General features: G+C 42.8%; 1 protein-coding gene across 4 annotated transcripts; it reads right to left on the bottom strand.

Moving 5' to 3' along the window:
• Positions 1–21,874: 21,874 nt before the first annotated feature.
• Positions 21,875–63,173, bottom strand: slc38a5b (solute carrier family 38 member 5b). 4 transcript variants are annotated; one of them, XM_034142935.1, is made up of 16 exons: positions 62,815–63,173; positions 54,160–54,298; positions 52,964–53,030; positions 52,036–52,151; positions 33,607–33,680; positions 33,228–33,320; positions 32,973–33,054; positions 32,069–32,151; positions 30,704–30,762; positions 28,088–28,204; positions 27,921–28,000; positions 27,413–27,513; positions 27,153–27,277; positions 26,056–26,200; positions 22,600–22,703; positions 21,875–22,488 (listed from the first exon to the last, which is right to left on the bottom strand). In XM_034142935.1, the coding sequence occupies exons 2-16, from the start codon at positions 54,219–54,221 to the stop codon at positions 22,384–22,386; spliced, it is 1,413 nt and encodes a 470-aa protein (XP_033998826.1). In that variant the 5' UTR covers positions 54,222–54,298; positions 62,815–63,173; the 3' UTR covers positions 21,875–22,383. The 4 variants fall into 4 exon arrangements, with proteins under 4 accessions (XP_033998826.1, XP_033998836.1, XP_033998841.1 ...); XM_034142945.1 differs by lacking the exon at positions 54,160–54,298; XM_034142950.1 differs by lacking the exon at positions 54,160–54,298 and having other exon boundaries at positions 62,837–63,173.
• Between the last annotated feature and the right edge of the window lie 8,916 nt (positions 63,174–72,089).

The raw sequence follows: 72,089 nt of genomic DNA, 5'->3' as shown, positions 1-72,089 counted from the left end.
TGCCTAAGACCTGCCAAAGACCAGTATTCAGGAATGTTAGGCCCTCCCACTATTCTCCAATTTCAGGGTTTAACCAGGAGATGGCGCTATATATTAAATAACTATGGCCAAAGTAAGACTTAGTTTTTCACAAGAGACAATGCAGATATTATATAAAAAACTAAAGTTAAAATCTTGTTTTTAATGCCCCAAGAGCAATAACATCTTGTCACAAGCTTTTTGGAAGAAAAAGACTTCAAGAGACCTGTAGTTGACTAATTACAGGCCTCAATAAAGTTCTGCCATTGGTTGTGAAAAACAACGGTGGACATAGTGGAAAGTGAAATTGAGATTGTCAAATTTAATAAAAATACAAAATAATGTATCTGTGTACGTGTTTTATGTGATCTGCATGCACTTATCAAACATCTAATTAAAGAATGGTAGCTGTACCTCTCAAACAACCTAAACTAGTTATAAATGTTTATTTTAAATAAAGTCTTTATGACTCGGAATATGAATAAAATGGGTCCGTTACAGTTTGTTTTCATCTGATTTCAAATAAACAAAGTCTTGGCTTTCAGAATATTAAACTTGTTTCGGCAAATTTAGATGATAAACTTTAAACTTTCACACACGTTGACCGGCGAAAAACTCTGCCCGGTTCACCGACCCCCCTCTGAGTGAATACCCAAGATATCTTGGTTTGATTTGGTTTGATTTGGAGAATTTATTTAGCTACTTGGCACTAAGAGTACAGATATGTCTACCCTTTCTTTTCAGAGTGTAATATCTGCATTTTCTCTTTTGGTTTGAATAGGAGAAGGGCAATGGTTATCGACGGTGCTTTTAATGCCTATTGTATACGAACTGTGTGATTTATATTGCTTTTCAAATGCATATAAGCCCCCCATTTACACTGCACTTCCCCGTCAAGAAAATGAATAGCACTTAGTTAGATCACTTTACAGATCAGGTTGGACCAGCCCTGTCGCTACTCTCTGCATTTCCTACTGCAGATAAAAAAAAAGCTACAAATATGTATTTCTTAATAAACTAAATAGGCCACCATTGGTAGCAGTTCTCATTATATACTTCTCAGTATACTTCCCCCACCCGCCCACTGTTTGTTGCTTTTTGACATGTAAATGGGTAACTACCCCCCTCTGAGTGAATACCTGTTGTACCTGTCCGGGGCTAAGCCCATAGGACGATGCTCTGATGTCATCACCCTCGCACATTGGTCATATGTTTATGAGATCACTGTGATTCACTTCTCCGCGGCTCCTCCGTGCAGAGAAGCCCCCCCCCGTTGACAATTCACGAGCGTCAGGGTTCATTTATAACGCTTATTTTGATTTATTTTTCTCAAATGATGCTGTATGTTTCACTTTCTGAAAGCGTTAGAATCGCACATGAAAAATATTGAAAGCTGCCAGCTGCCCTCGGCCATGTCTTTGGCGGTGATCCAAGCTTCGGTACCACAGTGGATAAAGTTAGTAATACATTTATAGGCTACTGATCAAATGTCAATACATTACATAAGTCTTATTCTCATTCATACTTAATTTATTTCTTCTTCTGTCAGTATGAACACAAAAAACTAACCGGTATTACATTTCATTCTAAAGTTTACGGACAAACTACAGACTGCTGGAGAAGAGATATCACAGGGGGGGGGGTTGGGACACACACATTCCGATGGCCAATTCGTTTTAAACAAAGAGTAGGCTATACTCAACATAGTGGGGTGGGGGCTGGTGAACGGTATGGTCAATGTTTGTAAACACTGTGACATTTTAACTTTATTTGATCATTTCAGTTAAAAACTAACGTTCATATTTCATATTACTGTTTTGCCTGGCTGGACCTGTAATTTACAGGAAAGGAGTGCACGCTACTAAAGAGACACGCTACCATGGAAACCAAACAATGGTGTTGCTGTATTGAAGTCCGAGTGGAAACAGTCATATTTGGAGCGTTATGTTAGAATGAAACAGCGAGGTCGTGACTCACAAAAAAAAAGTGTTACTTCACTAACTGTAAGCTTGTCACTCAGAGTAACCTACAGTTAACTTAACTGTTGGAAAAGAAAGATTAGGGGGGGAGAGAGCTGTGATGGGCCATTAGGAGTGTGAACACACAGCTGAGAGCTGCCGTTTCATTCTGACTGTTTAAAAAACGGTAACAACGGACTATTTTTCTTAGCGGATGCATGTAAATTTAAATCAATACATACAACTATTTTTTAAATCAATAAAAATATTTTCTAAATCCATAAAAGCATTTTAATTAATATTGGGAGTCATGTCGTTACTTTGTGGCCATGTAATAAGCGGGATAATTTGCAGCGACTTGGTCATTATGGGGAAAAATAACACCCAGGGATCAAGATCCCTCCGCGTCGCGTCGCGGAGGGATCTTGATCCCTGGGTGTTATTTTTCCCCATCAATTTAAGTAATTTTTAGTGAATTACTGAGAATTACTGAGTTTAGGCACGTTAATAACATTTTAATGAAGTTGAATACAGTATATTCATATTTGTCAGTGATTTCATGTCAATTCGGCGAACATAAACGATTAAATTAGGATTAAAAATCGAGAGCCGGCTGCTGTTCGTTACGGCAACCCAACTAGGACACTTGACACAGTGGCTTTTGGCAAAGCACACAAAGAAAACAAAAAAAACCGAGAGAGATGAGTTATTGTTATTACAACGTGACATCTCGCACATGCGCATAACAACATGGTGATGTTTTGTAAATTATTACATGTCTTATTTAGCACAGACTATGATCCTATCCGTGACATATGGATCTTAACAAAGATTCGCTATACATTAGTACCAGATATACTGTACACGGACATTTTAGTGAACCAGACCAGCTGTTTCCGCCGGGTCTTCGCTTCCCGGGCATCACGTTGTTTACAAGTGTGTTCAGATGCTAAATAAAAGTTTAGCTTGTACTTTTGATACCCCGCCTCTCGGCACCACAACATCCAGTTTACTGTATTTCACATGAGCGATGTCGAACATTGAAAAGTCCTTATAAAATCTCTGTTATTAGATCAGTACTTTTCTTATATGACTATTATTGACTTGAACACTGAGAATGTATTTATTAACTTCAGACATTTGAAATATTTGAAATCAGATGAAAACAAACTGTAACGGACCCTGCCGTGTTATCTATGATTACTATACATTCATAATTTCAGCCGGAGGTAGGTGGTAGGCGTTGCGGAGGAGCAGATTGCGAGTGAGGTGCCTGTTCTAAACGAACTATTCCAGCTGTTATAAAGCATTAAATAAAAAGTAAGCAAGGAATACAGAATGTTTCGTTACGTAACTTTGTTGAGAATGTGGCCATGCACATGTAATACATGGGATCATTTGCAGCGACTTGGTCATTGTGGGGAAAAATAACACCCATCCTGATCGTTTCAATGAAGTTGAATACAGAATATTCATATTTGTCAGTGATTTCATGTCAATTCGGCGAACATAAACATCAATGATGATGATTAAATTAGGATTAAAAATCGGGAGAGCCGGCTCGTTCGTTTTTTCCGACTAAACAACATTATTTAAATGATTACATGTCTTATTTAGCACAGACTATGATCCTATCCGTGACATACACTGTATGGATCTTAACAACAAAGAAGTTGATTTCACATGACTCCAGTGTGGAACCCCACTGCACCCCCTGGTGGATCAATGATCCATTGCAGCTGGCTTCACAATAATTAAATGTATTTATCATGGGGGCGGTATCAAGTCAGACTGGGGGCCGGCCGGCCATCACGGAACGTGCACGAACCGATCACGACCCTCGCACTTTAAACTGTCCAAAATAAGACGCTTCATCTGTAATCAGCAAAATGGCGCAGATTTTTAAAAGGGCGCATATTTATTAAAAGGTCGCATAATCCCCGCATTTTTCCACACAAAATTGAGGGGAAAAAAAGTTAACGTGAAGTAGTGATGTCATCAGCTCGCGCAGGTAAACAACACCGTAGAGTGAATGTGTGGAACTCACACGAGAGAGAAAACAACAAGATCAGCGCCATATAGATTATTATATACTATAATACTATTATTATTATATACTATTATATGGCTCTGACCAAGATGAACTAATCGAATCCATCTCATTTGCCTACGAACATTTCTGCTAAAGACCGGGCAAAGCAGTACGCCGATGTCTTGCACGAAAGTGGGGGGAAACTATTCTGCACCCCGTGCAACTGTGTGTTGGAGCATAAGAGAAAATCGACGGTGACGACCCACTTTGATTCATTCAAACATTCGAAAATGCTTTCTGCTGCTGCGGACAAGAAAGCCAAACAACTCGCGTTCACCGAGGCATCAACCTCCAAAACCCTTTCGAGGGCTACAAGAAACGAGGTGAGTAGCCTACAAGATTGAAGCTGGTCAGATAACGAACGAGTAAATGAAAACAGAATGAGGCGGAGAAGTGTGTGTGTGTGTGTGTGTGTGTGTGTGTGTGAGAGAGAGTGATTAAAATAGCCCATATATAAATACATAAATAACACTTTGTGATGTAGCTTGCTTCTAGTATGCTTGTTTATCATAGGAACTCTTTAAAAGGGCTCACTTTCATTCAGTAGTAGCCTAGTAACAGGGTGTGGGAGAAGAATCACCTTTTTTCCGCCTCCCGCATATTTCGCAACTTTTCGCATATTTAGCATATTTCCGCATATTTCGCAACTTCACCGCATAAAATCACATAAAAACCCCGCATGTTTAATCGCATAATCAAGGATTTTAGCCCGCATAATCAAGGATTTTAGCCCGCGTTTTTCTGGAGGGTCTATATATTGCAGCCATAGGCTATACTTTGGTTTATAGCCTAGTGATGGAAGTCAGGGAGGAACTGCAGGTACAGTCACACAAAAATAATGTAGGCTTAATAACCCCATCTATCCATCTATCCATCTATCCATCTATCCATCTATCCATCTATCCATCTATCCATCTATCTATCTATAACTTAGTCTTCATTTACAATATAGACAATATGCATCATTTTTAAAACAACTTACATCTATTGCAGTTATGATGTCATAATAACATACAATTGTATAAAACACAATTTGCTTACATCTTTGTTCTCTTTTGAAAATCAAACAAAACAGATTTTAAAAATGCAAACTCACTGGCAGGAGCGACAGGAGTGAGCAAAAAGTGAACAACGAGGGAGAGATTGAACAAAGAGAAAGATTAGAGGACAGAGAGAGTAATGAACAGGAAGAAGACAAGAGAGACTAAAGAAGATGGAAGAGAGGGAGCAGGTTATGGAAAGGAGAGAGACATGGAAAATGAATGTTGACAATGTTTTGTGATCATTTTAGCCTCTTCTGCATGTCCTGATCATTCATAGTAACAATTAACTGATTCAAAATAATTTATGCTGCAACCCACTGACATGGTTTGAAATCGATATATTATCCAATTTGTGACCCCCCACAGGACTTAAAAGGCACCTAACTAGATCATGAAAATCCCGGAAATCTCGGGGGAGTATACCCCCGAACCCCCCTAGCATGTTTGGACCACGGTATTTAGGAAATCTTGGATACGGCCCTGGTTCTACTAGGCCAAAATAGAGTCAAAGAGTATATCAAAGTGAGAGTGTGTTAATTAATATATTTGGCAGTTTGGAGTAAGTCTGTAGATTTGTTTGTGTGTGTGTTTCATGTATAGGCCTCTCACGATAATTAATTTTGTTGGATACATTTTCCCGGAAATTATTGCGATAAACGATAATATTGTCGGCACCGTTGTATGACCATTTTAGACCACTGACATAATGATAATATATAATATAACTATAACTGCTAGTCACATCCTCATGTAAATGGCAATTTATCGAGTTAATTTTTATTTATCGAACGATAAGTCAATTATTTGCTTATCGCGACAGGCACACAATAAAACAGTGGAAACAAACATGTGTTTGACTTTCATTAGTGAATGAAACTGTATGCCCTTTATAGTCTATGTCCAATATTGTGTATTTGTATATATTGTATATATATATGCTAAGGTCCCGCTACTGACACGATAGCAGTCATTTAGTGCCCATATGTGTAATTAAACCCATGATATCAAAATCTCACTCCAGCCAGGTACCCAAAGTTGGCAACCCCATCACGTAGCCACTTTACAGAAAATGTCATACCTGCACTCTACAACGGAACCAAAGCCCAGGTAATGGCGTCAATGATCCAAGCTAAAAGAGTTGCCATAACATGTGATGCCTGGACTTCTGTGGCGACGGAGTCTTATTTAACAGTAACGGCACATTACATCAGCGAGGACTGGCAGTTTTTGTCGCATGTGCTGCAAACGAGAGCTGTTTACGAGTCTCACACAGGTGCGCATGTTGCGGAGCTACTGTCTCGTGTAGTGGAAGAATGGCAGCTATCAGACAAAGATGTAGTGCTGGTGACAGACAACGCGTCTAATATGATCGTTGCAGCTGAATTCGGAAAATTCCCTCATGTGAAATGCTTCGCCCATACACTGAATCTTGCGTCCCATCGGGCCCTTAAAGTGGCCACCCTCTCCAGGCTTCTGGGTAGAGTCCGACGGATTTCAACATTCTTCTACCGCAGCACTACAGCGAACCACTATCTGAAAGAGAAACAGAAATGTCTGGGCCTGAAAAATCATAAACTGATAACTGATGTTACCACAAGGTGGAACAGTGCATACAACATGGTCGAGAGGTTCTTGGAACAACAACCTGCAATATGTGCCACCTTGCTGTCTCCAGAGGTGAGAAAGACCTCTGCACTCTTAAAGGAGAGGTGTCATGGCCATTTCCACTGATCATAATTCCATTGTTGAGGTATACTAAAATAGATTTATACTGTGCATTTTTCCAAATTCACATTGGTTTCGCATACAGCATCTCTGTAAAGTGTGTGTATTCAGCAGTATTCACTCTCCACTAAACGGCTCGTTGTAGCTCCAATAGCTCCAATAGCTCCAGCCCCCACCCTCCCTGTGAGCCCAGTGTGCTCTGATTGGTCGGGACGTTGTGAATCGCGCTGAGCTCCGTGGAGGTGTGGTTTCCTTGTTTATATATAGCGATACACAGCGAAACACAGCCAAACTCATCCTGAGCACACACAAACTCACAACCGAAGTAAAAACAATAAATAATAAATAGCTCTTATTGTCATTTCACAGTACAGGTACTATGTAACTAAATTGTTCCTCTGCATTTGACCCATCCTAGTGTTAGGAGCAGTGTGCTGCCGTGGACGGCACCCGGGGAGCAGTGCAGGGACACCTCGGTAGCACTTAGTCTTGCCGGGACTCGAACTGGTGACCTTTCAGTTGCCAAGCCAAGTCCCTATCGACTTCGCCATCACCGCCCCACAATAAGTGTGGCTTGATATTGAGTAAGAAAAAGGTTGATAAACGTTGTGAGAATGGGTCTGCAGAGAGAATTTCGCCGCGATCCCAACTGTCTGTTATCAGCCTGCAGCCAGGGAGGAGAAATCAGCAGAGCTGCCTGCACTGAGTGTGTGTGTGTGTGTGTGTGAGGAAGTCCGTCAATCAGCGGGGGCTTAACGTAACGGCTCCGCGGACGTAACGTAACGGCTCCACGGATTGGTCAATTTGGTTCCGGGTACCGCATGACCATATCGCGTCATAGCTCTGGGCGTGGCTACTGGGTATCCACATGTCACAATGCCCAGGAAGAACATGAGAAAGTTCCAACGAGGCGTTTTGGGGAGGTCTTTTCTGTGTTTGAGTTTTACTCCTAAAGTAAACAGATATGGTTCTAAACTGTATTGAAGTAAACATGTATTATTTTGAATTGTATTTTAGTGAACATGTATTGTTTGAACTGTTTTAAGTAATCACATATATACATATTGTATTCTCACTTACAACTCACTGACCCAGAGATCCTGTTACACACACATACACCTCCTCCCACCAGCACACACACATATTCTTTTCAAGGTTCTTTCTGGGCATCAATATATCTGTGTACAATGTTTGGTTGTCTGGGAAAGAATAGTTTGTGTGAAATATTCCTTGGGAAAGTAAGGGAGTGAATATCGGTGCAGAGATAAGATTGACTCTGCCCTTGTGTACTTCCGAATCTCAGAACAAAACATACTTTTTCTCAGAACTCTGATTCGCTGTATTGGACCCGACCAGAAGTGAATCCAACCAGTAAAAACACCTGGGGGAGTGAGCAGCTCACACAGCTCCTCCCCACGGACTCTCTGATTCGCTTCGGAGTAAAATGGGAAGGAAGAAGTAAACACATCTCCGCCCCAAAATATGGATATGAATACTGTTGTTTTTGCATGTAAAATGCTTCTTGTTTGCTGACTGGCTGGTCCCGATACCTGTATCGCACCGCAGTAGAAACCTGAAGTCCGGAGTACTCTGTAAAACTTGTATACGTGTTTTGTTTCTTACCAGTAAAATCAGATTATTGTTATAACCTTTATTCCGGTGTTTTGAATTCCTTTCTTTATTAAATAGAACCAGCCTCATCTAACGAACGGCGCGTAGCGGAGGGGGGGGGCTTTAAGCCAACCATCCAACAGTGTTTGCTACAATAAGCCGGACAGACTGTATAAGGGAATAAACTCTGTGTGATTTTTTACATCAAATCTGTGTAATAATTGAAAGGAAACAGCAGAAGTAGAGTTGAGTGGAGACAAAGTGTGCTGAGCTCCACCAGAGAGGGGAAGCTCATTCGTGGTCAGCTGCTGCCCTCTGGTGGCGAACAGGGAGTGTAACTATATTTTGTACTGTTTCACACTGGACAACTTTAAATTTCGGACAGGACATTCCAATAAATACAATAAGGACGTTAAGAGTAAAGACAATAATTGTCCAGTATATTAAATAAATACAAACGAACACATATCAACATAGTCATATAATATAAACGAGGTCAATCATGGAAGGAGATTTTGAAAAAAATGATTAGGCGTTCCAATTTCCGGAAGCTTCCGCGAGCAATGGGAACAGACTGAGAGATTAATTTTCAGTGGAATCAAACAGAGAGACAAATAAAAGGGAGTCTCAAGTATTTGTGGCTGAAGTGAAGCTCATTCTTGGTCAGGTGCTACCATCTGGTGGCCAATAGGGTGTGGCACAAAACAAACAGAGACTAATGGTAAATTAAGGTTTGGCTCCATCTGCTGGACATATGATATATAAGTAATAATAATATATAATATATAACTGATATTTAATAACTGATATATAAGGCTCGATATTTCTGAAAATGAGAACACCGTTAACGGCATTCTATTTCAGAAAAAGGGGGGATGTAGATCAGGCAATATGTATGTGAGATTATTACGTTTTTAAGAGAAATTGATACATTTAAAATAATCTAGTTTTGGTTCGGTTCTGTTTTGTTTTGTTTTGTTTGTTTGTTTCTTTTTTGTTTGGTTTTGTTTTATTTCTTTTGTTTATTGTTTTCTGCATAGTCTCTTGTCCACACTCCAGTCTAGTTGGTGGCGGTAATGCACCTACAAGTTGGTTTGCCAACTGCCAATAAACACTAAAGAAGTAGAAGAGATGAGTTCAAAACCATATTTCCAGCAACTTAAGGGCTTGGTATGAGACTTCTCCACACAGGTTGCTGACGCCAAAGGGGGACCCGAGAAACACGAGGCCAACACAGCAGAGTTCGTCTGGCTGAAAGTCATCAGGCCTAAGTGACTCAACCCCAGGTTTTCCGGCCCCTACCGAGTGACCCAAAGGACCTCCCATGCCGTCCGCCTAGAAGGAAAGGGAGACAACTGGTACCACTGGAGCCAGTGTGCGGTCGGGAAAACACCTGCGAGGACCCTAGACGACATCAGGACAGATCTGGCCCTCGTCAAGGAAGTCGACCCAGGAGGCGCCATCAGCGGACCGGAGGAGGAGGATCGGGAGGACATCTCTCCAGCAGTCGACCCAGGAGGCGCCATCAGCGGACCGGAGGAGGAGGATCGGGAAGACATCTCTCCAGCATCGACCCGGAAGCCGCCATCAGCGGGCCGGAGGAGGAGGATCGGGACATCTCTCCAGCATCGACCCGGAAGCCGCCATCAGCGGGCCGGAGGAGGAGAATCCGGACGACATCTCTCTAGCAGGCAGCCCAGAAGCCGCCGTCAGCGGGCTGGGGGGACAAAGACACGGCAAACCAAGACGGCACAGGGAACTCCACTTCCCGCTGAAACAGGTTGATATAGCCGGTGTGGAACTTTGTTTTAACAATCCATTTTTTGAGGAACTTTGGACTTTGATTTATCCCATAGTTTAAGGGATTTGTATATTTTTTGCCCATTGTTTAAGGGATTTGTTTATTTTTATTCTACAGAACTATGTGTTAAAGGTTCCAGGAAATGTTGAAGGGTTCTTTTGGGGCAGACTACTGACATATGTGGGGACCCACATTTACCATTAAAAACCTATCGCTTAAAATCAATCACTAACCAAGTTGGGAGTAACTCCTGTTTTACTTTCCAAATAGGCCCTTTTATCATTACTCAACATCTGGACGAGGGTAGATGTCTATTTAAATACTCCTCATACTCAAGAGGGTTTTGGCATATCTGGGTCTCAATCTCCCTCAGGGGGCACGTTTTGTATTCTGGGAAACCAAGGTACGATCGCATTGACCATTGGTAATATACGGTTTAAAGATACCAGAAGAATTGGAGCTAACAGCATAATTATGTACGGGCACTGGAGAATGGTAGCAGGCCTGGGCCTCCTACTTACCATTATGGTAACGATAATTTTCATTGTCTGCAAAACTAATGATGTTCTTTCTCCAACTCCCGCCCCAGAGGAAGAGATAGTAAGGACCAAAAGAGGGACTAGAGTAGCGAGCCTTATGTCCCCAAAAAGAACCTTCACTCTCCAAGAAGGTAGCGACGGAATAGTGGACATAGATTTGTACGCAATCGCCCCATGTTCCAACTATGACAGATCATACTCAGGTTTCGCTAAATATGTCTGCCTCACCCCAACAGTATGCAATACTCACACCCGAGGATGTAAATGCGAATCCTGGTCTTATGTACTAGTTAACTCTGGTCCGAAAGACTGGGGATATACGCCTAAATTCAAATCAGCAAGGATTGTTGCGTCACTAAAACGTAGAATGAAAGTCATTAGAAAGAACCCTATCTCTCCCTGTGCTATAGGAAGATGCAACCCTGTCTTAATTATCCTAAGAAGGGTTGAGATCGGCGATGCAGGTCTATATATTTTGGCAGCACACGCAGGAAGAAAGTCACCCCAAGGTCTGTTTAAAATAGTTGTCACTCCGAAACCAGCAGTAACTCGCCCAACTACCGCCGGGATACAATATATGTCCAAAATCTGCGGAGTTAAATGTACTAGCGAAGTTGGTGAAATTGAACCACTAGACATAATTCAAATGGCCACGGGTTTTACTGATGATAATCTATGGTTAAAATGGGTTGCTGGGACTGCTCACGAACAAATGGTAGGTGATTGTTTAGCTTGTGCGACCGCTCATCCCCACTTGATAACTGACCCAGCTCCTCTCTTCCCTTCAGATATCTGGGGTTACAACTGCATGTTAAAACTTACCCAAATGGCTAGCCCATCAAACTGTACAACCTTAGCCAGCCTTTTCCCACCGATTGATAATGGCACAAAACAGGACCCTTTACACCAAGAAAAGGCAGAGGGGGATACACTTGTTTCGAATTAACCAGTGCCTCCCCTAAATTTAATCTGGGTAATGTTTCCTCTGACTGGTGCAACAGTACTCTAGCAGGTAATATGGTAGGTCAGTGGGCCAGGGGTGGGCTTTACTATTATTGTGGCGGCCGACGGTTGTATACCAGAATTCCGGAAGCATCAATAGGACTTTGTGCAATGACCCGCCTCCATGCCCCTTTGACATTACTAGGTGACAGGTTAATTCCCCTCGATGCGAAACACGTCTCGAACGGTCAGTTAGCTAACCGACGGCGAAGACACGTTTTAAACAAAAGGGACGCAGAGGTCAACTTTGACCTTTCCAGTAACTCCCCTACTTACATTGACTCCATAGGAATCCCTCGGGGGGTCCCTAATGAGTACAAATTAGCTGACCAGATCGCGGCAGGGTTCGAAAATATTCCTATCATTTCAGCTTTTCTTCCCATTACCCCTAACAAAAATGTAGACAGGATTAACTTTGTACATTACAATGTCCTACGTTTGGCGAACCTCACTAGGGACGCAGTAGAAGGCCTAGCTGAACAGTTAGGGCCTACCTCCCTTATGGCTGTACAAAATAGAATGGCGTTGGATATGCTTCTGGCGGAGAAAGGGGGTGTTTGCGCAATGTTCGGTGATATGTGCTGCACGTTTATTCCCAACAACACGGCGCCTGACGGTTCCGTGACTAAAGCCTTAGAGGGTCTACGTACCCTATCCAAAACCATGCATGAACAATCAGGGATCAACAATCCTATGGAGGAATGGATGACAAACATGTTTGGTAATGGAAAAGTTTAATAATGTCTCTTCTAATTTCTGTGGCTACTTTTATTGCCATTTTAGTGACATGTGGTTGTTGTTGTGTGCCTTGTATCCGCTCATTGTGTGTTAGACTCATCAGTTCCACCATTGAGGGAAAAGCTGCCCCTTCCCCTTCGTACCAAATGCCCTTGTTGGCTTATGCGTCGGAGGGGGAAGAGTACGATGACTCAGCCGACAAGGACGAACTTTTTTAAACATATTTTGGTCTCCCTCCACTGTCATAAGAAGTTGTTGTGGTGGACTGTTCCTAAAGGTTTAAAGTGCTCTATTTTGAATTGTATTTGAGTGAACATGTATTGTTTGAACTGTTTTAAGTAATCACATATATACATATTGTATTCTCACTTACAACTCACTGACCCAGAGATCCTGTTACACACACAAACACCTCCTCCCACCAGCACACACACATATTCTTTTCAAGGTTCTTTCTGGGCATCAATATATCTGTGTACAATGTTTGGTTGTCTGGGAAAGAATAGTTTGTGTGAAATATTCCTTGGGAAAGTAAGGGAGTGAATATCGGTGCAGAGATAAGATTGACTCTGCCCTTCCGAATCTCAGAACAAAACATACTTTTTCTCAGAACTCTGATTCGCTGTATTGGACCCGACCAGAAGTGAATCCAACCAGTAAAAACACCTGGGGGAGTGAGCAGCTCACACAGCTCCTCCCCACGGACTCTCTGATTCGCTTCGGAGTAAAATGGGAAGGAAGAAGTCAACACATCTCCGCCCCAAAATATGGATATGAATACTGTTGTTTTTGCATGTAAAATGCTTCTTGTTTGCTGACTGGCTGGTCCCGATACCTGTATCGCACCGCAGTAGAAACCTGAAGTCCGGAGTACTCTGTAAAACTTGTATACGTGTTTTGTTTCTTACCAGTAAAATCAGATTATTGTTATAACCTTTATTCCAGTGTTTTGAATTCCTTTCTTTATTAAATAGAACCAGCCTCATCTAACGAACGGCGCGTAGCGGAGGGGGGGGCTTTAAGCCAACCATCCAACAGTGTTTGCTACAACACTCCCTACAAGGTGTACTTTGAGGGTTTTTGACTCTGCAGACCGTTTACATGCATAAAAACCTTCATAACACACAAGGGGACGGGTAATAACCGGAAAAGCATGACACCTCTCCTTTAAATGTGGACTCGTAAACATAAGATCTCTAGCATCTAAAGCAATATTGGTAAATGATGTAATATCAGATTATAATATTGATATATGCTGTCTCACTGAAACTTGGTTGAGACATGAAGAATATGTCAGCGTAAATGAAGCCACTCCACCCAGCCATATCAATACTCATATTGCTCGAGGCACAGGCCGAGTTTACTTATCAATACTAAACCAAAATTAAATTATACCTCCTTTGAAAGCCTTGTCTTACGCATCCGACCTGGAAAACTTTGCAGCCAATCTTATTTGTTACAGTGTACCGTGCACCAGGTCCATATTCAGAATTTTTATCAGAATTCTCTGAGTTTTTATCAACTTTGGTACTTAAAACAGATAAAGTAATTATCATAGGTGACTTTAATATTCATGTTGACGACTATAAAAATAGCCTTACTGTTGCATTTAACTCTATATTAGATTCTATTGGTTTCCGTCAGAGTGTAAATAAACCAACCCACTGTTATAATCACACTCTCGACCTTGTTCTGACTTATGGTATTGAAATTGAGCAACTATTAGTCGAACCGCATAATCCTGCTTTATCCGACCATTTTTTTGTAACTTTTGAAGTACTGTTACTAGACTACAAACCATTAGTCAAAAGCTCCTGCAGCAGAAACGTATCTGTTTGTGCTATAGCTAAATTTAAAGGGGACCTATCATGCAAAATGCACTTTTGTACGTCTTTTATACATGAATATGTGTCCCCGGTGTTCCAGGGAACTCACCAAGTGTCAGAAAACACAACCCTCTCTATTTTCCTCCATACCCAAATCTCTAAAAAAGGGGCTGCAACGGATCTGATCAAAACTGATCCAGATTTGAACACTGTCCTGACGTCAGGACGGTGGCGCTACGGCTATTGGGCCAACTCTCCACCTATCAGGGGAATGTGGGGTTGGGCCACGGCCGGCCATTGCCGCTCGAAAGCGCTGGAGACGCTGTAGTACATATGCCAGGCCTGTAAGTGGCGCTGTAGTCTGCCACAAAAGCAGCGAAGAAGACTTCCCGCCCATAGTTACCATGGTTACCCTTCTGTTTATTCTCCGCTGTGGCTTTTTTTCTCCCTCCCCGAGGCAAGCGTTTGCTCCCGCTGCAATGCAATCCCTCCCCGTCGAGGCAAGCACTGTAATTCTCTCCGGTTAGTCCACCAGCAGATGACAAACACCCACCTCTCCGCCTCTTCCAAGGAACGAGGGGGACCGTGCGGCAGAGTTTCAGTTTCAGTTTGTTTCGCCGGTCAAGATGTCCGTTAAAGTTTAAATCTTCCGGACAAAATTAGAAAAGTGCCGGTCAAAGGTCTTCTTTGTTATTTATTGAGCTTTAAAACAAATGAATAACGACTCTATATAATAAAACACGGAGGACGGAGATCTCTTTTTCTCCCCCTCTTCTGACAGCCCAGCAGCTGATCAGAGCACATCTCCCCTCTCCTGCAGGGGGGCGTGGTCAGCAGAATCAGACCCGTAGACAGCAAACAGCACATAGAGCGAAATGAGGCATGGCTAAAATGCATGATCTGTTTGGTATTTTGAAAACAGAAACGTATAAATATACCTTATATAGGTATGGCCCTACAATATATCATTTAAATATAGCATGATAGGTCCACTTTAAATATAGCATGATAGGTCCACTTTAAATACGTTTATTTTCTACATATCTTCTAGAAACATATTTTCTACCACGTTACGTTTGTTATGAACGTATCTTAAATACGTTTATTTTCTACATATCTTTGCCATTTATTGTCTTGCTTATAATAATGATAATAGTCATTTATAAATATCATTTTAGAGCACACATTTGAAATCGACGATCGGGCTCGATATATGGTTAAATTAAAATCAGTAGGTGAGGCTGTAATTTCGCCAGCTGTTACTCTCATGAGCGAGGCAGAAAATAATAGTTTTAACATGCCAAAAAGCTGCTGTGTCGTTTATTGCACCTCAAACATTAAAACAAATCCAGAGTTACGTTTTTCTGTAAGAAAGGACAGTAACAGAAGAGCTCTGTGGCTTCAGGCTTGATCGCCGTTCAAATGACAGCATTGGTTTCCCCAAAAGTGGGTGGGGCTGTAAAGTGACGTAGATTTTACTCTCATCTATTATTCAAAACCATTTTATTTATTCTAACGTAAATTACATGCCAGTGTTTTATCTTTTTATTTAGCGATTTGTTTTTGCACTGGGAATGTTTTCATGTGGAACCGGAAGTACGTCACTTCACTTTGTCTTCTTCGTCCCTTTTACGTTCCAGACAATGCATGGCTCAGCGTAACAGACTGAACAGCGACCCCAGGTGTGTCTACATTGGAATTACATCTTCATTACTGAAGGAAAAATACTTTACCTAGTGTTTGTTAACTGGGTTTTTAATGCAGTTGGCTTTTCTTAGTGGTTACAATATTGCTATGAGTTACAGTATATCTGAAGCAAATTATGTTTCTGAAGATGTGTAGTCAATTCCACCCTTCAATGTAGCATAAATGTGAACTCTCATTACAGGAACAATACCGGAAACAGATGTAGGAAAGATCCTCAGCTCGCTGATTGGATGTTTTAGCCGCAATGCACGTTGGGAGATGGTGTTTATGCAATGTGAAATCCGAAATTAAAAAAAATAATAATAATACTTTATTCCGAGTGTTCTTGCTTTTCTCTTTGAAAGTCATCACATAACGGCATTGTAATACACGGTTCGGCTGCATTAAATATTACACATCTGCCGTAGTTCTTTATTTATAGAGCCCTGATGAGAAGACTTCTGGACAAACAGGAAGAAGTGCTGCCGAAACTGAATACGTGACGTGGATCATAAATATATCAACAATTACACAATATCTTACATTTATTTTCACAAAATACGTCTCCTTGCAGTATCAATAGTAATTCGGCTGACTTTTATATTTGATCCAATTGGAAGATAGGTTATATTTACACCATAACGGTGCACAGCTGATAGAAAAGGACTTGTAGTTTTTAAAGATATTACTGATTTTCTTTGAATATAAGAATGTAAATACTGAGTTGAGAGAATAGTCAGGGGATTTGGGTGATGGGAGACACATCTATGGAATCACAATTTCAATAGCTTACCATTAAATGACGGATATACCTTTCTGTCTGTTATGTTTTACAAATCAGATATTAATGTGTAGAAGTAAAACATGAGAAATAGTATAGCAATATCCTGTAAAATTATGTAAAAACATGAATAAAACTACACATCTTCAGATGTTATACATACATATATGTACATATATATATAAGTGTCCTACACTAATAATACAAAGTTATTATTAGTATGCTGTGTGTACCTTGTGTGCACCGCCTAGTGGTTAAAGCACGTTATTGAATTATCTTTGTTGAATAATGTTATTTTTGTTGAATAATGTTATTTGATGAAAAAAATATTAAGAGTACATACTTTCATTGGGTGAAAGTAGAAGGTCAATGATAGAAATATAGAATATAAAAAATCAAGAAGATACTGTAAGTGATCTCTACAATAAAACAGTTTAGTGCCGGATGTATAAAGATATTAATATGAGGATGTGCAAAACAGACAAACTAATTAACTTTTATTAACACATTAAAGAATGCTTTAGGTTAAGGTCTTCTTTTAAATAAGAAAACAGCTTTGGGGGTATCTACAGATAAATATTAAGCCTGACAAAGTACTTAACGTCTAATATATTGCTTTCCTGTAATGTTAACTATGTTGAAGCACTTATTTTAACTGATATTATACATATGAATTATACTCTTATAAGATGTATGTAGATAGAATAAGAAATGTGCAGAATTTGACAGTTTAATGGTGGAGGTATACACACATATTGATAGATGTCTTGTAATGCACTGTTGAGGAACTTGTGACCCAAGTTTTTCATTCATTGCATAACTACACCGTAGTTGTGTATATGATATGTCAATAAACCTTAGAAAATCATGAAATCTTGAAAGGGATGTGCAAAATAGCCATTATACAGTCTTTAATTAACTATTAGTAGAGAATAACGAGTAATGAATATACTTTATAGGTATCTGCAGATAAATGTTTAGTCTTCTCAAGCACCCACTACCAAATATCTCTCCTGATTGTTGGCACTTGACAATCACCTTCCCTGAATTTTACTCAGGTGTAACTAAAGTCTGATTTAAGGGTTGTTTATATTTCACATCATTAATCAGAATCTGCAAAGTAACTAAAATAAATGTAGTGGAGTAAAAATACCAGGTTAACCTTAAAGAAAGCCCTCAGGATTATAAAAGACCCCCATCATCCCAGCCACAAACTGTTCTGTCTGCTGCCATCTGGCAGGCGGTACTGCAGCATCAGGACTAAAACCACCAGACTCAGGGACAGCTTCATCCCACAGGCCATAAGACTATTAAACACCTGAACTTAGAAACAACATCCATAACATTCATCTGGCTGCTACTTAGAAATTATTTGTCTAATATATCATATTCCAATCACTTGTATATAGACTCTTATTGCACTATTTCACTTTTTACTATTTGACTATTTTTCTTTTTGTATTTACTTGCACTATTTTTTCTGTGTATCTGTTTTATTGTGTTGCACTGTTGGAGGAGCCTGTGACCTAAGGGGGGGGGGCGGTCGTCGATGGGTTTCATTCCATTTCAAAACTGCTGTTTGACGCTCGGTGTAAACTTTGCGCACTGCCACTCCAACATCCAATCACAGAGCTTGAAGACTAATCACGGGGTTTGTCAAGCAAAGCACATGGTGTAGTCCCAAACGATAGCTGAGGATTCTGGGTAGTGTAGTGTCTTCTGCCATCCTAAACTCCGAAAAAATATGTGTTTCTCCGAATCGAAGGGGAAAAATACAAAAGTATTGCACACAATTTAAACCAATCAATGTTGTGTAATTAACAAGGATAATCTGGTGTTTTTGAGTTGATGAGTAGTGCAGATATCACTGTAAAATCAATCGACAGTAAAGAGAATACTTACTTCCGGGTGTAAAATCCTCCGTTATCCAATGGGAATGGACGCTCACATTGCCTTTGAGCCTGTGTTGAAATTACACCCTCGCCTACTGATTTTAATTTAACCATATATCGAGCCCGATCGTCGATTTCAAATGTGTGCTCTAAAATGATATTTATAAATGACTATTATCATTATTATAAGCAAGACAATAAATGGCAAAGATATGTAGAAAATAATAAAAAGTATTTAAGATACGTTCATAACAAACGTAACGTGGGAGAAAATATGTTTCTAGAAGATATGTAGAAAATAAACGTATTTGAGATACGTTCATAACAAACGTAACGTGGGAGAAAATACGTTTCTAGCTAAACGTAATTGAGAATGCAGTTTAGTTCTGTGGGAACATAATTTGAGACAGGGTTGCCTTACAATGTACAGTAATGGCCATGTTAGCCATTAATCCTTATTAAGCACAATAAATGTTTCAAATCAAGACTTTTGGTTGTCAGGGTGCCATGTGTATAAATCTTAATGCTTTGTGCCTGCCTGGTTGTATTTGTATTTTTAAACATCTATCTATAAATGTATGTATAACGATAAACTTTACTACTTTAACTACCTTCTTATCAAATAAACAACACATGTTTTTCAGCTTTTGTCACATTAACATTTTATGTTATTTGTTTATTTTCCTGAGTATCCTCTTGTTTCTGTTTTCTGGAGCAGGCTCCAGAGGCCTGTACTACGAAGCCGGATTTTCGCTTAGCGGGCTAACTTCAGGGAAAACTCGGGGTTTCCGGTCCTACGACGCTGGTTCTCTTTTTAGCGGGCTAGATCTCCATGGTAACTTATGCTGAGCGGCTAACCTGGGGGGTATACTACGAATCTAGTTCAACATATCCTGGATATGTTTTGAGTTATCCGGTTGACTAAATAAAATTAAAAACGCTCTCGCTAAACGGTCCTACGACGCTGGCTATCAACTCGATCGCTCAAGCCAGCCGTGTCCTATCTAGTTAGGTGCGCGTTCACATAAAAGGGGTGGTATTTGGAGTGCTCGACCAATCACAAACATTGACAAGCCGTGTACTGACAGCGCAGCGCGTCATATATTTCCTGAATGAAAAGTCAACTAATATTAGACAAATATGAAGACGTTAAACCTTAAACATCCATGACTTAAACACTTTATCCAGGATAAAAGCCACATAGCTGCACCTGCAAGGTGAATACTGCTGGTAAAAGAAAAAGTGTTTGAATACGTTCATTAACAGTTTTATGATATCACTGCTGCCCCGACACGAGTGGATCTGACTTTAATTACATTTGACTCGAGTGTTTCGTCAACTTAATGTGTTGCTTAAAATAATACTTCTGCATATGTATGTGACACTGAGTGTTGCACGCCAGATACGGCTCAAGAAGCTGACTCAGATAAGGAAATATATTATACATTATGATGTGATATCATGTGATATGAATGATAATGGGACACATCGACGTCTGCACCCACAGTGCCGCGGACTAGGCTACGTAATGTTACTTTGATCCGGTTACTTATGTTGTGGCAGATATTTAAGTAAGCTTTCTTAACGCTAATGTTATAATAGTCAGATTGCTCTGAAGATGGGAGGGGATATTCTATTAATTTTCACGTTCACACAGTCAGTTGATTTTTGCCGGCCGTCTTTCCTGCAACGGCAGTTTTTCTGTATTTCCTTTATCCTGTAATATGACTTGATCACTTTAAACTCCGCACACGGAGCTCTGATTGGTCAGCAAGCAGTGCTTTTATCCTAGAACCTATCCTGCTCCGGAGGCTAGCCGTTCAGAATAAGTTATCTAGCCCGCTAAAAAGTGAACCAGCTTCTTAGGACCGGAAACCCCTGAAGTTAGCTTGCTAAACGAAAATCCTGATTCGTAGTATAGGCCCCTGCTCCGGAGCAGGTTAGGTTGCAGGCTAAGAGATCAACTCAGTGAAAGCACCGCCTGCTGACCAATCAGAGCTCCGTGTGCGGAGTTTAAAGCTATCAAGTCATATTACAGGATAGAGGAAATACAGAAAAACTGCCGTTGTAGGAAAGACGGCCGGCAAAAATCAACTGACTGTGTGAACGTGAACATTAATAGAATATCCCCTCCCATCTTCAGAGCAATCTGACTATTATAACATTACCGTTAAGAAAGCTTACTTAAATATCTGCCACAACTTAAGTAACCGGATCAAAGCAACATAAGTACAGTCCGCGGCACTGAGTGCAGACGTCGATGTGTCCCATTATCATTCATATCACATCATAATGTATCATATATTTCCTTATCTGAGTCAGCTGAGCCGTATCTGGCCGTGCAACACTTACAGTGTCACATACTGTATGCAGAAGTATTATTTTAAGCAACACATTAAGTTGACGAAACACTCGAGTCAAATGTAATTAAAGTCAGATCCACTCGTGTCTTAGACGGGGCAGTGATATCATAAACCTGTTAATGTACGCATTCAAACACTTTTTCTTTTACCAGCTGTATTCACCTTGCAGGTGCAGCTATGTGGCTTTTATCCTGGATAAAGTGTTTAAGTCATGGATGTTTAAAGTTTAACTTCTTCATATTTGTCTAATTATAGTTCACTTTTCATTCAGGAAGTATGACGCTGCGCTGTCAGTGCGCTTCTCCATGTTTGTGATTGGTCAAATGTTGCTAACCCCGTCCCTTTTATGTGAACGCGCACCTAACTAGATAGGTTACGGCTGGCTTGAGCGATCCACTTGATAACCCGCGTCGTAGGACCGTTTAGCGAGAGCGCGTATGTTTTGGATTAGGCCAACCGGCTAACTCAAACATATCCAGGTTATGTTGAACCGGCTTCGTAGTACAGGCCTCTGGAGTTGCCTCCTTGGAGCCTTGTTTCTCCCTTCGGTTTTCTCCCCAGCAGGTGATAATGATTGGAGCTGATTTCTGACTCTATACTACGGTTTGCAGACCTCCTTTTTGCCCTGAATTTAAGTATTTTTTGTTTTGCACATGAGCATCTCTGGATGTGCGCAGACTTGGCCTCTCTGTTATCGTAATGTTCCATTAAACAATTGGTCATCTTGGAGCTCTAAGCAGCAGTGTGTAGTAGAAATCTTCCAACAATACAAACATTAAGCTTGAAACTAACAAAGGGACTGGGTTCCACCCTCTTATGCTGTTTATTTGGTATGTGCAATTCTCTGATAGACAGTGAATGATCTATACACACACACATACCGGTACACACACAAACACACATTAGCAATACAGTTTTGGTATGCTACAAGCAATTCATGCATATTCAATTCCTTTTTTGCTATCAAACTTTGCTGATAATTAAACAGATGTTTGAATGTTGCTGTTACTTGACACCACATTTATCCTCAGTTGAGGTTTTTAATGGTTGAGGGGCTTCCATGATCAACATGTTGTTCATCTGTACAGAGGAGCACCACCTGTGATGGATCCTGGTGGTGCCGTATATTTGAACCTTGGTGGTCTACATAACAAGACTGGGCTCCTCTCATCACTGTGGAGGAATGGGTTGTCCTTATGATGAATACAAACAGTCCCACCAAAGAGCCGTGCCTTTCAGCAGTATGTTCCATCTGGCTTCCCATCAAAAGGACTTGAGGGAGGATTGCTTTAAAGCTTGGGGTGCACTTCAATGGCCGCCGAGGTTTCGCTTCTCTCCACTCATCCAGTCAAGCACAATGAATGTCAGGCTCATGGTCATGAATATGAAACCCAATGCTGTGAAACACGCAGCCTGAAACCCCAAAGAGAATATGTCAAAAGATTAGAATCACAAGGACAAACTAGTTTCACTTCCATGAACTGTTGTGTCTGCCTTCTCAGTCAGGGAGAGAACTCAACCTACCTGGATCTTTGGTCTGGAGTTCATGGGCTCGTGGTCAGTGGGGATGATCCGGATGTAGAACAGTCCCGGTAGGATGAAGATTAGACAGGGAGCAGTGGTTGCCCCTAGACGCAGAGAAGGCATAATTCATCATTTCACTGTAAAACAAAATGTGTCTCAGAGAGAGATGTTTGCTGTAATGAACAAGCCATGGCATAGAATGATCAATTGGATATCCAGAAGTGTGGTCCTGTAAACTGCTTTATCTGGTTTAACCATCCATTGTTGCATTAATGCGAGACTTTGGAAAGAAGAAATAACATAACCTTCTGCTTACAAAAATACTAGGGCTGTCAGTCGATTAAAATATTTAATTGCGATTAATCGCATGATTGTCCATAGTTATTAACGAGTTAACTTGACAGCCCTAAAAAATTCAAAGTTTAGGTGTAGGCTAGTCTCTATAAACAGCATATGACTGCAGAATCTGAAGGCTACGGGACAGGATTTTAGTATCAGAAGCACTCTAGTGGGTGTTTCTAGTCAGAGTAGTATTGACCAATTATCTGAGCAGACTTTGGTGGCCCTCAAAGGATGTTGGAGATTGGGTTTAGGCAACGAAACTACCTGGTTTGGTTTTATGGTTTGAGTTAGGGGTGGGCGGATCGATCCCAAAATATCGATACTTCCGATATTACGTTACGTTTCAAAATATCGATACTAGAGCCAATAGGATCGATACTTTTATACTTTTTTTCCCCCTCTCCTCTACTCGTCAATTTCATCAAAAACTATGTGCAGACGAACACAAGTATATGCGCTCTTTTCTTCTCTCTCCACTGCTGTCCTCCTCTCCTCGAGGCTCGCGCACGCGCAGCACGCTCCCTGCCTGAACGCCGATTATCAAGCTGACTGACAGCAGCCAGCAGGGCAGGACAGCAGCAGCCAGCGACTCGCTTGTGCGACACACACACGCGCATGATGGCTGAGAGAAAGAGGAGCGTTGTGTGGAGCTATTTTACAACTGGCAATGAAAACTTAGCGAACTTAGCGAACTGTGATGTGTGCAAGAAGGCAGTTCGCTACTGTGGCCACTTGGTATTGTTATTTTTCATGTTTGCACTTTAAATTTGCAAAAGTAAAACGTTTATTTGTCTATAAAAACTGTCCTGTCTTTATTCATGAAAATGAATTCAGATTTAGTCTATTTATGATGCTTTCAGCTCAACAATCATGTCATGCAGCTCCCCCCTATATGAAAGTACATAAGACGCTTTTCATTTAAAAAAGTATTGGTATCGATATCGGCGATACTGGCCCTGAAATACTTGGTATCGGATCGAATCCAGATTTTGTGGTATCGCCCACCCCTAGTTTGAGTTAAAATACATTTAAACCAAATAAAATTAACCCAAAGAATACATTTAACTTATAGGCTTATCAAAATTCTCCAATTCCATGATTCAAATTGACTTTTGATTTGAAGGAAACTATTTAATTTAATTTGCATTGACAATTACATTGTTCAACTTCCTCTCAAAAAGAAAGGCTACATGATATCTGGTGTAATATGGGCAGCATATACCGTATATCAGGTTTAAACTAACATTCTGACTGTATTCTACAATAACTTTAAAGATGTAGCAGCAGATGAAAACATGTATTTTTGCCTTCAAAACACAGTTCATAATTTAGTGCTTTATAAATTAAAAACATTAAAAAGTGTTTTTCACACAAAGCCAGACAAGACCCAAGAACTGAAGTCCTGTGAATACAACCCTGCTGAAGTGAGTGCTTTCACTCCTGATATTCTTCTGACTAATTTCATATTTATATCAATTTGTATGATAGATTTTATTCTGCATCCATAACTACTCTACTATACTACTAGTGTTTGTATCACATTATGGTGATATTGTTATGGTAAACTGAGTGTCATCTGCATTAAAATACTAAGTCGTTGTTCTTAATCTGAGCAAATGGGAGCATTTAACCTGTTAAGCCCTGAGCCTGTTTTTCAGGTCTCAGGCTCGAAAATGACATTCCCAGAAAAAATGACCATATCTTCCCTTCTAAAAGGGTTAAATTAATAATCTTTTTTCCCAAAGTAATGATAAACCTGTGAGTTGGATGTAGAAAAGTCAGAATCAATATAGATGTTTTTTATTTTAACCTGTTACGCACCGCCCCCCCCGGTACCGGGCGGATAAACGCGTCATTTGCAGGAAACAACATCTAAGGAATCTTAATATTTAATAAACTATGAATGTTTTATATCCATGTAACGGGAAGAAACTCAGCTAACTGATCTTTTAAAAAAAAAAAAAATGTTGCATTAGAGTGAAACTATCTCTCACTCTGACAGCTAGAAACGGAAAAGCAGTCTCATTGCTCATGGATTATCAGAAATCATTTCAAAGGGACACAGACACATTGGATTAACCTATGGATTAACTTCAGCAGCGTTTTTATCGTTGTAATGCCATTGAAGACCACTTTGGAGAGACTACAGAGCCAAGGTAAGCATGTTAGCATTTTTAGCTACCTAGCGCCACATGTTTTGATGTCTGTTTTTGTTTATAACGTCGCGATTTCGTATAATTCAGTGAAAATGAGGGTACCCTTCGATTCTGTGTCACCTCACGATGTGAAATGATGTCATGGATGTGGAGAAAAGATAAATAATAAGGTTTTGTGAGTGATTTTTGGTGCAGTAATCTGTTAGCATTTTTCGCTCGTTGCTAATTCAGAGGCTCAGTGTTAGCATTGTGGGTTTTCTTTTGAAAAAAAAAAAAAAAATTATCAGTTAGATGAGTTTCTTCCCGTTACATGGATATAAAACATTCATAGTTTATTAAATGAACATGCCCTCAGACACTGTTTCCTGCAAGATGTTGCGGCAGTGCCCCGGTACCGGGGTCTCTCGGGCTTAACAGGTTAACTAATTTTAGTTCCGGATTTTTTTGGTGTGAACGCAACATTTCGGAACTATATCAGAACTAAAGTGGGAAAAGTACTGCGGTGTGAACACGCCTCATGAGAATGGGGGAGAGATGGCAGCAACACACAGCACAGAAGGATTACCGAAACTAAACAAAGTGTTTTTTTTATTTATTAAAATGATAACTTCAGTCCGAAAAAACAGGGAAAGCCTGGCTTCCCTTGGCCTCCTGGAGCAAACGCCACTGATCAGTCCTCTGTTGTGACTGACAACGTTAAAGGCCTCTAATACAAATTAAAGGCTGAATTAATACCACGTATCTCGAATACTTTTACAAACTTGATGTCTGCTCTAACTCTAGATACTGGAAAATAATAATTGTTTTCTTATTGTCTATTAAACTCAAATAGTTATAAAATCAGCAAAATCCTAAGGAAAAGTAATTTCATAAGAAAACAAAACATATTAATAATAATAATAATTTTAAGTATTTTGAGCTATGTTTGTAGTTCCAAATTCCAAGTCTCATAACCCACCACTAATGCCAAAGATGTCTCGAATGTTGGGAACGAGGATGACCAGCAGGTTGACCACACACAGCAGACAGAGGGCGATGGCGATGTGGCGGATCCAGTTGAAGGGCCTCCCTGGAAACAGCAGCTCCAGGAGGGCCCGGCGGATCTGACACAAACACAGACGTTAGGACACATAGCCTGTAGCTACACAGGTATCAGAGCCAGTCCATGTAGCAACCAACCTAACACGCATGCTGTTTCTCAATTTGAATGCTTCTTCATTTAGTTAGATGTATCTCCCCCTGCTGGCAGTAGTTCATTTGTGATAAAGTTCTAAAATGTGACCAATATACCATGTGACAATCTTCTTCAATCCTCGTTTCCACTCCTTTGGTTGCATTCTTGGTTGGTACATCCATTACAAACATAGTCTTATTTTATTTATTCTAAATATGTTAGGTAAGTTAAATGTATAAAAAGATAATTTTTGGGTTTGAAAAAAATCCATGTGTGTGTATATTCTCTGGCATTTCTCCAACTTATTGTTTTATAGCGATTGTAACTATTCTTCTAGATATTTATGTGTCTATTGTATTGTGTTTTATTTCTTAGTTTCAGCCTTTTTCCGTCTTAAACTGATTATAAACGACTACTCCGGTCTCCAGTGCTTGATGGTGGAAGGTGTTTAGCTGCTCCTCAAAGTCCACAGGGATACATGCACGTAGGACACAACACCTTCCCTTAGTATACTGCATGTCCTGCACTGTGAAAGCGTATGCAGTGTGTGAATTCTGATCGTGTAGTGTTGTCTCAAATTGTACACAGCAGCTGTGCCCTGCCAGGACATGACATTGCTTCTGTTAGCATTGCAGATTAAGCAATTTACCCTTTGCATTAACGGTGGCTTATTTTCAACGGCAGTTAAGTGGTATTTTACTTTTAAACGTTTTTAAAAAAAAATTATAACTTTTTTAACTTGCCATATTTTGCAATGGGACGCACTTATGCACTCAAAACAGCAAATAAAGAAGTACGCAATTTGAGACAGAGCGACAGGCAGTTCAGGTCAGTGTCATACGTCAGATGGATGTGAGTGTGAAGGCCACACATGTTCTTACAGGAAACAAGACAACAGGAACGGTCAGAGTGACAGCCACCAGGACGGCCAGTCGGACACACAGGATCAGAGTGTCCAGGGGGTCCACCTTACTGTAGGTATGGAGCAGCTCTGCTTCAGTGTTCCCTACACACACACACACACACACACACACACACACACACACACACACACACACACACACAGATACAAAACCTGTGTCACCTTACTGAGCTAGACTGAGCTATGTTCTGCAGACTGTTAAAGATCTGTCACTCTTACCAAAGAAGGTCAGGTATCCAAATGTGGCTGTGAAGAAGTACATGGTGAACATGCCCAGGATGGAGACATTGCCAATATTCTGCATTCTTCTCTTGGTTGGGCTTTAGGGGAAAAGATGGCAGGTGTTATAACAGAACAGTACAGTAAAAAAAATGAAAGAGAGTGAAGCATGGCTATTGAAAACGTTTCTTTTAAGAAAATAATATATACAAATCTGAAAATGAAGCTGTAAACTACTGTCCATGTTAGACATTTTAGGTATACTTATTTAAAAAAATTATATAAATATATAAACGGTATTTTTCCATCAACTTCCGATGGCACAAAACCACAAAAATTGGACCCAAGGTGTTTGGAAAATATTATTTCAATTTTGAGCATCATCAACTCCTGCACCTTTAAAAGGCAGGAAAGGGTATGAACCAAAGAGTATTCCCTTTTGACTCTCACAGGCATGAATGTTTTTTCATGCACACTGTATGTGAATATCAGGAAGTGTGCATCGTACTTGCTGAGTTCGGTGTAGATGGGAAGCACTTCAGGGTGACAAACAAAAGCAAATGCCAGGATGGGGATGGTATACGCCGTCTTTAAATCAAATAACACAGCAACTTCATAAACTCCCTGTGAAATATGATGCACCCACTAATAGTTCCAGATCATAAACTCTCTGACCTCTTGATTGATGGTGAAGTATTTGGCAGTGCATGTGTCCTCCAGGAAGACTGCGTTCACAGAGTGGTTGCCAAACACTTCCAGAGGGCATGCGATTTTGAACTTCTTATAGATGACCTGATGTGGTAGATAAAGAGAGTTTGAGGAGGGAGAACAAATGCTATCTTTCTTGCCTTTGGTTACTAAAGAAAATACATGTTGGTACTATTTGGAATCTCCCTAAAATATTGTAGTTGGTATTTTAGCTCTTCGTCTCTATATCTCCGTTGTTGTTATATTGAGTTTTTGCACATGGCACTTAATGATTACCTTTACCTAAGTTCATTCGTTAGCAAAAAGGCAAACAGGCCTTCCATTCCACATCCATGCTCCACTATGCCCCCCAGCTAGTCTCTAACTGTGTGCAGGGAGTGTACAGTGGCTCAAACAGTCTGCTGGTGCTGGTGGTTGATTAGCAGAGAGACTGAACCAAACCAGTGAAATTGTGGACAGTGAGGAATGGGTTTGAAACTTTAAAGGTGCGTTCACACCGGACAACATCACAGTTTTGAAGATACAGGGCTTATCTCCATGTAGATACTAATAACAACAAAATAAACATATTTTGACGTGAAATAATTGTAATGCACGTATCAAACTGGTGCCGAAATAACAGCATACTGATACCAGTTAGTAAAAACCATGAACCAATGCTTTGACTGTGCTAACAAGAAATGGATTTACACCTTTAGTCTTTTACGTAACAAACAGTCATTTAATCCATTGTTCATAGCTGTTATGCTTTTAACAAACTGTTGTCCATCATTGATGACCCCACCCCCCCTCTCCACCTGTAGCTGGACAGACAGATAACCCCCCCACCCTCTCCACCTGCAGCTGGACAGACAGATACCCCCCCCACCCTCTCCACGTGCAGCTAGACTTTAAAGTGATAAACATCAATGCCTCACTAATTATAATACAAATATAAAAAACTAAAATATAAGATGTTAATGCTCTGTCTCTGTGTGGGAAGAACACAACCTTATATGAAATATGATAATAACAGCTGAATCCAGGTAAACGTGCTCCTCCTGGTGGATATATTCACCAGTGCTACTGATTTCCACACACGGAGTACAAGTCGCCCTGAGTTCACCAAGTCATAGCTGGAGATTTGGAGAACAAATCATTTCTCCAGCACCACAGTAAACATAGGAATAAAGTAATACACTGATAGGCAAGGCAAGGCAAGGCAAGGCAAGTTTATTTATATAGCACCTTTCAACACAAGGTAATTCAAAGTGCTTTACAAAAATGGAAGACATTTTAAAAATGGCATTTAAAATCAGTCATTAAAAAGGAAAGATAATAAAATAAACATTAAAAGAAAAAATACATGGATAAAAGTTAAAAGTTACAGTGCAGTTTAAGATGTGAATAGTTCAATTAAAAGCAGCGGCAAAAAGAAAAGTCTTCAGCCTGGATTTAAAAGTAGTAAGAGTTGCAGCGGACCTGCAGGTTTCTGGGAGTTTGTTCCAGATATTCGGAGCATAATAACTGAATGCTGCTTTACCATGTTTAGTTCTGACTCTGGGGACAGAAAGTTGACCAGTCCCTGAAGACCTGAGGGTTCTGGATGGTTCATAATTTAGCAGTAGGTCAGACATGTATTTTGGGCCTAAACCATTCAAAGCTTTATAAACCAGCAACAATATTTTGAAATCTATTCTTTGACACACAGGAAGCCAGTGTAAAGACTTCAGAACAGGAGTGATGTGATCCACTTTCTTAGTGTTAGTGAGGACTCGAGCAGCGGCGTTCTGAATTAGCTGCAGCTTTCTAATAGATTTTTTAGTGAGGCCTGTAAAGACACCATTGCAGTAGTCGAGTCTACTGAAGATAAAAGCATGGACAAGTTTTTCCAAATCCTGCTGTGACATTAGTCCTTTAATCCTAGATATGTTCTTTAGGTGATAGTAGGCTGATTTAGTAACTGTTTTAATGTGACTGTTGAAACTCAGGTCAGAGTCCATGACTACACCTAGATTTCTGGCTTTATCTGTTGTTTTGAACATTGCAGACTGAAGCTCAGCGCTAACTTTTATACGTTCTGCCTTGGCTCCAAAAACCATTACCTCAGTTTTATCTTTGTTTAATTGGAGAAAGTTCTGACACATCCAGTCATTGATTTGTTCAATGCACTTACTCAGTGTTTGAATTGGAGCATAATCTCCTGGTGAAATTGTTACGTAAATTTGTGTGTCATCCGCATAGCTATGGTAACTTATTTTGTTGTTTTTCATTATCTGAGCCAGTGGTAGCATGTAGATGTTAAAGAGAAGAGGCCCCAAGATGGAGCCTTGAGGTACCCCACATGTCATATTTGTCAACTCAGATGTGTATTTACCTATAGAAATAAAGTTTTTTCTGTCCTTTAAGTAGGACTCAAACCAATTTAGAACTGTTGCCGAAAGTCCCACCCAGTTTTCTAGTCGGTCTAGTAATATGTTGTGGTCAACAGTGTCAAATGCAGCACTGAGATCTAATAATACTAACACTGAAGTTCTGCCACTGTCTGTGTTTAAGTGGATGTCATTGAAGACCTTTACAAGATGATACTACCCCCAGACTCACCGCAGACAGGAAGAAGACCATGCAGGAGATAGAGAAGCCACTTGTGTAACCCAGATACCCTGCAGTGAGCAAGAAGACAACTCTCAGACACAACTGAGAAAATACATACAATATAGTATAGGCCAGGGTTGTCCAAGCTTTTGGGGGGGGGGCAACCGGGGAAAATAGGAAGGGTTTACTTCTTGTTATGCAGATAAGTTATTGGGCTTTTTTGATCAAATAACATTTGTTGGAAAATATTATCATCAAAAAAAGTGGCTTATTAACACATGAATACTGTGTCATATATGTTTAGATATATTTAAGAAGAACATTATAAGTAGGGATGTCCCGATCCGATCACGTGATCGGGGATCGGAGCCGATCACGTGATTTTCACGTGATCGGGGATCGGGAGAAAAAAATCGGGGATCGGATTTTTTACACAATTACACAACATCATGTATGTGTTGCTTCTTTTGGGCTTGTTTTCATAGACCTGGTTGCTTATTTCTCTCAAATCTGGCAACAGAGTGGGCAGGGCGCAGTGTCTAATAGTAGCAGTAAGCTAACAAGAGGCTACGTTCAGCTGGTGACTCGGGAGTCGGGACAGAGAAAATGTCAGGAGTTTGGAAGTATTATAAAATTGAAAGCGAAGGCAGTGTAACAGCCAGATGCAATGTTTGCAAGGCGGAGGTTCCGCGTGGTGGAAAGAACAGATCTACGTTCAACATGACCAATCTAATACAAACACCACCAACAACAACACGACGAGTACACAGCGGCCACTCAGGTAACGGCACTGAAACAACCGACACTTTCAGAGACTTTTAAAAGGAAAGAGAAACTACCCCAGAACAGTGAAAAGGCCAAAAAAATAACAGCCAAGATAGCTGAATTCATCGCGTTGGATGACCAGCCGTTATCTGTTACCTTTTTTTTCCTCTTAATGCATTGCATAAAGATCGGATCGGGAAAAATCGGTATCGGCAGATTGTCAAAATCAAATGATCGGAATCGGATCGGGAGCAAAAAAAGGTGATCGGGACATCCCTAATTATAAGTGAAGCACGAGTTTCAGGTGTGGGTCATATTTCATTATACTTTTACAATTAGCTGAGGGCCAATTCAAATGGACCTGGGCCGTAGTTTGGAAACCCCTGCTGGAGGCGCTCTGTTACAAAAGTGTGAGTTATGTTAGTGAAACAGATTTTATGCAGTTTGATTTTCCTTTGGCTTCTCTGAGTCCTATTGGAGAGCAGCATCTATCATTTGTCTCCTTATGAGTTAGGTTAAGTTCTGTCAAAGACTTAAATGAAGTGATGTCTTGTTTCAACAAGCTGTCTGAGGAGTTTTAGTATGATAAGATGAAGGGATGTGGCATACCCAGGTGTTTCATCAGGGCCAGTGGGAAGATGATGCAGATGGAGACGATCATGATGAGGTAGTTTCCATTCATGTACCATTCCCTAGTGGCAGAACAAATGATATCCCACACAGTTAGGCATACACACAAATAGTTGGCTGGAATCGATCCTTGGAAATTGTGGTTGTGGTGCATGCACGGTAACCATTTGCTCTGTGTCAGTTCTCTTTTAGAATCACCATTTTTGTTCAGTCTGTCCCAGGGGGCAGGATGTTGAATAAAGACTTCTGATCTGCTATTTTACAAACCTCAACAAGTTACTGCAATAGGAGACTTTGCTTACAGACTTGGCTGATGGCATGGTAACACACAAGAACGTTACTAAATTATTAATTTTGAAGAATGCAATCTGTGATGCCTGCAGACTTAAAAGTATACTGTATAAGCTCTTAAAAATAGGCCAGACTTCCAGACTGCTCCAGTAACAAAGGGAGGCCGGCTCTGAGAACTATTTCAGGCTGTCAATCACTTGCCATACTCCTCTCCCCCCGTACTTCCTGTGCTGAGGTTTTACATTATATTTCATTATGTCAGCTGACTGAACTTGTCAATAGAGCACCAAATGTAAATGTATTTCCAGCTGAGAATAGTACTCTTCAAATGCACTATTTCCTACTGTTAAATAACTTTTGTTAAAAATGATTAATTCATTGGAAAATTCCACTATGCATATTTGTTTTAGGTGTTCATAGATGAACTTTTCAATAGGAACCAATGGGCTTGAAACTGAGAGCCAGAAGGTCAGAAAGCATTAAGAGATTGACATGGGGTTTGTATTCTCTAGGTATCTCTAATTGGGCAGGGGAAACTTTTATTAAATGTAATTAAAAAATGTGTTTATTTCAGTGTTGTAGGCCTACTCACCCAGAGCTGGATGTCTGGTCAAGAAAGGCTTGGATGACCAGCGGTAGCTCAGATTTGACGATGAACAGGTAGCTGGACATGGCTGCACAGGAGGAGACAGTGGGAAGAAGAGTGATTATTAGTCTATACGGCCAGATGGATTTGTTTACTTTTATTTATTTAATCATTTCAAACACTGATGTTTTGGCACATTTGGTTCTGTTGGCAAAGATTTCAATAATGACACATGCTGTAGGCTTTATACAAGTGTCTTACCTCCAATGTTATGAAGCGTGATGGCGATCCCTGCTACAATCTTCCCTGGATGACCAAAAGCTCTCAGGCCCAGCTGCTCATAGGCACGAATACCTGCAGAGAGACACAACAGGAAGTGAACTGCTTAACGCTTTGGAACAAATAAGGAAATAGCCTAAAGACCTGAGTATTGCAAAGCAATGATGAAGATGCAGAAATCTTAAATACAATTATGTGTGTGTGTGTGTGTGTGTGTGTGTGTGTGTGTGTGTGTGTGTGTGTGTGTGTGTGTGTGTGTGTGTGTGTGTGTGTGTGTGTGTGTGTGTGTGTGTGTGTGTGTGTGTGTGTGTGTGTGTGTGTGTGTGTGTGTGCGTTTGTGTGTGTGTGTGTGTGTCCTCACCCACAACTCCAGCACTGCGCAGCAGCAGATGGACAGAATAACAGGACAGGCAGGCGATGCATGTCAGCAGGATCCTGTAGAACACAAACAGGAATGTCATTAATGTCTAACCTAACATATGGATTAGTTTTAGTATTGTGTGTGTATTGTACAGCCTTGGGGCAGCATTTAGAAAGAACTACTAAGACCTCTAAGCTCCAGAGAATCCTCCACATGTGTCAAATCCTGATATGCCTTCATGTTTGTTCATGTGTTGTGTTGGTTGTGTTTCACTGAGTTGTATTGCTGTTATCTTTTGTACTAAAGTTAATGATTAGGTTATAGGTATTAGCATTGCACACACAGTCGCATGCCGGCTCACCATCTTCCCTATCCGGCACGATTTTAATATCCATGTTATGATCTCACATAATCCGTGCCATTAAACATGACACACTTACAGCCTTCCCTTTACTTATCTGGAACACAGCACAATCGTTTATTTAGTTTATTCAATGAAACCATGTATAATAGACTACAATAACTGGCTATGATTTCTTAAAAGGTGGGGCCACAAGGAGGGGATTTTTCATAAATCATTAATTAATCACATTAATAACAGGCGTAGCTCTGTTAGCAATAATACTTTTTTATGCAATATTAACTTTCAGAATGAATTGGTGAAAGCATAGTGTTGAAAATTGTAGAGAACATTTATTTGTTCCTCAAAATGCAAATCATTCCTTTTTGAGATGTTTGATTAATATAACATCTTGAGACTTCAATATTGTTATTTTAAGATTTTACCATTTCTGCTCGCTTACAAGTTGACATGTCTGTCCAGCTTTTGAATAGCATGTAGGGATGGGTATCGTTAAGGTTTTAACGGTACTACTACTTTTATCGATACCGCTTATCGGTCCGGTCTTTTAACGGTACTCTTATCGGTTCTTTTGGAGAGAAAAATTAGGTAAACTAACTATATGTTGTATGTCAGGGACTACGGATGGAAATTAGCTCAAAGCTAAAATCCGGCATATTTACACTTGAAGCATTATTTGTCTAAAGTGTTCATTAATGTGCATTGTCCCTATTCAAATAAACAATTAAATGAAAATTAACAAATTGTGAACAAAACTAACATTGCTTTTTATTTAAATGAAATACATAATAGTTCACATCAACAGAAACAACAACGTTTTAACAAATCATATTAAATAATCTGATGACAGAACTGTGAACAGAATGGCTGAAACTTTAACAAACTAAATAACTCAGTTCCCTCTAATCATTAACCCATGTTTGAATCATTGAGTTAGCTCCGTGTGTTGCTGCTAGCATACATAATATACCTGACGTGGAAACGTTACTCGTGGATGGGGCTACAGAGCTACTAGAGAGACAGTCGAACCCGGTGCATTTCTCCGTCTGAACGTGGTGCACTTTTGCAAGATGTTTAGACAAATTGCTCGTGTTACCGCCCTGACATGCTAAACTCTTATTGCACTTTAGGCAACGAGCGAGACGGGTAAAGTTTAACCACACCTCGGAGCGCGTTCTCTCCGCCATCTCCTCCGTGTGTGTGTGTGTGTGTGTGTTGCTGCATGTAGCAGCTGCGTGTGTGTAAACTGCCCCGCCCCCTCGCACACAGGCGGGGGAGAGAGATCTCTCATCTGGATTGGAGAGATCGAAAATACAAAAAATGACGCATTTTGCAGTCTTTTTGCGTATTAGAAACGGAGTTGGCGACACTAAAACTGCAATATAATGTTTGTGTAGCAATAATACACATGACATTTTTTAGATGTCTCCCGTACCGATAAAAAGACCGATAACGTCGGAGCTTAACGGTACCACGGTCTTTAATAATTCAGCCCCGGGGCCCGTTTAATACCGGGGCTCGGTACCCATCCCTAATAGCATGTATCTAATGTAACCCCATCCAGCTATAAAGAAATCCTATTTTAAGTGCTCCTTTAAATAAGTTCAGTGTGCCTCTGGCCTGAACACACAGAAGAGAGCTTGTACTCTGATGTTACTGCCCTCAGCCTGCGTTATAAATAGAGCCTGCAGCCCTGTGAAATCAGTTATTTACATGGCTGTGACCGGCACGTGTTCCAGTCAAATCCAGAACCGTCCTCCGACTTCTACTGCCTTGCATCTCAGTTATTGCATGCTGTTATTTACAACTATCTCATGTAAACATGCAATGAATTTTTCTGAGCCACTCTTCAGCAGGAAACCACTCCCCATACTGAGGCAACCTCACAGTGAATGGTTAGAGTTCTGAGCTTCACTCAAAGGTGTCTGCCAACGAGCCAACAATTTGATTTGGTTGTAACTAGACAACCTGTTGAGTCTCACCCTCCATTCTACACTATAGTACTGCGCCTCAAACGGCGAGTGCAGGAAAGAAATAGAATCTGAAAAGTTGTGATGCACCTACTAAATCCAAAGACCTGTTGTCAACCTTGGTTTGGATTTGCCACATGTCTTCTAGAGCAAGGCAGAATTGTAAAGAGTAGCATATTCCCCTAAGAGTGAATGCTTGTATTCTACATGAAGATCAGAAAGCTAGCAAAAAAAGCTAAGCGCTATTTACAAGACCTGCACTGGGAGCACCAAGAGGTCACAGCATGTGCCCCAAAACCTCAACGTCCTGGGTTCTACCCTTCAGACCTTTGTGGCATGCTAAACCCCTCTCACGTTTGGGATATTTTTTTTTTAAATCCCCTGGAGCAGGGAGAGGAGCTGTGGATTATTGTTATTGATTAATGCATCAATGTTTCTTCAGGCCCTGACACACCAGGCAGTCACCAGAGAACTCGCCGACGCCGACTGTTGCGTCGCCGTGTTCTCCTGCGTCTTGGCCATGTGTCACACTGGAACACACCGCAAAGACTTCAGCCTTACCAGCAGGCGGCGGTAGTGTGTATTCGTCATTCAAAATAGGCAACAACCGGAAGACAGAGAAGAAGAACAGACCGCGTGATATAAACAAACAACAAATAGCGTGTGCGTTCCATTTTCACTCTCGCCCATCGAAAACATGTTTCGTGCGGTACTGGAGCTATCAGCCATTGGAGTGTTGCTTGTGGAAGACATTCTCAAGCAACAGTCTCTCAAGAGGCGGAAGCGAAGAATTAGGAGAAACCGCACTAAATGGGTGAAATCATGGATACTACAGCGAGAAGCTCATGGGGCTTTCCCGAACCTGTGTTGAGAGCTGGAGTTAAATGAAATGCCAGATTTCAGATATTTTCCTCAAGCTTTGGTAAAGTGTATTCTTTGAATGCAGATTTGGGTTCTGCCCGCTCTGTATTAATGTCATGTGGATTTTCCTGTCATGTTGACAGGTTATCATCATGTAGGCGTTGATAAAAGCTCATTCTAATGTTGTGTTATGTGTGTATGAAGGTACGAAATAAAGTTTTGCATTGCCTATCCTGCTATTTGTGTTTATTCTTTTAATCACACAGCGATAAGAAACAATAACAATGTGCCTACATAACTGTCAGTTGCAGCCCTAGCATTAGTATTGGTTATAGTAACAGCTACAACATTAAAATACTTCTAGGCAGATTGAGGAGGATAATGGGAGAATGAACAGAGGGGCAGAAACATCCATCTGAATAATAATAATAACTTTATTTGTATAGCACCTTTCATACAGGGGATTGCAGTTCAAAGTGCTTTACATCAGTAAGAAATAAGACATAACATCAGTGTAAAACAAGCAGCAAGAGCAAAGCATAAAGTGGGATAAAATAATGCAGATATATTATATATATATATATATATATATATATATATATATAGTAATCCCAACAGGCCACCTTGTTTATGGTTAGACAGTTTTAGTAGAATATAAAATACATGAATGATGAAATGAGCACATAAAGTGCAGACATACTATAAAATCACAGTTAATAGACCTGCATCTGATGATCGCAGTGTTCTGGCGGGTGTGTAGTTTATTGAGTCAGCAATGTAGTAATGTATGTAATGTAATAATGGCCACTTCTTGCTAAATTTACATTTCCATGTGATGCTTTTATCCGAGGCGACTCACAATAGGTAAATGAACAGCAGTAGACAGTATCTCATTTACTTAGACACTGTACTTAAGGACAATGTTGAGGTACTTGAGACTAATCCTGCAACTTTATACTGACAAATAAACCGATGAGATGAAAATGAATAGCCGTCTGTTCTGTGCCTTCTTAAAACGTTTGTTTACGTCCCTCACTTCCGTTTCGCTTCTCATTCGCTAGCTGAACAGCCAATCAGAGTGGTTTCTTGGTCCGACTGCCTGTTGCCGCCGCATGGCCGATTCAACATGTTGAATCGGCCATGCGTCGGCCATGAAAGGCCAAATAAGGCGTGTCACGGCCGACGGTTCGGGACACACCAAATTGAGTTTGGGCGACAGGGCACGCTTCGTCGTCTGACTAACGAAGATGGCCGATTTTGGCCTGGTGTGTCAGGGCCTTTAGGATCAAAAACACTAAACTCACAACTTAAAATGAAAGCGTTTAGTTCATTTAATAAAAGAGCACATGTTCAATGTGAAAAGTGACAGTAGATATAGATTAGTTGCAATTATAATTTTTTTTTTTTTTTTTAACACCTTGATTTTCAGGGGGGGCGCGGGACTCCGTTGGCGGGGCGCAGCGCCCCTCCAAGACAATGGTAGGGGAAACACTGCCTGTGTTCCCAGAGAACCTGGGGGACTTGTAGTTCCTACAGCCTCTGAAAGTAGAATGGGAGCCAGAGTTCTCAAACTCCTCTTCTGTGGAAGCAGCTACCAGTTTGGGAGGCAGACACTGTGAACACATGTGAGAGGAGGGTGAACACGTCTAACGCTTGGAGTCAGGGCATGTTCAGGCTTGCCTTAAACCACATGCTGCTATAGGCAGTGAGGTATGATCTGGACCTGCTCCAGTGGTGTAACTAAGTACATTTACTCAAGTACTTTACTTAAAGTGGACCTATTATGCTATATTGGAAAAATATATTGTAGGGCCATACCTATTCAAAACATGTCTGTGAAGTTTTTTGCTTAAAATACCAAACAGATCACCCATTGTAGCCATGCCTCATACTGCTCACACCCCTCTTTTGCAGCCCTGTTAGAGAAACGCGGATTTTGGGTCCTTAGCTTTAGCTAATGCCTGATCAGAATTCTACCGGAGATAAAGTTAAATTCTGCTGTGATAAAACGCCATCCTGTTCTAAACCACATCAAGGATTATTTCTGAAACAGTATGGAGCTCAAATGCTTTTTCTCTTGCGGGTTTACCACAAGGTGAGTTCCTTTTTATATTTCCTGCTTTTTAAACACATGTGCTCTACACAGTACCGGTTAGCTCTGAGTGTTAGCGAGGCTTGCTCATGTAAACAAAGACGAGATTACGTCCAAAACACGTCAGGCATTGTTTCTGATAGCAATTTTCTGTGGGTCCGCTGTCGATTTGACGTCAGATCGGCAGCAAATCTGTATCCACTCGTTGTACCCCTGTTTAAAAAAAATGTGGGTACGGAGGAAAAGAGAGAGGGTTTTATTTTCTGACGCTGCGTGAGTTCCCCGACGCACCGGGGACACATATTTATGTATAAAAGACATCACAAAGTGCATTTTGCATGATAGGTCCCCTTTAAGTACAATTTTGAGGTATTTGTACTTTCCTTGAGTATTTCCATTTTATGTTACTTTGTACGTCCACTCCACTACAATTCAGAGGTAAATGGTGTACTTTTACTCCACTACATGTGTAGTACTTACAGTTTCTTTGCTGATATAGATTAATGATACAAAATATAATCAGACTTTAGTTCCACCTGGAGTAAATTCACAAGCTACCCTGCAGTATACAAAGTCATTCAAACTAGCTGCACCTTTACCAGCTTTGAGAACACTTTAATGATCAATCATTATAAAACATATCATATATATTATTCTGAAATGGACCAATCTGCACAATGACTACATATATTTTGATGCTAATACTTTTCTACTCGATTGCAGGACTTTTACTTGAGTAATTCTACACTCTGGTACTTCTACTTTTACTTAAGTACAAGATCTGACTACTTCTTCCATCTCTGCAAAACCTTTATAGCCTACTCTGTGGTATTTCCCTCTGTGGTAGAAGAAGTACTCAGATATTTACATAAAAGAACAGCTAAATGTACATAAAATGTAGTACAAGAAGTACAAGATGTAGTACAAGAAGTACAAGATGTGAGTACAGCTGAGAGGATCATCCGTGCCTCACTCCCATCACTCCTGGACATTTAGAACACCCGCCTCACCCGCGGAGCACTCAGCATTGTGGGTGACCCCGCCCATCCCTCCACCTGCCTCTTCACCCTCCTGCCTTCAGGGAGGAGGTTCCGCAGCCTGAGGTCGAGCACCACCCGACTAAAGAAGAGTTTTTTACACCAGGCTGTCAGGAGGCTGAACTCTCTCCCTTCCCTCCCCCCTGCCCCCACTGGACTTTAACACCCCCACAAACTCAGACACTCAAATCCAATTCCAGCACCAGACACTTTTTGCACTAATGTACATTCCCAAAGATATTGAAGTGACTGTTATTTTGTATATATATTGATTGTTGTGTTTTTTTGTATCTTAATGTGTGCACATGTTTAAATGTGTCTGTTGATTGTGTATATAGCAGCGACGTGCAGTCAGGGGAGGCAGAGCCTCACCTGTCATACTCCAATGTAACGGAAAAACAACTAAAGAAAAACTAAATAGTAATAATAATAAAATGTCTCCACTGATCTGTGTTGTAAGTGTGATTTATGTATGATTCCAATCGCTTTTTATAGTCAAAATCAGCAAATTTGCCGAGCGATGAGAAGTGAGGCAGGGACGAGCTCTGCCTCTCGTAAACCCACAGTAACTTGCTGGAGCACGGGCACTAATTTAGCGCGGGCACTTATTTTGTGAGTGCGCTCAAGCCAGTTACTGTGGGGTAAGGTGAGGCACAGATGAGCTCTGCCTCACCTCAGAATGCGTCACCCCACAGAAACTGGCTGGAAAGCGGGCCCTAAGCGCATGCCTGTTACCATCTCACTGTAGGTCACCAATGTAATGTTTGTAGATCCCTTTATTATATTTATCCTCGCCATCCATAGTCTCTAAATAACTTATTTCACGTATATATGATATTTAGGCCCGCTGGTCTCATCATACAACGGCAATGAAAAAAGCACCAGGGGAGGCAGCCATAACCTCTGCCGCACTGAAGGGGGCGCACGTGAGCCCACAGGTTCTTGTTGCTACTGTAATTCTACGCAGAGACGGTAGACGCAATTTCACGCAAACAACAAACTAGACTTTTGAAACTACAGGAAAATAAGGAGGACTTTTACAAAAAAGTAATAGAGATTGTTGTCCAGAAGGATAGCATGGACTTCATCTTCAAGTCAAGGTAAGACCATGCACATTTGTAATGAAAATGGGATCTTACTAAGAAAGAACAATCCAATATTTAGATTTTGGGTATCCTTTTGTTGAACGGTCTGTTTAAAATGAATCGAAGCATCAGACTAAAAAAGCTTTTGAAAATAACCGAATATTTCGATTAAGGTCAAAATATAATATTTGTAAATCTGACTCAGTGAGTCAGTGCCTCACCAGCCATGAACCTCACCGCACGTCACTGGTATATAGGATATACATATTTTATACATATTTGTATTTTTATATTAGGGATTGTGGGAAACGGCATTTTAATCTCTCTGTCTGTACACACAAACTGAAAGATTGACAATAAAGTTGACTTTGACTTGATTACTTCTCCGACCTCTGACTTGCTCTATATTTATCATAAGATACATTTACTCCTGTTTTGTTTGGTGTCATGGATATAAAAATTGCCTTGACTTGATTTGACCCTCTGTCCCAAAGTGTGTGTTTGTGGTAAGGCAAGGCAAGGCAATTTATTTGTATAGCACAATTCATTCAGTGATGCAATTCAAAGTAGGGCTGTGCGATTATGGCAAAAATCATAATCACGATTATTTTGGTCAATAATTGATATCACGATTATTATATACGATTATTCATTGACTTTGAAAACATCCATTTATTGAACTTTAAAACAAATACAAATAATAATTTGAACAGTATCTTTTTAACTGTTGATTACCCTGAACGTATAATTCAACTGAAAAACCAATACAAAAATAAATTAAATAAATGATAAATATATATTTACATTTAAATAAATAATATCAAAATAATAAATACCAATAAACAAGATCATCAAATATTTTAGAGCGCACTTCTACAAGCTACTAAACATATGTAAATATGATAAATAAAAATAAATTAGACAAAAATAAATTAGATCAAATATGTTGCAGTGCACTGTCACAACCTAGCAAAGCAAAATAATTGTTTTTTTCGATTATGTTGTTTTCGTAATTGTGGCAGGCCAAAATCGTAATTGCGATTAAAATACGATTAATTGCACAGCCCTAATTCAAAGTGCTTTACAGGATCAAACTGATAAAAACATAATTCATTTTAATATGGTCAAAGTGAGTGAATTACAAAAACACACAAAACAATTAAAAGAAAGAAAAGCATGTTTAACAGTTCAAGAAATAGAAAATTAAAAAGCCACGTTAAAAATAAATGTTTTTAGACCTGATTTAGTGCTAGCCATTCTCAGATGTTCTGGGAGTTTGTTCCATGCATTAGGAGCATAAATGCAGAAAGCTGCTTCCCCACGCTTTGATCTCACAAATGGAACAGTGAGCTGGCCTGCGCCTGAAGACCTGAGGGGTCTGCTGGGTTCGTACCGCTGAAGGAGGTCCTTGATATATTTGGGTTCTAGCCCGTTTAGTGCTTTATATGTGTGCAATAAAATCTTAAAATCAATTATATCACTCACTGGAAGCCAATGCAGCGATCTCAGCACTGGAGTGATGTGATCTGTTTTTTTTTGTGGGTTAACACTCTGGCAGCAGCATTTTGAATTAGTTGTAGTTGACGGAGTGATTTTTTTGTGAGGCCTGTGAAGATGCTGTTGCAGTAGTCAAGCTTGCTAAAAACAATTTTTTTCAAGGTGCTGCTTGGACATAAGGTCTTTAATACGCGAGATATTTTTTAGATGGTAGTAGGCTGATCTGTTGATTGCCCTGATGTGGCTGTTAAAATTTAGGTCAGAGTCTAAAATTATACCTAGGTTTCTTGCTTGACTTTTGGGTTCGAGTGATAGTGATACCAAGTGTGCAGTGACTTTAACTCTCTCTTCTTTGGTTCCAAAAACAATTACTTCGTTTTTTTTCGTATTGAGCTGTAAGAAATTACAGCACATCCAGTCATGTATTTGTTTTATACATGTGATCAATAAATCAGTAGGATTCATCTATAGAAAGTGATATATAGATTTGGGTGTCATCCGCGTAATTATGATATGAAATGTTGTTATTTTTCATTATTTGAGCAAGTGGCAGCATGTACAAGTTGAATAGAAGAGGCCCGAGGATCGACCCCTGGGGAACTCCACATGTCATTTTGGTTCTGTCAGATGTACAGCTACCAATGGAAACAAAATACTCTCGGTCTTCAACATAGGAGTTAAACCATTTTAGGAAAATGCCAGACAGACCAGCACATTTCTCTAGTCTTTCTATTAAAATATTGTGATCTACGGTGTCCAACGCCGCACTGAGGTCCAATAAAACTATAACTGTGGATTTCCCACAGTCGGTATTAAAATGAATGTCATTTAAAATCCTTAATAAAACCGTCTCTGTGCTGTGACAAGACCTAAAACCAGATTGGAAGGTGTCTAAAATATTATTGGAAGTCAACAAACGGTTAAGTTGTAGGTAGACAACCTTTTCAATTATTTTGCTTAAAAATGGTACATTTGAAATTGGCCTGTAATTACTGATTGTCAGCGTATCGAGGGTGTTCTTTTTTTAGCAGTGGCTTAATAACGATAGTTACGTCTGTAACTACGGTTCTATGAGTCCCGGATGACCGCCAGAGGCGGTGCTTTTAGCACTGGATATGTCCATCGTGCGCATGCGCAGTACGAGTACCAATATCAACAAAGTCACCTGTGACCCACGTGACACCGGCTATATCAGCCCGTGTCATCAGAGGATCTGTTCCCAGAATCTTCTCGCGAGCACACAAGAATTCTGAGTGACAGGAAACTCTGGCGGTCATCCGGGACTCATAGAACCGTAGTTACAGACGTAACTATCGTTCTATTTCGTCCCTACTGACCGCCAGAGGCGGTGCTTTTAGCACTGGATGACTTATACCAACCATGTCATGAAGAAACCAAATACTCACCTAGCTGGAAGCAGCGGAGCTTGGCAACAGGACCACGCCCAAATGATGGGGAGTGGCGACATTGACCCGGTAGAACCTGGTGAATGTGCCAGAAGACGCCCAAGACGCCGCGGCGCAGATGGTCTCCAGGGGCACTCCTCTCAGGGCGGCCCAAGACGTTGAGACGCTCCTTGTAGAGTGGCATCTCACCCCTGATGGCAGGGGGCGGCCACTGGCCCCATAGGCATGTGCGATTGTATCAACAACCCAGTGGGACAGCCGCTGCTTGGAGAGAGCACAACCCTTCCTAATGCCGCCATGGCAAACGAAGAGCTGCTCTGACTGCCGTACACAGGCCGTAGCATCGACATACGCTCTCAGGGCACGCACAGGGCACAGCAACTCGGGCGTGCGGCTCTCCTGTGGGACGTTAAAGCGTGCCAGCTGGATGGGCCGATTGGAGTGGGCAAGTGGAAGCACCTTGGGCAGGAATGCCACATTCGGCCAGAGGGCAACACCCGAGCCATCGGAGTTCCACCTCAAGCATGTATCGCTCACGGAGAGGGCATGCAACTCCCCAACTCGCTTCCCTGAGGTTATGGCAAGCAGAAATGCTGCCTTCAAGGACAGCCACTTAAGCCCCACCTGGGCCAGGGGCTCGAAGGGAGGAGATGATAGGGCATCTAGCACTAGGGGCAGGTCCCAAGCCAGAGCCCTCGGGGTACTAGGGGGACGATGCCGTAAGGCCCCTCTCAGGAAGAGGGACACCGACCTGTGGCGCCCCGCCGTGGCGCCGTCGACCCCGACATGTTGGGCAGAGATAGCAGCCGTATATACCTTCAAAGTGGAGTGAGAACGTCCACTATCCAGAAGGGACTGCAGGAACTCCAGAATGGTGGCCACAGAGCAATGCCCCGGATTCTCAGCCTTACCCAAACACCAGTGGGAGAAGAGCTTCCATTTGCACTCGTACTGTGCTCGAGTGGATGGTGCTCTGGCATTCAGGATAGTTTCCCTGACCGATGCCGAAAAAGCGCTCAACAGTGGGTTGGGCCCCGCAGAGGCCAAGCCCAAAGCTGGAGGCGGTGAGGGTCGGGATGCCAGATCTGACCCCTGAGCTGTGACAGAAGGTCCTTCCTGTCGGGGAGGCGCCATGGTGGGCCGCAGCAGAGACTGCGTAGCAGTGGGAACCAAACTCTCCCCGGCCAGCGGGGGGCGACCAGAAGGAGCCTGTGCCCCTGAGTAAGGACCCTCTGAAGCGTCTGTAATAACAGCGGCTGCGGCGGGAAGGCGTACAGGAGACTGTCTGGCCAGTCGTGTGCCAGAGCATCCTGCCCCATTGGGCTGGTCACCTCTGCCCAGGAGAACCAGAGGGGGCAGTGCCTCGACTCCTCCGAGGCAAAGAGGTCCACCTCGGCCCTGCCGAAAAGGCTCCAGATTGTCTCCACCACTTCTGGGTGAAGCCTCCACTCCCCTGGTGGAGGTTTGTGCCGAGAGAGGAAATCTGCCACCTGATTTTGGTCCCCTGGTAGAAAGACTGCCCGCAGGCTGGCCAAGCGGGGAGACGCCCAAGACAAGAGGCTCTGTGAAACCCGGAGCAGCTGTGCGGACCTGGTGCCCCCCTGGTGGTTGATCTGGGAAACCGCGGACATGTTGTCCGAACGAACAAGCACATGCCTGTCCGTCAGTTGGGGTAAAAAGTGCCTGAGCGCAAGCAGCACAGCGCGAAGCTCTAGCACGTTGATGTGATATGCACCTTCCTGGGCAGACCACAGACCCTGAACAGTCCTGCCCTGCCACACAGCACCCCACCCTGAGAGACATGCATCTACAGTGACAGTCTCCCGGCGGGATGGGATGGCGCCCATGGGCGCTCCCATCAGAAGATAGGCCCTGTTTCTCCAGCAGTGACAGAGAGTGAAGGCACTGGCGCGACACCCTGACCCTCCTGTGCCTGTGCCACTTGGCGTCCATGTGAAGGCTGTTCAGCCATATCTGCATAGGGCGCAGCGACAGCAGACCTAAGGGCACAACGGCTGAGGCAGCCGTCAGTCTGCCCAAGAGCCGGAGGAACTGAATGTAAGGCACATTCTTGCCCAGCCTGAAGATGGGGAGAAGGTGGGAAATGTCGTCCACACGACGAGGTGTTAGGCAAGCCCTCATGGCGACCGAGTCTAGGACCAACCCCAGGTAAGTGACCCATTGGGAGGGGACCAGGCAGCTCTTCCCGGTGTTTACTGTCAGGCCCAACCGGGCTACGTGACATAAGAGGCGCGCCGTATCCTGGGCCACTTGGGACCGGGACGGCGCACAAACCAGCCAGTCGTCTAGGTACGGCAGGACCTTCATGCCCTGTGCCTGCAGGGGTGCGAGAGCTGCCGCCACGACCCTGGTAAACACCCTTGGAGAGAGGGAGAGACCGAAGGGAAGCACCCGGAACTGATAATGCTGGTCCTGAAAGGCAAACCTCAGGAACTTCCGGTGGTGGGACGCAATCGGCACGTGGAAGTAGGCGTCCCTTAAGTCCACGGTTGTGAACCACTCTCCCTGTGTGACAACACGGAGGGTGTCTGCTGTGGTCAGCATGTGGAAAGGCAGCACCTTCAGGAATCTGTTGATTCCTCTGAGGTCCAGTACTGGACGAAATCCGCCGACTTTCTTGCTCACCAGAAAGTACACCGAGTAGAACCCCCCGGACTGAAGCAGGGGGTCCACTGGCTCGATTGCGCCCTTGGCCAAGAGGACGGACAGCTGGGCCAGAGCTAAGGCCTTCGCCAGCTGCTCCAAACAGCTCCCCTGGTTCGACCGGCACGCCGCGGAGGACACTCCTACATGTCTCCGTTAGTGGTGACTGAGCCAGCCAAACCTGGCGTCGAGTCTGCACCAGTAGGGACATAACTCGTCCCAATTCCCTAGTCATTAGGGCAAAGGCCTGCAGTGAAGCGTCACTGAGGCCCAGCAAAGAAGGCTCAGCCGGAGCCTGCTGCAGAGAGGCGGAGGCGGCCAGCATTAGATGGGAGAGAGAGTTCCCGATACGACCCATGCGTGCCGCTGCGTCGTAGGCCTTACAGAGCAGTTCGTCAGTGACCCTGCACTGAGGCAGAGGGCACCTGGCATCAGGCCTTAGGGCCTCATCAGGAGCCAGAATCAGGGAGGCGATGGCAGGCTCGATGGGTGGCATGCGACCCAGCCCCACCCTCGCCGGATCCTGCATGGCAGCCAGGGTCCGGCCATCAGAGCTGAAGCGGGAGAGGGCCTTGGTGTCTCTCCAGCATGCATGGAGCTCCCTCAGGTACTCCTCCGAAGGAGGAACAGTGAGGGGGACAGGGGTAGGGCTACGCCTGAAGAAGGCGCTAGCCTGAGCCGCGTCGGCCTGCGGAACAGGAAGCTGCAAGTGTGCCAGGGCCGCACGAATAATGGCCGCCATGGAGGCGTCCTCCACGCCCTGCAGAGAGCCCTGAGCAGAGGAGTGGGAAGCCTCCCCGGGAGTGAGCGGGGCCTCGTCCTCCACCTCTTCGTTGAAGAGGTTAGCCGAGGCCGCTAGTGACATGGCATCCTCATGCAGAGGTGCGGCAACCGAAGGAGGGGCAGGCGGCAAGCCAGCAGCCCCTATACCGGCCCCTGGTTGAAGGGCTAAGAGGAGCGACTTCATCATGTCCATGTCGGCGGCTAACCGATCCACCTTAGAGGACAGCCTGTTAGGGGGCGAACCCGTAGCCATCGCTCCCTCGGGTCGCCGGGAACGGCCAAACTGACCTAGGGGAAGATGCGACAAGGAGAGGTGTCCGTTGGCTGCTGCCAGACGCTCCACCTCTGCGACTCTGGCCGCTCTAAGCGCCCAAGGCATGCAGCTACAGTTCATGCAGGCGTCCTGCGTGAGACCCTCCCTCAAATGCTCGAGACCAAGGCAAGAGGGGCAGCGGTCGTGGCCATCCTCGGGCTCGAGAGAAGCCATACAGGCGCTACATGGATGAGCCATCATGTAGGTAGCCGGATGCAGCGTAACCGGGAGCGGGGTGCGAGAACACAGCCTTCACCAGTTACCTGCTGAACGGAAGGAGTAGAGCCCTGCTCCTACTCGCCAAACACGAGAGGGGTGTAATGGGGTACACCCGCGTTACTTAGCAGAGGGAGCGGGGAGCGAGAGCACTGCCTTCACCTAGCTAAGTAAATGAAAGTGCAAAGCTACTAGCAGAGGGAGCGGGGAGCGAGAGCACTGCCTTCACCTAGCTGAGTAAACGAAGCACGGAGCTACCAGCAGAGGGAGCGGGGAGCGAGAGCACTGCCTTCACCTAGCTGAGTAAACGAAAGCGCGAAGCTACTAGCAGAGGGAGCGGGGAGCGAGAGCACTGCCTTCACCTAGCTAAGTAAACGAAGCACAGAGCTACCAAATAAGGAAGCTTAACAGGGCAGCTAGCCAGCCGGCTGCTGCTCACAGTCAAGGAACACTCTTACCAGGAGCGGGGGTAAAAACACTGCCTTCACTGGTTGAGTAAAATAGCGAAACAAGCTAAGGAAACTGCTTCTAAAGAAAAAACAGCACGGGTAATCCGGTGCTTACCTCAAGCGTCAGCCAAAGTGGCTGACCAGGCAGGACACAGTTAGGCTGAGCCGCGCTACTGCTAACTAGCTAAACAAGAGGACACAACACAAGCTGGAACTCAGGATGCTAATGATAGCTTGGCGCAACGCCGCGCTATCAGAAAAGTACAGAGAGCGCAACAAGGGCAACTCCTTGGAGAGGGGGCGGAAATGTTACCGTCACCAGAAAGTTCAAGCCAGGTAGCAACCAAGACAGAAATCAGGACAACCTAGCTGGGAGAGGGAGTGGAAACACTGCCGTCACCGACCAAGCCGACACCAACCTGTCCGTTGAAGTTTTCTGCGCAGCCGGCCGCAGCTCCTGGAGGACGGGTAATCCCGCGGCTCCGACTGGATCAGTCGCGAAGCTACACGCAGCCAGCTGGATGCAGAGAAATCCTTAAATCCAAACGTTCCAACTGAACGCTGTAGGCTACAATAGTGTAGCCACGGTACTCTCGCGCAGCGAGAAGATGAAAGGAGCAGATCCTCTGATGACACGGGCTGATATAGCCGGTGTCACGTGGGTCACAGGTGACTTTGTTGATATTGGTACTCGTACTGCGCATGCGCACGATGGACATATCCAGTGCTAAAAGCACCGCCTCTGGCGGTCAGTAGGGACGAAATAGAACTGCAGTTTTCAAGCCCTTAGGGAAGTCACCTGAATGGAGTGACATGTTCACAATCTGCAGTACATATGAGGCAATATAACAATAGACACTTTTAAAAAAGTTAAGCAGAAGTACCCGTATGTGCGCTCAGAGAGCATGCGCAGTTGAGTTGCCCCTTAAGCCCGCCCCCCGAGCTCCCACTCTCGGCTCACTAGAATGAATGGAGAGAGAAAATAAATCTAGATTCGGCTTTTAGTGCATTTTACAACTTAAGCCCTGAGCCTGTTTTTCAGGTCTCAGGCTCGAAAATGACATTCCCAGAACAAATGACTATATCTTCCCTTTTAAAAGGGGTAAATGCATAATCTTTTTTCTCAAAGCAATGATAAACCTGTGAGTTGGATGTAGAAAAGTCAGAATCAATATAGATTTTTTTTATTTTAAAGTAAATTCAGATTGAACATAGTAAAAAAATGTAAATGATAGTGTCCGTCCAAACATTTTTTTTTACTTATAGTGAAAACCACCCTTGAAGGATGGGATAGTAGACTAAAAGCTTTAGGAATCCAAACTATAACATATAATAAGTACCCTGTATCAAGATTGATGCAAAACAAGTGAAATGTGACCTTTTTAGAGAGATTTAGAAGAAAAAAACCCACTTCTGGGGTCATTTGGGTGCATTTTCCATATCTCTGCCCCCCCTCGTTCGATTTTGATGATTGACATCTCTTTTTAACCGTTAGAGCCAATAGAATCGAGGGGAAGTTCCTAAAATCCATCTAAACATTACCCATTGGTGAGTACTGCGCAGCCAGAATGCCCCGGAACCGGAAGCTGCGATACACTCTGGTGGCTACCATTAGCAGCTAATATAAAATCTCCGATTTTTAAATAAAAATTGAATTATGGATTATCAATAATTTTTTCAAAGTGACAGACACATTGGATTAACCTATGGATTAACCTTCAGCCGCGTTTTTCTCGTTTGAATGCCATTGAACACGACTTTTTATCAGAAACCAACAGCTAAGGTAATGGCGCATTTCCACTAAAGCGCGGAGCTCGCTTTAAGCGTGCCGAGCCGTGCGGGGCCCGTTTTTGGTAGCGTTTCCACTTAGCGTAGTACCGGCTAGCGGGTACTATTTCACAGTTTTTCTGGCCCCATAAAATCGAGGTTCTTTCCGGGCCAACAACCAGGCTGAGTCGGGCTAAGTATGCTAAACTAGAGAGAGAATCGCTGGCAAGGGGGCTGCAACTACAACAATATGAACATATTTGACCGTGATTTAATTGTAATACACGTTTCAAAATGATGCCGAAGTAACAACATACTGATACCGGTTAGTAAAAACCATGAATTAATGCTTTGACAAGTCTGCAGACAGACGGCAGGCGAAAAACCTTTTAAAATGCGTGTTGTCTAAATGGAGATCGGCTAAGCTAACGCAGAATATGCTCTGACGGTCCACACTCACAACAACGGCCTATACAGACATAAATAAACCAGCAACTGTATTCGCCAATGACACAGACAGTCTGTGGTTTGTACTTGTTTAACTTTTGTCTAGTTTCTGAACATATATGAGGAGCTGTGAGCTTGAGTGCTAACAGCTAACAGCTGATGTTGTTTTTCTGGGGTTCTCATTGAAGATGACGTCACGGCTCGGCCTACACTGCGTTACTATAGATACTACCCCAGTTCCTAAACTGTAATGGAAGCGCAGCATTAAAGTGAGCCGGGCCTAACAAGGCCTAACGAGGCCTAGCCATACCGAGCGAGGCCGTGTAGTGGAAATGCGCCATGAGAGATGTCCCGTGAATGCTCCGTGATGCTACGTGTTGTGATGTCTGTGTTTGCTTCCCCTGTCGCAAATTCTGATCGCTCAGTGATGATACCAATACCTATAGAATCTGGAATCTCAGCTTTTATCGGATATCTTGTATGTGCAGTTACGATAAGTAATAAGGGTATTTTTACCTTGAGTTCTGTGCTATGTGCGTTAGCATTTTTTCGCTCAGGGCTAATTTAGACGCTTCTTGTGAGACTTGTGCTTTGTTTCGGTAAAAATGGTTCATATCTTCAGTTAGCTGAGTTTCTAACCGTTAAGTCAGTATGACACATTAATAGGTTTTTAAATACTAAAAAGCCCTGAGACACAGTTTCGTGAAAAAACTACCCGCCAGACCCGGATTAGGGTCCTCTCGGGTTTAACAGGTTAAGGACCGAATGATTCTAATAAGGGCTATAAAATAGTTGATACTGGGTAGTTTATTTAGTTAAAAAAAAATTATCCACCGATTTACAGACGTCTCTTTCCCCATGTTAGTCAATGGGAAAAAGGCTTTCTGGGCCCAGTGACGTCACGGACTGATACGGAAGTTGCAGTTCCGCCGTTTGGAGACAACGAATATTGGGCACAGACTCCGGCGCACTTCCTGGGGGCTTGAGGTCAGGGCTATTGTGTGTGTTGTAGCGATCAGTCAATGGCGGGAAGCTGTGGTCATCTCATGGAAAATGTTTGCAGAGAGCGCACAAGAGCCTTGGAAGCTAGGGTGGATGCCATCTCTGCTAAATAAATTGGTTCGTTCCCAGAACAGATTAAAATGGTCTATGAATGTAAAGTTGAGTGATGGACAGATTGCGTGTAACCATGTCTGCAGCCTGCTGAAACGTCCGCTACCTCGGCCCAGCGTGGGGATCGGACCTGATTTTTTAAGTTCGTTAAACAGACAGTTAAAATCCTGTTTTCGGACTTCAGACTGCTGCCTGGTGATGTCGTTTGTGCCAATATGGACTATAACACTGTGGACATACGGGTGTCTGCTTAAGAGGGACGGGATCTGCTGAAGAACGTCCGTAACTTTTGCACCGAGTATGCAGTGAGTTATTGCTCTTTTGGATTTGATATGCCTGATGATAGAGTCGCTCACAGTGGTACTCACAGAAAGAACACAATGCCGGTGTTGGACATGGCGTATGACAGACCCAGAACGCCGCTGCCCATGATGGCGTTGCTCAGGTTGAACACAGACATCCCAAAGGAGGTTTTACCCTCAAACTGTAAAAGACAAGACTAGATTATTAACCTAACCAACACAAAATCTACAATGACTTCATTTTAGGATGCACATTTTTGATTGATGTTTCACAAGAAGATGCATATCACTGTATTTTACTAGAAGTCCGGCAGCGTGTTTGAATGATAATCAGTTGAGGTCTGCACTAGCTAACAGTTAAAAGATAATAAGCTTCCAAAAGGGAACCTTATTTTTTATCTGTAGGAAAATGTTAATGTCTTCATACAGGATATACAAACATTGCCTGGCCGACATAAGGCTCAAAAACAGGAGCTACACCTTTTTATAGCAGGTGCTATGTATTGCTTGTCAGCAAACGTAATGTTAATAAATGATTTAAACATATTATAATACAAAGATTACAGACCTCAAGGGTAATACATGTTGTCTAGGGGACAGAAATTCACAGAATGTGGTAGGGTTTCTGTTGGTCAAACACTAACGTCCAGCATTACATTTTCTTTTAGATGTAAAGGAAAAATAAGGCCACAGGCACTTTAGTGACAGTTTCAGTTTGAAGCTGCATACTGTTTGGCCATTTTTTATAAAATAGCAAGGGGCCTTGTTGTTCATATTTCACATCATCAATCCAAATCTGCAAAGTAACTAAATGTACAAAAGAAATGTAGGACAGTAAAAGTACACAATTGACCTCAAAATTGTACAGTAAATAAAAACAAGTACAGTACTTGAGTAGATGTACTTAGTTACTTTCCACCCCTGCTGAGCAACACTGTGCTGTGGGGGTTGTGTGTGAGCGTGTGCACTCGTGCACAGTGACAGCCATACTCACGTCTGTGAACTGAGGAGAGGATCCATCACTCTTGTGAGGCAGGAACTTCTCTTCCTCTGGTGGGATTCTGTATCATTCACAAACAGAAAAACAAACCAACAGTGACGTGCGGTGAGGTTCATGGCTGGTGAGCCACTGACTCTTTCAGAGTCAGATTTACAAATATTATAGCCTATTTTGACCTTAATCGAAATATTCTGTTATTTTCAAAAGCTCTTTTAGTCTGATGCTATGATTAATTTTAAACAGACCGATCAACAAAAGGATACCCAAAATCTAAATATTGGATTGTTCTTTCTAAGTAAGATCCCATTTTCATTACAGTTGTGGTCTTACCTTGACTTGAAGATGAATATAAGTCCATGCTATCCTTCTGGACAACAATCTCTATTACTGTTTTGTAAAAGTCCTCCTTATCTTCCTGTAGTTTCAAAAGTCTAGTTTGTTGTTTGCGGTAGAATAACAGTAGCAACAAGAACCTGTGGGCTCACGTGCGCCCCCTTCAGTGCGGCAGAGGTTATGGCTGCCTCCCCTGATGCTTTTTTCATTGCCGTTGTACGATGAGACCAGCGAGCCTAAATATCATATATACGTGAAATAAGTTATTTAGAGACTATGGATGGCGAGGATAAATGTAATAAAGGGATCTACAAACATTACATTGGTGACCTACAGTGAGATGGGAACAGGCATGCGCTTAGGGCCCGCTTTCCAGACAGTTTCTGTGGGGTGACGCATTCTGAAGTGATGCAGAGCTGATCTGTGCCTCACCTCACCCCATAGTAAATGGCTTGAGCGCGCTCACAAAATAAGTGGCCGCGCTAAATTAGTGCCCGCGCTCCAGCAAGTTACTGTGGGCTTACGTGAGGCAGTGCTCGTGCCTGCCTCACTTCTCATCGCTCCCGTAGCGGAGCTCGGCAAATTTGCTGATTTTGACTATAAAATGCGATTGGAATCATACAGAAATCACATTTACACAAGATCAGTGGAGACATTTTATTATTATTATTATTTAGTTTTTCTTTAATTGTTTGTCCGTTACATTGGAGTATGACAGGTGAGGCTCTGCCTCCCCTGCCTCCACTGACTGCACGTCGCTGCAAACCAATCACTGCACAGCTTCAACATGAATATACTTGATCCACCAATAATTCACAGCAATTCAAACAAATAGTAGTCACACAGAGGAAACGTACCCCCCCTCCACAGGTGCCGCAGCATCATGGTAGTTCCCATTGGACAGATTCTGCAGCTCCATACTGTGACCGGGACACGGGCGGACCTATTCTGTCATATAGAGGATTCTTTTGAAACAAAGAGGTTGAAAGGGGAAATCTGAAAAGAGGAAACAAAACACGACCTTAAACCATGTCATATACAGTAAAGCCATTACAGTCCGGGGCGGGCCTACCTGAATGCGCGCGCATCTCACCGTATAAAAGGAGGCCTCGCCTCCTGACTATCATCCTATACCTCTCTTCAGCGAGCGGTATAGGACAGACAGTGCCCTGAGTAGAGGGCTCCGCCTGTGTTAATATAACAAGGGTTACAATACGTAACCCAGCATTATATCTCTCACAGGCTCCGCCCTCTACTGGACTCTATGGGTACAGTGGGTGGAGCCCTGATGTATACGCGCACTGTCGTCCAACAACATCATTCCACCCTACTCCCCCTGACCGGCTTTTCTAGTCAGCAGCTGCTGCCCCACATTCCACTTTAACCCGGTTGTGACCGTGGAGAAGTCTGGGCTGCGGCTGACAGAGCACACTCTGCTGCGCCCATAGGCAGATGGGGAGAATCCCCAGCCCTGTATAGGCTCACTGTGCACCTACCTCTCTGAGTCCCTAAGGATCACAGGGAGAGTGCAAGTGCCCATGCCCCACACTCAAACACTGACCCCGTGCAGAGTGTGTGTGGACTAAAGTGTGGAGGGCTACCCCCCTCCTACCTCTCAGCAGGAGGGGGGTAGCCCATCCGCCCCGTAATGGGCCAGTGCGCACCTAGCCCTCTGAGGTCCCGGGAAAGGCGAAGGCGCATTACGACCGGGGAGGGGGTCAGATGCCTACTGACCCACAGCCTCCCCCCTCCTCACCAGTCCTGTGTTGCCCCAGCAAGCACAGACGCGGAGAAAGAGCCAGACATGTCCAAGAGATAAAACTTTATGAAGGGGCCTGGCGTTGACCAAGACGCCGCTGTGCATATATCCTCCACACTCACACCATTGAATAAAGCTGGCTACACACCAACCCGATTTTGGGAGTCAGAGGCCGTCAGAGGCAGTCGGGCATTCGCGGCGCCCTACTCAGGTTGATGTGTCCCGCACCGTTGTCTCTTTACGGCACCTTTTCACACAGGTCAGAGAAAGTCGGCCCAAGCAATCACTCTGATTGGCTGTTCACACTACCGCTGCCTGCTGGTAAGGACAGTTATTGCCACTCGTCGACTGAAGTATTTGCGGTGTGTTCGTAGGCGGGCGGCGTAGCGGGCGGGTAAGCCGACGCAGGCGAAGCCGACGCAGGCGAAGTAGCTGACGTAAAAGTCGGGACGCCCTCGGTACGTGTTCTTTGGTCTCAGGTGGGTGTGTAGCGGCCTTAAGGCTGTTGACACAGCCACAGCCCGTGAGGAGTGTGCACGGACCACTGCACTCGCAGAGCCAGCCTGCCAGGCGTTTCTTGGACAGAGCTTTCCCGATCACCCCGCCCCCGCAGCACACAAACAGCTGTTCGGTGCGTCTAAGGGCAGCCGTGAACTCCACATAACATGCTAGCGCACGCACCGGGCAGAGGAGGTGCAGTTTAGCTTCCCTGGCCCCACCATGGGGGGGAAGACTAAAACCCCCTAACTGAATAGCCCTCGACCTGAAGGCACTCCTTAGGCTCTTGGGCACCAAGGAGGGGTTCGGTCTGAGTGTCGCGCCGCTCCGGTCACCCCGAATCAGTAAACAACTCGGGTGCACCGATAGAGCGGTTAACTCGGACACTCTTTTGGCTGACGTTAAGGCAAGAAGCAAAGATGTCTTCCACAACAGTGGTTTCAGGGAGGAGAGCTCCAGAGGCTCAAATGGTTCTGTGACCAGAGCCTCGAGCACCAGCGGCAGGTCCCACTGCGGGGCGGAGACGTGCACTACTGGGCGCAGCCTCCTGACCCCCTGTAAAAACCGAGACATCAGTGGATGAGAAAAGGCTGACCTGCCGTCAAATCCCTCATGGCAGGACGAGATGGCTGCATACACCTTTACCGTAGAATGAGCAAGCCCTCTGTCCACCAATAACTGTAAGAAGGAAAAAATAGAGCCCAACTCACAAGATAGGGGCTCTATTCTCCGCTCCTCACACCATCGCTGGAATCCCAGCCACTCCGGCCTGTAACAGGCTGTGGTGGATCCAGCTCTAGCTGCCTGGATAGACTGAATAACGCTGTCAGACAATCCACCCTGTCTCAGCCTGTCCCTCTCAGGAGCCAAGCCTGGAGAGGACGGCCCAGAGTGGGTAACGCCCCGATTGCACCTGCCTCTTGAGACATCGCCCCCCAGAACTGGGGGATTGCCCAGGGCTGGCCCACCTTCATCTGTGTCATCTCTGAGTACCACGGAGCCCCGACGCGATCCGGTGCTACTAGGATGACTGCCAGACGTTCTCGCCTCACTCTCCCCACTCTGCACAGTGGCTGTTGCGCCGGCTGGCGAACAGATCCACTTCCGCTCTCCCGAACTGGGCCCAGATCTGCTTCACCACCTCCGGGTGAAGCGTCCATTCGCCTGGCAGGGGGCCGCCCCTCGACATGAGGTCTCTGTCTTCATTTAACAGCATACAATAAATGAAGGCAGACAAAGCAAGAAAAAGTAAACTTCACAAACAGATCTACATTCAACCCTGTCATCAATGTCAAAGTACACATCTGAACCCACTGATGTGTGTTGGATATAGGACAGCAGTTAACACATGGTGGTGGGAAAGCTACCAATCCTTCACACTGGAAGGAGTTAAACTACAGCAAAGCTTCTTATAACCATAGCTACTAGAAAAAAGTAAATGAAAACTACTGTACATTGTTAAAAAAAAAACTGAATTGTTCACGGGTTATTCTGTATGTTTTGCTCGCCCTTAACATCTGACTTTACAGCTAAAGGATGAAAGGGGTAAAAAAAAAAAACACATTAATTTCCTTTTATGGTCTCAATGTTTGTAGTTTCAATAGTAAACAAAAACGGATTTGACTCTTTAAATGACTATATCAATGTAGTTGAACTACTGCAAAATGCTGCTAAACGTTGAACTTAAGACTCACACTGTAAACACACATTTGTCACCATTAGGCGCGTTCACACCAAGTACTTTGCCGTATTTAGTGCCGGCACTCAGTGCCCCGGCACTTATTACCCCAGGGCATTTAGTACAGATCGCGTTCACACCGGAGTACTTTTCCCTGAGGGAAGATTACGCAAATGAGCCGCTGACGTCACTTCGTCTTCTTCTGCTTTGGGTTTACTGGCAGGCCGCAAACAACTTCACGGCGTATACTGCCACCCGGGGTCCCCGGCCGGAAGTCCCCGGAGTTGGGGACTGGCTTCAGTAGAAGCTGCTGGGACTCCCAGCAGCTTCTACTGAAGCCTTCCGAGTAAATCGCCAGAACGCCGACACCTCCTCATCTCCACCGCTCCCATGTTTTATTTTGTGTTGCCATAAGTTAGTCTCTCTGCGTTTGTGCACTGGGCGAATGCTAATGCTAATAATGCTAATGCCAGGATAATAAAATGGCGGCTCTACAAAACATTTCAGAGTTGTACGGGGCGTGGTTTGCAATTCGCCCAGCCAATCAGAACTGGGGCACTTTTTTCCCCCAGGAAAGTACCATCTCTCAGCAGGCAGTAAAAATGGGAGTAAAAGTTCCCGGGATTAAGTGCTCTTTTTGGTGTGAACGCGACATAAGGGGTACTAACGGAACTAAACGCGAAAAGTACGGTGAAAAGTACTCCGGTGTGAACGCGGCTATTGTATCTTTTAAAGCCAATGTATCTACCCTAATAGAACATGCATAGTTCCACACACAGGGACCAGTGTTTGACACCGTCGATCATCGCATCTTAAAGCAGAGGCTACTCAGTATTGGCATATCCAGCCATGCAGTGGGGTGGTTTGTGAACTACCTCTCTGAAAGGTCCCAATGTGTTCACTTTGATGGGCTGTCTTCTGAGTGGTTGAACATTGCTAATGGTGTTCCTCAAGGTTCTATTTTAGGTCCACTTTTATTCTCCATCTACATCAATAGTTTAGGTGAAAATGTGGATGAAGCTACTTTACATTTTTATGCGGATGATACCGTGATGTACTGTGCAGGTCCCTCGATTAAAGGTGGGGTAGGTAAGTTTGAGAAACCGGCTCGAGATCGCTAGAATTTGAAAATACACAACCGGAGAAAATCTGCCACTTCCTTATAGAGCCCCTCCTCCAACACACACGAACGCGCACATGACCAATGAGGGCACGAGATAAGTTTGTGCACAGATGGAAGGCTGACAGGCAGGTAGGCCATCCAGTTATTTTAGCCGGGCCGGCTAAAATGATTGGTCGTGCTTTTTACAGTATTACGGCTTCCACAGGTGACATTTTTTTATGGATTTTTTGTCAAAGCACTTAAGATATTCATTGCTATCGGGATGTTAAGAACATTCCATGGAATATAACAAAAAGTGTATCTCGAGCCGGTTTCTCAAACTTACCTACCCTATCTTTAAGGAGGCGGTTATTAAATTACAGGCTGTTTTTAACATTATTCAGACTCAGCTCGCTGAGCTTAAGCTTCTTTTAAATGTTGAGAAAACCAAGGTAATGCTCTTTTCTAAAGCTAAAAAGACTCAAGAGACTGCTTTGGATATTGTTACTATGCAAGGACAAGTACTCGAAGTGGTTACCTGTTATAAATACCTTGGTATCTGGCTTGATGATTGTCTTACTTTTAAACTTCAGGTCATTAATCTGCTTAAAAAACTGAGGGTTAGACTAGGTTTCTTTTTCAGAAACAAGTCCTGTTTCTCTTTTGAAGCCAGGAAAAGGCTAGTCACTGTGACCTTTTTACCTGTGCTGGACTATGGTGATCTGATCTATATGAATGCACCTGCCCATTGCCTGGAAAGGTTAGATGCCGCCTACCACAGTGCTCTGAGATTTGTTACTAACTGTAAAGCACTTACTCATCACTGTACCCTGTATGCCAAGGCAGGTCTGCCTTCACTTACTGTTCGGAGGCTCAGTCGTACATATTCATATATAAAGCCATGCTGGGTAAACTACCGACTTATATATGCTCTTTGATCTCACAGAGAGTGGCAAGTAGCTATTGACTGAGATCCCAGGATGTGCCAAGTGCTAGGACTGTTTTAGGTGCTAAAGCTTTTATGTGCGCTGCTCCTCTAGCTTGGAACACTATGCAAAAAACATTGAAACTGAGCATTTTGATTCCCTTGCATCATTTTAAAGCACGGCTGGATGAAATGTTATTGGATACCTGTCACTGTGAATAGGTTGCTAATTTATACCCCTGTAATTATGTTGTGATGTCCTTTTTGTTTTCTGTTGTTTTTATGTGTAACCAATGTACCGCAGGTCTCCCTTGAAAAAGAGATCGTTGATCTCAATGGGATTTTTTAACCTGGTTAAATAAAGGCTACAAACCAGATGGCTGCACCATCTGTCAGCTGTGGGGGGGGGGGGTTGTGTCCCCCTGATGAGTCATTATTCACTCCTGAGAGAAATGTGTGTCTGTGCTCCACAGCTTCTGTCTGCTGTGTGATGTGAGGTTACAGCGGGTTTATTATCAGAGCTCTGTACTGAACCCAGCGGCTCCCTGGGAGATGAGACCAGTGAAGCTGACCCCCCAGCTGAAGGAGGCTGAACACCAATGCCAGTGACACCTTTCACACACTCACAGTCATTTCATGCATGTCTCTAACTTATCCATAACATTTTCTATATCTGTCTGTCTGTCTGTCTGTCTGTCTGTCTGTCTGTCTGTCTGTCTGTCTGTCTGTCTGTCTGTCTGTCTGTCTGTCTGTCTGTCTGTCTGTCTGTCTGTCTGTCTGTCTGTCTGTCTGTCTGTCTGTCTGTCTGTCTGTCTGTCTGTCTGTCTGTCTGTCTGTCTGTCTGTCTGTCTGTCTGTCTGTCTGTCTGTCTGTCTGTCTGTCTGTCTGTCTGTCTGTCTGTCTGTCTGTCTGTCTGTCTGTCCTGTATATTGTCTGAACAGCAGCCTCCATGGTGGAGGAGTGTTTTTCGACCCCAGTGAAGGCGACGTGGCTCTGCAGATAAGCGTCTGGCCAGCAGCCAGGTCTGGACGTCCCAGTTGTGGATATCTGTTCCCTGTAGGCGTCAGGAGCGACAGACAGTGATAGCAGCTGAGAATGACCCCCCCTGCTCAAACATCCCTGAGCTGGTTCCTCAGACATTGATATTTCGTACAGCAGGCGTCACCATGGACTCTATTTGTAAATACTGTCCATACACATGCTGTACATTCTCATGCTGTGAAGTATTTTATGAGCAACATATATTTTCATACCTTCAAATACTAGTCGGTAAATCGTCTACTTTTACTGCACTACATTTATTTAATATCTTTAGTTACTTTACAGATGTGGATGAATGATGAGAAATATAATAATATATATATATAATATAATAATATATATAATCAAGTGTTAAATCAGACTTTAGTTCCACCTGGAGTAAATCCACAAGCTACCCTGCAGTATACAAAGTCATTCAAACTAGCTGCACCTTTACCAGCTTTGAGAACACTTTCATGATCAATCATTATAAAACATATCATATCTATTATTCTGAAATGGACCAATCTGCACAATCACTACTTTTACTGTCGCTACTTTAACTATATTTTGATGATAATACTTTTATACTTTTACTGAGTAACATGTTGAATGCAGGACTTTTACTGTAACAGAGTATTCCTACACTCTGGTACTTCTACTTTTACTTAAGTACAAGATGTGAGTACTACTCTCACCTCAGTTCTCTGGTTATTGGACATGAGTTATGGATCACACAGTACTGGAGTTACTTTAATTATATTTAGAAGAAGGATGGATGTTTGCTTTGAGTTTCAGGAGGTTAAAGAGACACTGTTCAGCCCTCAATCATATCTCTGATTAGATCATCTGCACCTGGATGAGTGATGCATTAGCAAATTACACACATGATCAAATATTTGTTTGAACCTGAATCTTATATTACGTTAAGTCACTAACTATACAGGGCTATATCCCACTTTTAAAGCCATGTGTAAATAATAAAAGCATATAAATAGTGACAGATGACCATATTTAAGTTCCCTGTGGCTGGCTGCTCCCCTGAGGCTATCCAACTGTGATCCAGGTACACACACCCAGCCTGTCCACCAATCAGATTCAAGAGTTTCTTGCCACCACTTTTGGCCAAAGACACATTTGCAACTGTAAACACAAAGTTGTATCTTCGAGGTTAGACGCTGTACCATGTGCTTTAATAGGTCATTGGGATTTAAATGTTTGTGCACAACTTTATTAACTTAATTATTTACTAATTAAGAAGGACCATGCCAAAACTGTGAAAATGATTTTAAATGTCCAACTTAAGCTACAGGATTTTATCAAATCTAGCCAGCAATAAAACCAGCATGAACAATAATAATGGCTGTGTCTAAAGTTAAAAAACAAACATTTACCAATACCTAAAGCTCATAGTTCATGTTATGTTTGTTTAATCTGTACACAACTAGAAGTAGCACACTGTTCCTGCAACCCTATTCCGAGTCTATGATAATTCTTATTCTCAATGTTTTTCTATTTCTAGGATAAACTTATTCAAAGTCAAAGTTGTTTTGACAAGATCCAAAGATTTAAGCCAACAGAATGACATATGTCAGCATGTATCAGTGAATAGAACATAGGCAGTGTTTTCCCAGACAGCCACAGTGAGGTAAGAGGGAAGGGAAAGTGTACAATGTGTGCCTGATTTAAGCCCCGCCCCTTTTCCCAAGCATGGATAGTGTATATTTGCAGCTTACATACCGTCCCCCTCCTCCTATGTTCTTATCTTGGGTTTATTCCTTTGTTTTTTTATGTGAAGTACTTCTATTCTTCTTCATTCCATGACATCTTTATAATAACCTACAGAATGACATCATGAACCAGCTGAGGCTCATGATATCCCCAGAGCTGTAAAACTGTGTTTTGCACTTGTTTTGGTATTTTGTTTTGGTCCATATTTTTTGTTACATTATCAGATGTTGACAAAAACATATGTCATCAGAGCATTAAAGCGCTTTGCCAGAATATTTTTCTCTTCACTTGTTTCTTCCTCCCAAATATTTCATTTGATTCATCAAGAGTCTGTGATTTCCATTATTGATGTGAATTCTTAAACTGAAAAATGTCCGACAATAAAATGATAACAATAATAGCCACAATAGAAACCAGCTGACCTCACCTTCACGCAAACCATGGTAATTTGACAGTCACCTTCAACCATAGTAACAGTGTTAAAAACATTCATTATTTGGAAAATAATTTATAACAAGCAAAAAAATGGATCAAAGATTAAAACAATAATTGAAATGATAGGAATGTACAATCTCAAGAACCATTGGTCATTATGAATATTTCTAGAGAGTTTGAAACTTTGAGTTAAGTTTCTTAGAACGAGCTGGAAGAGTTTCACATCTGGAGTACAGCTGCATACAGCTACTTTAATGAGTCTGATTTAGCTTTAGAGTCTAACACTCTGAGCCCTGGCTTTAACAGAGCTCTTCTGCAGAGCTCCTGAAATAACCAACCACGTGGCAGAGCAGCTCCAACTCACCCCAAAGAATGGAGAGACTCACCACTGCTCCAGAAGCAGGCCTGGCTCGGTGTCCGGAGCAGACGCAGGGTCTGTGAAATCCTGCGTTCAGAGGAGTAGTTTGGGCAGGACTGGAGTGTCTTAGAGCCCCGCAGAGAAGCACAAAGCGCCTCAGGGAGAGGTCGGGGAGAGGGGAGCAAATGTGTGAGCAGGGAGGGCTGCTGAAAATGTTGGTTTCAAGTTTCTTGTGATGTCATATCTAGAAGCACTCCTCTTCATTTCCAAGAAAAAAAAGTGAGGTATTTCTCAGGGCGCGGGTGATGGATTGCTCTGTGGGTAATTCACTGGACTGTATGGTCCGCTCATACACTCTGGGCCTCTTCAACTGTTTCCATGTTTCAACTCTCTCCACTGAGTTTTGGCATCAGCAGGAATATGGGGAGGAGATCAGCAGTGACACAAGCCTGCTGCTGCTGGGCGGTGTGTGTGTGTGTGTGTGTGTGTGTGTGTGTGTGTGTGTGTGTGTGTGTGTGTGTGTGTGTGTGTGTGTGTGTGTGTGTGTGTGGTGTGTGTGTGTGTGTGTGTGTGTGTGTGTGTGTGTGTGTGTGTGTGTGTGTGTGTGTGTGTGTGTGTATGTGTGTGTGTTCTTGAGAGTTTTTGCTGGAAAGGAGATTTTGGTACAAATACGTTAGTAGGCAGTAACGGGTTGAACAGTAGGGTTATAAATGCAAGTACGATTTCTCGGGAAACTGTATTTGCAAGGGATTTAATAATGAATAGCATTTTTAAATGCAGAAATTCAAAAGTACGTATATACTTCAATACATAAAAGTAAAATGTTTGCTCAGGACTTTGTGTATCAATATATTTGTAGGAAAAGTTTGGGACTGCAAATGTACGTTAGTACAGAATATCCTCACTCCTGTACGACAGTACAGCGGGAACTCAAATAAGAATATTAACCTACAAACTGCTCGAGTGTACAACCGGGTCCCCGGTGTTTCTAACCATCACACGTTCTTAAGAATAAAAAGGTAACAAACACACAGAGACATACTCAACTTCCAAATGAACTGAATTCAACTTCAATGCAAAATGAAACGTAGGTTACTGTAATTGATTTGTTAAGCCAAGACAACAAGTTTTAATAAAACAAAGTTTTCTTCAGCATTTTAAATTAAGTACAGGAAATGAGGCTTTGTAGGTGTGTTAACCTTACCCCCCCTTCTCCTGTTGCTCACAAAATCCCCCTCTTTACATTTGAGGACCACACTCATCTGCATTTTGCTGTTATTTAACTCATTTTTTATGCATAAAGGTAACAATATGCATATTTACATATTTATACATCTTTGTCATGAGAACACAGGTTGGCATCGATTTGTTTCAATAATTGTTTATTCATTTTTAAATCTGATATAAAGTGGTTGATAGCCTAGCCCCAACTCTCAAATAAGGTAATAATTAAGTGTGTGAGCCGAATTAGTATTGATTCTGAAAAAAAATTTAAAGAAAATAATCTTCACAGGAAGTAAAAAATTGTGAAGTGATCCCCCCTTTACACCAAGGGACACTATCCCTGGACATCTGCTGCCTGGAAGACCACCTTCAGCTCTGATGGACCCTCACTGCACAAGGCCTCCAGCATTAACCAGAGATGGTCTCAATAGTACAAAGCCAGGCAAAACTACACTGAGAAAACTCAAACATTGACTTTAATGAAAGCTTATGTCAACACATTTCACATAACTGTATTAGGTTATTATGTATATTAAGTTGAACATAATATTTTGTATAAACGTAATAACATAATGCAGTTATGTCAAATCTGTTGACATGATACATTTAATAAAAGTCAAAGTTTCAGTGTTTTCAGTGTACCTTTATGAGCCTCACTGCCAGCCAAGGCCCAGGGTGAGACAAGGAATTCTTTGTTGAAGCAGGATTCTCTGATCATTGCCTGAGTGTACCAACGACGGTCCAAGACAGGCGGCGGGCAACTGGTCGCTTATGACAGCTTGTAGGCCCTAAGATCAAATACTTAGACAGCTAAACAGCCCAATGAGTTATAGTAGGGGCCATCAAACATTTCTCAAGTTACATTGGAGGGCACAAGATTTTCTAACAGCTGGTTACGTTTCCCAACAGCCAACGCATCAGAGACGTGGTTGTGACAAATGCCTGCATCACAACATGAAGTCTAATAAGCAGGAACAAGTGAAATTGCTCTTTGGGTACATACTTGGTGGCCAATCAGAACTGTTGATCTGCAGGGTCACCGCTGGACCCTGCCACATCGACCATTTCACTGCCCGGACCCTCCCAATACTGATACTTTGAAGACAATGTCTGTCAAACCCAAGCCCGGATTAATGACCGGGCCGCCTGGGCCGTGGCACAGGGGCCTCGTGGCCCAGGGGCCTCGACTTCCCCCTAGGGGCGAGAGGCCTCCAATCATCCCATTTATTTCTTTTTTGAACTATTATTATTATGATTTTGGTGGGGATTGAAAATTGAGTGTGTGTACAAATCAAGTTATACCTACTTAATTATTTTTATTGTTTCGAATATTCGCATCAATCGCTCGAGTTTCACCGCGGCTTGCAGTTTTTTTTATCGCGTCATTCAAAACAGACATACCGTTGACGCGCCGCGCCATTGACAGACAGTTGAGGTTGTTTACGTTTCCATGCAATATCATTTTGGTTATTTCTGTCCTTGACTATGGAGGAAAAACAACTATTGCTGCTTTGTGCCTTCTGTGGAAGTCCTACAAACGTAGCAACAAACGCTGTCGTGTCTGGGTTCACAATGTAATCAAGCGTCACACACAGTTTGGTGAATATCATTGTTTAATCAAGGAACTGCACCTGGATGATTGCCGTTTCTAGCGGTATTTTAGGATGACCTGTGTCCAGTTGAGGATCTTTTAGCTCGGGTTGGTGTCAGGATGTCCCGGATGGACACAAACTACAGGCGTTCCCTCTCAGCTGCGGAGCGCCTGTCCATATGTCTCCGCTAAGTTGCTTTTTTGTTTTTTATTAGCGTGTTAATAAAAAAATATTTAATGAAACTTGCACGTCATGGTGAATCAATGCCACAGCACTATGGATCAAAATGAACTGTTTGTTGTTATTATTTAATTGTAATAAACGTATAAAAGGGATGCTGAAATAACTCCCATCATGATAGTTTTAATGACTTTGTATACTGCAGGGTAGCTTGTGACAACAACTTTGTTTGATTTATTTTATATATATATTTCTTTTTTTTGTGCTGCAGATATCTCGCCACTGGAGATTCATTCAGGACAACTAGGTTGTGATAATATGCCAGTGTAAATCCTGTATGAAACTATCTACAGGTGTTGATATTGTCCTGAAAGTTGTATGCTGTATAATGTCAGTGTAAATCCTGTACATGCCAACAAATAGGCCTAGTATGCTAGTAGTGTATTGCGTACATGCGTGTGTGCGGGCTGTGCATGTGTACTGTGTGTGGGGGCCTCCACAAGTCTGGCCCAGGGGCCTCTGAATTCTTAATCCGGGCTTGGTCAAACCGTTCGGTATGGGAATGGGCGATCTTATCATCCAGCTCAGGCTGAGGTGAGCCCCCCATGGGTTGGAGATCTCAAAAGATGGCGCCGGTGATGATGGCTCCCGTGTCTTTGGCCCAACTCTGCCTTTTTTTCGTTTTATTTCAGTGTTTGTTTACAATTTGTATTGTGCTTTTAAACTTGTCCGCAACATGCGAGCCGACCACAAACTCTACTATACATTATAGCAGAGAGGAACTTCTACACATCAAAAACTGTGTGGACAGCAGTCTATCATCGAGACCGTCAAACAATGGGGAATCGCCATAGATACCTGTTGCTGTTTTACCTGAGAGACGCAGGAGGAAGACAAAGCGGGGGTCCCGGGCCGGAGTGCTACTGAGACTGACGAAACGTGAGAACCGGCCTCGTATTCTTCTGGCAAATGTCCAGTCACTGGCAGAGGGACTGCGGATGGAAATTAGCTCAAAGCTAAATCTGGCACTGTTACGCTTGACACATTTGAATGTTTTAAGTGTTCATTACTGTGCATTGTCCCTGCCAAATAAACGATTAACCTGTTAAGCTCTGAGCCTGTTTTTCAGGTCTCAGGCTCGAAAATGACATTCCCAGAACAAATGACCATATCTTCCCTTCTAAAAGGGTTAAATTAATAATCTTTTTTCTCAAAGTAATGATAAACCTGTGAGTTGGATGTAGAAAAGTCAGAATCAATATAGATGTTTTTTATTTTAAAGAAAATTTAGATTTTACATAGTAAAAAACTGTAAATTATAGTGTCCGTCCAAAAATTCTTTTTTACTTATAGTGAAAACTACCCTTGGATGATGGGTTAGTAGACTAAAAGCTTTAGGAATCCAAAGTACAACATATGATAAGTACCCTGTATCAAGATTGATGCAAAACAAGTGACATTTGACCTTTTTAGAGAGGTTTAGCCAAAACCACTCCACCTCTGAGGTGATTTGGGTGAAAATGTTTTTTTTTTCATATCTCTGGCCCCCCTTGGTCGATTTTGATGGTTGACACCTCTTTCTGACCGTTAGAGCCAATAGAATCGAAGGGGGATGCCCCCACACACACTCGTTGTGAAAACAAACGGTGGGGGCTTCGCGCATGCAGGTTTGCACCAGAGTGAAGCGATCTCTCGCTCTGACATCTGGAAACGAAAAAGCAGTTTTATTGCTTATGGATTATCAGAAATCATTTCAAAGAGGACACAGACACATTGGATTAACCTATGGATTAACTGCAGCATCATTTTTTATCGTTTTAATGCCATTGAATATTGAACATAGTAACTACAATGTATTGTTAGAGGTAAGAATACAGAGGTAGCATTATGTCCAGCTAGCATGCTAATTGCTAACGTTATATTATCGTTTTATCCCGGAGGGGAAAACTAGTTTCTAATCCTGAGAGAAACACCTCGCCTGAAACACACCATGAGTTAGTGAAGCAAATTACAGAACATTGCACACTTATTCACAAGTCAAAACGTGTTCATAGCGGGCATGGCTGAGAATAGCTAGCTAGCTAGATGTTGTTAGCCAGCTTGGACCTAATGTTAGCAAGTTCTAGCATGGCTAGCTCGATCTACTGAGCAAATAAAAGTACATCTAAGACCAGTATTGTGCAGATTAAAACAGTGCAGTGCATGTATTTTATTTTACCTTCGTAGTCGTCCCGACATGACTTTGCCAGGTCTGCTAACTTTGCTGATCCACGGAAACTGCATTCAGTAGAAGCTTCTGAATGCCGCGGTTCGCGTCCTCCGAGTAAATCGCCAGAAGCGCCGAGACATCCTCATCAATTCCACCGCTCCGATGATTTATTTAGTGTTGCTATAATAACTGCTTTCACAAAAGTAATCTCTTCGGGTAAGCGAGCAAATACAATGGCCGCTTCCAAAAAAAAAATCAGAGTCAAACGGGCGTGGTTTGCATTCCGCACAGCCAATCAGACATACGAACTATTTTCTCCCACGACAGTCCCTGCTCTCTAGCAGGGACTGAAAAGCGGGTCGGACGAACTCATTTGAGCTACTTTAGTTCCTGGGGCTTTTTGGTGTGAACGCAAATATATCGTAGTTCTGATGAACTATTGTGGGAAAAGTACACCAAAGTACTCCGGTGTGAACGCACCTTATGATATATTTGCGTTCACACCAAAAAGCCCCAGGAACTAAATTAGTTCATCAGAGCCATTTTTACCCCGTTTTCAGTGGGAGAAAAAAGTTCATACGTCTGATTGGCTGTGCAGAATGCAAACCACGCCCCGTGAATCTCTAGAATTTATTTTGAAGGCCGCCATTGTATTTGCTCGCATTAAACTCAGCACAGCGCACCAACGAGTAGATTACTTTTGTGAAAGCAGTTATTATGGCAACACTAAATAAATCATCGGAGCGGTGGAGTGATGAGGATGTGTCGGCGCTTCTGGCGATTTACTCGGAGGACGCGAAGCGCCGCATTCAGAAGCTTCTACTGAATGCAGTTTCCGTGGCTCAGCAAAGTTAGCAGACCTGGCAAAGTCATGTCGGGACGAAGGTAAAATAAAATACATGCACTGCACTGTTTTAATCTGCACAATACTGGTCTCAGATGTACTTTTATTTGCTCAGTAGATCGAGCTAGCCATGCTAGAACTGGCTATCATAGGTCTAAGCTGGCTAACAACATCTAGCTAGCTAGCTATTCTCAGCCGTGCCCGCTATGAACACGTTTTGACTTGTGAATAAGTGTGCAACGTTCTGTAATTTGCTTCACTAACTCATGGCACTAATCGTGTGTTTCAGGCGAGGTGTTTCTCTCTGGATTGGAAACTAGTTAGCTTTTCCCTCCGGAATAAAACGATAATATAACGTTAGCAATTAGTATGCTAGCTGGACATAATGCTACCTCTAACAATACACAGGGTTGCCAACTCTCACGCATCTGGCGTGTGACACACGCTTTCACTCTCAATCTCACGCTCTCACGCTGCCCAAACTATTCTCACGCCAAAAACAAGATGAACCGGCGATCGTTTTTGGCTGGTTATTTACAATGTTGAGTTGACAGTACTTCCATTTACGGACGATGGGGGCGCTGCATAACTACGTAGCCTCGATTAAAGCAAACAGAAGAAGACGACATATATCAACAAACCACCGCAGCCCGGACTTGTATCGGAGCAGCGGAGGAGTGATGAGGTATCTAGAGATCTGAGTCCAGTGGGCTGCTTGTGTTCCTGTTCATCAGGACATCATATGACCAGTAGATCCTGTGTGAACGCTCTACGTTAGTCAGTGGACGTCCGACAACATGCACACTAACTTATATTGCAGCTATCGGCTATACTTTGGTTTAAATTGCGTGAATAAATTAGCTAGAGAGCTAAAGTTAATTACATTCATCCAATGTCAGAAGGATTACCTTTTAACAAACGTTGTAATGCTTTTCTTTCATTTCAATTTGAGTAAAACATTGAAGATATAACATTGTATTGTTTTCTTTTTACACTGACTCAGATATAATGAAAAGACTACGTCAGTCGAAGCTCAGCTTTGGTAAGGAAGAGACAGGACAGAGAGAAAGAGAGAGAGAGAAAGTGATGGAAGTCAGGGAGGAACTGCAGGTACAGTCACACAAAAGAATGTAGGCTTAATAACCCCATCTATCTATCTATCTATCTATCTATCTATCTATCTATCTATCTATCTATCTATCTATCTATCTATCTATCTATCTATCTATCTATCTATCTATCTATCTATCTATCTATCTATCTATCTATCTATCTATCTATCTATCTATCTATCTATCTATCTATCTATCTATCTATCTATCCATCTATCTATCTATCTATCTATAACTTAGTCTTCATTTACAATATAGACAATATGCATCATTTTTAAAAACAACTTACATCTATTGCAGTTATGATGTCATAATAACATACAATTGTATAAAACACAATTTGCTTACATCTTTGTTCTCTTTTGAGAATCAAACAAAACAGATTAAAAAAAAGAAAATGCAAACCAACAAGTGAAATGAACTAAATTGCTGAATTGCTTTTAATTCACTGGCAGGAGCGACAAGTGAGGAGGAGCAAAAAGTGAACAACGAGGGAGAGATTGAACAAAGAGAAAGATTAGAGGACAGAGAGAGTAATGAACAGGAAGAAGACAAGAGAGACTAAAGAAGATGGAAGAGAGGGAGCAGGTTATGGAAAGGAGAGAGACATGGAAAATGAATGTTGACAATGTTTTGTGATCATTTTAGCCTCTCCTGCATGTCCAGATCATTAATAGTAACAATTAACTGATTCAAAATAATTGATGCTGCAGCCCACTGACATGATTTGAAATCGATATATTATCCAATTTGTGACCCCCCACAGGACTTAAAAAGCACCTAACTAGATCATGAAAATCCCGGAAATCTCGGGGGAGTATACCCCCGAACCCCCCTAGCATGTTTGGACCTCGGTATTTAGGAAATCCTGGATACGGCCCTGGTTCTACTAGGCCAAAATAGAGTCAAAGAGTATATCAAAGTATACTTGGGGGTGTTTGTTGCAAACTCTTTTAAAGACCTGTTCCCGAAAAACTTTCAGCCTCTACTAGATAAATGCAAAGCTGATATGTCTAGGTGGGCCTCCCTTCCCCTGTCTCTTGCGGGTCGCGTCAACCTTATAAAGATGGTCATCCTGCCAAAGTTTCTTTACCTTTTCCAACACATCCCTGTACGCATCAACAAATCTTTTTTCACTGATCTTGATAAGCAGTTGAATGCGTTCATCTGGAACAACAAGCCTGCGGGTATTAGAAGGTTGTGTCTCCAACTCCCTAAATCAGAAGGGGGCCTGGCGCTCCCCAACTTTCGCCACTATTACTGGGCCTCTAATATTAATAAACTCCTCTATTGGGCTAAATATAAACTTTCAGACCCCTGCCCACCTTGGGTACATATCGAGCTGTCATCTTCTGCTCCTTTGCACTCTATAATCTGCTCTCAGCTCCCTGTAGCGACCCATAAACATTTGAGTAACCCAATCGTTACTAGCACCTTAAGCATTTGGCTCCAATTCAGGAAACAGCACGGGTTACATAGAGCTTCGGTTCATGCCCCAATTTCAAACAATCACCTATTCTCCCCATCATGTACTGACCCGGCCTTCCGCGTTTGGTCGAACAATGGTCTGGCAACGCTTAATGACCTTTACGAGGATGGAGTCTTTTCATCCTTTGAATCCCTGTCAGTCAAATTCAACCTGCCAAACAGTCATCTCTTCCGTTTTTTCCAAATCAGGCACTTCATCCAAAAGCAATTTCCCCATTTTCCTAACCGCACCCCCGAATCGCCAATTGATACATTTCTCACACTCGCCCCTGAGCAAAAGCGCTTGGTTTCAGTTCTCTATGGTCAGATTGGTTCCCTGAGTCCGGACCCTATGGTGCCTCTTAAGGAGCTCTGGGAGCGTGATCTAGGTAGCAACATTTCCGATGATCAATGGAGTGACGTTCTCAACCTAGTCCATACATCATCTATCTGTGCTAGACATGGCCTACTCCAGTGCAAGGTGCTCCACAGAGCTCACTTTACTAATGCTAAGCTGGCTAAAATGTTCCCGGATCGGAGTGATGCCTGTAACAGATGCAATCAATCCCCAGCTGACCATCTGCACATGTTCTGGACTTGCCCGAGGCTGGACACATTTTGGTCTGACATATTTGGAACCATTGAGCAGGCCT

The sequence above is a fragment of the Trematomus bernacchii genome, unplaced genomic scaffold, assembly GCF_902827165.1.
Source record: "Trematomus bernacchii unplaced genomic scaffold, fTreBer1.1, whole genome shotgun sequence".
In the NCBI taxonomy this organism is placed as follows: domain Eukaryota; kingdom Metazoa; phylum Chordata; class Actinopteri; order Perciformes; family Nototheniidae; genus Trematomus; species Trematomus bernacchii.
This window is presented reverse-complemented; position numbering and strand designations above follow the sequence as displayed.

Excerpts from the sequence above, each read along its gene's own strand:
- slc38a5b (XM_034142935.1), bottom strand. The coding sequence starts at position 54,221 with ATGGAGCTGCAGAATCTGTCCAATGGGAACTACCATGATGCTGCGGCA. Across the intron at positions 30,763-32,068 it reads GGCCCTGATGAAACACCTGG|GGTATCTGGGTTACACAAGT; the intron begins GTATGCCACATC and ends TGCTCACTGCAG. Across the intron at positions 28,205-30,703 it reads TGGTCTTCTTCCTGTCTGCG|GTCATCTATAAGAAGTTCAA; the intron begins GTGAGTCTGGGG and ends CTACCACATCAG.